This window comes from Triticum aestivum, chromosome 5B, assembly GCF_018294505.1.
Source record: "Triticum aestivum cultivar Chinese Spring chromosome 5B, IWGSC CS RefSeq v2.1, whole genome shotgun sequence".
Classification (NCBI taxonomy): domain Eukaryota; kingdom Viridiplantae; phylum Streptophyta; class Magnoliopsida; order Poales; family Poaceae; genus Triticum; species Triticum aestivum.
Window position 1 is genome coordinate 553498530 of NC_057807.1, and position 71908 is coordinate 553570437.

The 71908-nt window shown below is 44.3% G+C and overlaps 5 protein-coding genes and 1 non-coding gene across 8 annotated transcripts; 1 reads left to right on the top strand and 5 right to left on the bottom strand.

Annotated features, from left to right (window-relative positions):
* Positions 1-10578: 10578 nt before the first annotated feature.
* Positions 10579-11354, top strand: LOC123113156 (protein TsetseEP). The gene has a single exon (XM_044534306.1). It carries the CDS (start codon positions 10675-10677, stop codon positions 11065-11067), a length of 393 nt encoding a protein of 130 aa, XP_044390241.1. The 5' UTR covers positions 10579-10674; the 3' UTR covers positions 11068-11354.
* A 2482-nt stretch (positions 11355-13836) lies between these two features.
* TRNAP-CGG (transfer RNA proline (anticodon CGG)) lies at positions 13837-13908 on the bottom strand. The gene has a single exon. It is a non-coding gene; the product is annotated as a tRNA-Pro (tRNA).
* A 1270-nt stretch (positions 13909-15178) lies between these two features.
* On the bottom strand, positions 15179-16539 carry LOC123116897 (phytosulfokine receptor 2). The gene has a single exon (XM_044537768.1). It carries the CDS (start codon positions 16507-16509, stop codon positions 15397-15399), a length of 1113 nt encoding a protein of 370 aa, XP_044393703.1. The 5' UTR covers positions 16510-16539; the 3' UTR covers positions 15179-15396.
* An 8388-nt stretch (positions 16540-24927) lies between these two features.
* Positions 24928-29493, bottom strand: LOC123113157 (serine/threonine-protein kinase AFC1). Of its 3 annotated transcripts, XM_044534307.1 has the most exons (12): positions 29297-29493; positions 28264-28453; positions 27630-27656; positions 27323-27476; positions 27136-27184; positions 26931-27045; positions 26540-26631; positions 26235-26370; positions 26079-26143; positions 25896-25993; positions 25687-25789; positions 24928-25488 (listed from the first exon to the last, which is right to left on the bottom strand). In XM_044534307.1, the coding sequence occupies exons 1-12, from the start codon at positions 29387-29389 to the stop codon at positions 25336-25338; spliced, it is 1275 nt and encodes a 424-aa protein (XP_044390242.1). In that variant the 5' UTR covers positions 29390-29493; the 3' UTR covers positions 24928-25335. The 3 variants fall into 3 exon arrangements, with proteins under 3 accessions (XP_044390242.1, XP_044390243.1, XP_044390244.1); XM_044534308.1 differs by lacking the exon at positions 28264-28453 and having other exon boundaries at positions 29297-29464; XM_044534309.1 differs by lacking the exons at positions 26931-27045; positions 27136-27184; positions 28264-28453 and having other exon boundaries at positions 29297-29315.
* Positions 29494-34621: 5128 nt separating this feature from the next.
* LOC123113158 (manganese-dependent ADP-ribose/CDP-alcohol diphosphatase) lies at positions 34622-36499 on the bottom strand. The gene is made up of 2 exons (XM_044534310.1): positions 36310-36499; positions 34622-35847 (listed from the first exon to the last, which is right to left on the bottom strand). The coding sequence occupies exon 2, from the start codon at positions 35743-35745 to the stop codon at positions 34786-34788; it is 960 nt and encodes a 319-aa protein (XP_044390245.1). The 5' UTR covers positions 35746-35847; positions 36310-36499; the 3' UTR covers positions 34622-34785.
* An 18167-nt stretch (positions 36500-54666) lies between these two features.
* LOC123113159 (manganese-dependent ADP-ribose/CDP-alcohol diphosphatase) lies at positions 54667-56722 on the bottom strand. The gene is made up of 2 exons (XM_044534311.1): positions 56472-56722; positions 54667-55896 (listed from the first exon to the last, which is right to left on the bottom strand). The coding sequence occupies exon 2, from the start codon at positions 55796-55798 to the stop codon at positions 54818-54820; it is 981 nt and encodes a 326-aa protein (XP_044390246.1). The 5' UTR covers positions 55799-55896; positions 56472-56722; the 3' UTR covers positions 54667-54817.
* Between the last annotated feature and the right edge of the window lie 15186 nt (positions 56723-71908).

Sequence of the window (71908 nt, forward strand, 5' to 3'; positions counted from 1 at the left end):
GTACTGTCACGTGTTGTTGGCACAACAAGCGAGGGGATCGATTGCGCCGCCTGTTCTCCCAGCTGGGGAATGGTTTTCCCACATTTTTTGACAGCTGCTTCTTGTTTGCTTGATCCCGAGCTCGCCTCCTTATGTAGACGTGCTCGATTTAACTTCCTGATGTGGCGCTCATAGTCTGTGTCAACAGGCTTGGGAGCTGGTGGTTGAGCCATACGAATGAAGTGGTCAATCGTTTTCTCAGGCACTTTCTCCCTTGGCGGCGGTGGCGGTTTCGGTGCAAAATGGGCTTCCACCTCGGACTTTGATATGGCTGCGATTTCCTCCTCGGACCTGTCATAAGCCCTCTGCAGAAGAGGCGTGAGGCTTGGACCATATTTATATCGCTTGCCTCCGCCTGTACTTCATGTACTACCTCGACTCGTACCGCTACGCATCATAGCTGCGGGGTGTCTCTTCTGTGATTGCTGAGGCGGCGGAGACGGCTGGCGGGGCTGAGTTGGACGAGGAGGAGTGGCCGCCTGAAGCTGTGCCGGACTTGGAGGAGGAGTGGCCTGAGGTTGTGCCAGACTTGGAGGAGGAGTAGACGTCTGACGATGTGGCGGACTTGGAGGAGGAGGAGTGGCCTGACACTTTGCCGGACTTGGAGGAGGAGTGGCCTGACACTTTGCCGGACTTGGTGGACTTGCAGGAGCGGGAGACTGCTGACTCGGTGGCGGACTTCGACGAGGAGTCGCTGGCGCGGTGTCGGTGGCCTTCAAAAGATGATGCAATCCTTTTTCCATAGGATGATACAATGGTTGGCATCTCCGAGAAAGCGCTTGTCGTCACCTCCAGGATAGTCAAGCTCTAGATCCGAATATGGGTCCACCACCTCATCAACCAAGACACGAGCATAGCCCGCTGGAATCGGGTTGCAATGGAAGGTTGCCTCGGGGGGATTTGTAAAAGCAACGGCGTCCGCCACCTTCATGGATATGTTCTTCATTTTGACGTGTAGCTCGCAGCTAGTGTTCTCCGTGATGTCATCCATGGGGTATCTACCCAGCATTGCGTCGTCCGGGGCGGAACCCACGCTGCTTCTCGGCATGGATGGGGCGGTGCTATCCAATGTTGGATCATTCGCTAGCTGCTACAGCTGCTGAGACCCCCTTTGCTGGGTAAGTGAGTCGATCTGCTCCTGCTGCTGCTGGAATTTGACTACCAATTCTGCTTGACTTGCTTCTAGGCCTTGAAGGCGTTCATAGTCCCTCTTCCTCTGCTCCTCCTCCATCTTCCTCTTCTTCTCCTCCGCAATCTTCTTTCTCGCACGGGTTCTGTAGTCGGTGTTCCAGTCTGAAAACCCCTCATACCACGGAATAGCGCCCTTGCCTCGTGTTCTTCCCGGGTGTTCAGGATTTCCCAGGGCACGCGTAAGCTCGTCGTTCTCTCTGTTGGGCTGGAACACCCCCATCGTGCCTCTTCTATTGCAACAAGTATCGCATCGTCGGCTCCCTTCAGACTTGCCCTCGTCGAAACATTGTCTGTCTTCGGGTCCAACTCCCCCCCCCCCATGCGCATAGAACCAAGTCCTGACCCTGGGGGCAGCTCTTAGTAACCGGAGTGGCACCTGCATCCTCCATCTCTTTCTCAGACTTATCCCACTTAGGCATTGCCACCGCATAGCCACCTGGCCCCAGCTTATGGAACTTATCCTTTTTTCGGCATTCTTCTTGTTTATTCTCGACCGTTCCTTAGCTAATTCCGAATCCTTGAATTTCATGAAATCGTCCCAATGAGCACGTTGGTTCTCTAGTGTTCCCTCGAATACTGGAGTGTTCCTTCCTCCCTTGACGTACTTGTCCCATTCACGATTTTTGTGGTTCTTGAATGCAACCGCCATCTTCCTAAGAGCAGCGTCCTTGACTTTCTGCACATCTGCTTCTGTGAAATAATCTGGTAGGGTGAAATGTTCCATGAGAGTATCCCAAAGCAGATCTTTTTGATTCTTGTCGACAAAAGTAACATCTGGACGTGGAGCAGCGTCCTCTTTGCCTTTTTGTCTTTTGTCTTTTGCTAGCTCTCTCCATTCTTGAAGGGAGATCGGGAGTTGGTCCTTCACAAGAACTCCGCACTGACAAACGAACTTGTCCGCAATCTTCTTAGGCGCTAATGGTTCGCCATTAGGTCTGACTGCCTCGATATTGTACTTTACACCCTCCTTCAACTTTTTGTTCGGGCCTCGTTTCGTCCTTTTGCCTGAAGATTTGCTCGATCCGGATGGCTGAAAGAACAAACATCGATTCGTTAATATATCTTCAAGTCATTTAAAACATGTGATGATCACCAGATACCTGCTTATATAAATATATATACCTCGCCGGTCTTTGTTGTTTCAGGATCAACATGTTCTTCGTCATCGTCATAATCGTAGTTCATGACTTCATCAATTCGGTCGTCGCGATCGAATATCATATCACCCTCTCTGGTGTTGTTTAGAAATTCGGAGCCGGCATAATCTTCTTCATTCTGATCATCATCTGGCCCGCGTATCATATCGAACATGGTCTGTTCTCCCTCTCTGTCGGTATTGTCTGCCATAGCTTTTATTTAACTAATTCAAAAAAATATATAAAACAATTTAGTATTCAAATTACATCGTCTCGAATAATAGATATAATCTCGAATACTTCGTCTAGAATAATAGATATAATCTCGAATACATCGTCTCAAATAATATATAATATTGAATAGTACATCACTGGCTAGCTAATTAAAGATCGAATACTACAGAAGAATCTAGAACACTCGTGGTTCCTGCGGCGCGGGCGGTGGACACCCAAAGAGAAGGAACCCTCACAGGATCATAGCTGAAGTGAGATCCCCGAAGATACTGCCAGGTATTGGAGAACCTGCCGCCCTCTAACGCAACCATGTAGCGATGGACGTGCTCGTCCTCCTCCCTAACACGGCGACGTACCACCTCCGGCGGGGCCGGGTCCCTCCGCACCGAAACTGGCCCACGCGAACGCCACCAAACGAGATCAGGATCGACGACGGGACCCAGGGCCGGGTTCCTCATCAAGCGGCGCGCCCCTCCAGGCAGCACCTCCTAGTGCCAGCCCGACGGAGCCCAGTCCCGGACATGGGGCGGCTGGACGTCGTCGTGGACGGGTCGACGGCGAGGATGCGGGCCGGGCATCGTCGAGAACAAATACTAGCTATATGCCCGCAAAAAGTAACATTTTTTTAATGATTGGATTTTAATAACTAAAATTTCTAACATTTCTATATAACACTAATTATGCTAATCTAAATAATCTAAATAACACTAAAATTTCTAACATTTCTAACATTTCTATATAACACTAATTTCTAACATTTCTATATAACACTAATTTCTAACTGATTAAACACTAATTATATCCATCTAACATGCATTCATACATATATAATAGTGAAAAAATAATAATCTAAATAATCTAAACTAATTAAACATACAAAATACGTGTGTGTGTACTAATTAAACACTAATTATCTAAACTAATTAAACATACAAAATAATAATCTAAACTAATTAAAGACTAATTATATATCTAAACTAATTAAACATGCTTGTGTGTGTGTGTACGGGCTCGGGGAGGGCTCACAGCGGGCGAGGCGACGGCGAGGCGAGGCGACGGCGAGGCGAGGCGACGGCGAGGCGACGGCTGGGGCGGCGACGGCTGGGACGGCGCGACGGGGACGGGGACGGCGCGACGGGGACGGGGACGGCGCGACGGGGACGGGCCCGGGGCGGCGACGGAGACGAGGGCGGCGACGGGGACGGGGGCGGCGACGGGGACGGGGGCGGCGACGGAGACGATCGAGGGCGGCGGCGACAGCGACGGAGACGGAAACAGAGGAACGAACAGAGAGGGAAACTGAAATTTTTGTAGCCGTTGTATATATAGAAGACACCTTTAGTACCGGTTGGAGCCACCAACCGGTACTAAAGGCCTGTTTTGGCCAGGCCAAGCGGCGGGAAGCGACCCCCTTTAGTACCGGGTGGTGGCACAAACCGGTACTAAAGGCCCCCCCTTTAGTACCGGTTTGTGCCACGACCCGGTACTAAAGGGGGTGCGCTGGCGCAGGTGCGGTGCGGCAAGTTTAGTCCCACCTCGCTAGCCGAGGGGCGACCGCACTGGTTTATAAACCCCCGTGCGGTCGCTCTCTCGAGCTCCTCTCCAAAGCAGGCTTACTGGGCCTACGTGTTCTTTGCAGCCATGTGGGCCCACTTGGCCTTTGCGGGCCTGCATCCTGGCCCAACGACAGGTTGGGTTTCTAGTCGTATGCAGGCCGCTCTGGCCTAGTAGGCGGGCTTTTTTTATTTTATTTTTTGCTTTATTTATTTTTGTGTTGTTTTTTTTGTGTATTTAGAGTTTCTTTGTGAACATTTTTGTTTTAGGTACAAAAAATTACAAACTTTCTGTTAGGGCTTTTTTTTATTTTTTTGTGTTGTTTTTTTTGTGTATTTAGAGTTTCTTTGTGAACATTTTTGTTTTAGGTACAAAAAATTACAAACTTTCTGTTAGTGCCCGTAGTTTTCAAATTTGAATAGTTTAAATTTTGAATTTTTTGAAATTAGTGTGAATCACTGGTTTGTGAATAACTTAACTTTAAAAATCAGTAAAGGCATGAAAGAATTTGTTTGCACATAAAATTTCTTCGCATTTCAAATGCCAAAACACATAACTACCCTAACTATTACAGAGATTCCCCTCTCGGTGCGAAACACAGAAGAAAGTGATGATAGCTAGTGAAGCCGATCACATCCCAGATCTTTGGTTGTGAAACTTTTTCTTCGCGTGTGTCTCTTTGCGCCGTAACCATAGAAAATCGTCATCATTTAACGGGATGCTCGGGTCAATATTCACTGTGAATGGAGCAATTTCATTAAACTTTTCATAATCTTCTGACTTGTCTGTCTTGTCATCCACTCCCACGATGTTTCTCTTCCCAGAAAGAACTATGTGCCGCTTTGGCTCATCGTACGATGCATTCGCTTCCTTATCTTTTCTTTTTCTTGGCTTGGTAGACATGTCCTTCACATAGAAAACCTGTGCCACATCATTGGCTAGGACGAATGGTTCGTCTGCATACGCAAGGTTGTTGAGATCCACTGTTGTCATTCTGTACTGCGGGTCTTCCGTTACCCCGCCTCGTGTCATATTGACCCATTTGCACCGAAACAAAGGGACCTTTAAACCATGTCGATAGTCAAGTTCCCATATGTCCTGTATATAACCATAATATGTTTCCTTTCCCGTTTTAGTTTCTGCATCAAAGCGGACACCACTGTTTTGGTTGGTGCTCTTCTTATCTTGGGCGATCGTGTAAAATGTATTACCATTTATCTCATACCCTTTGAAAGTCATTATATTCGAAGATGGTAACTGGGACAGCAAGTACAGGTCATCTTCAATAGAGGTGTCATGCATGGTACGTGTCTGCAACCAGCTGGCGAAACTCCTGGTTTGTTCACGTGTAATCCAGTCATCAGACCGCTCCGGGTGTTTGGAGCGTAGCAAATTCTTGTGTTCATCCATATACGGAGCCATCAAGGCGGAATTCTGTAGAACTGTGTAGTGTGCTTCAGTGAGAGAATGTCCGTCCATACATATTATTTGTTCCCCTCCTAGCATGCCTTTTCCATCCAGTCTGCCCTTATACCGCGATTCAGGAACACTAATCGGCTTAAGGTCAGGAATAAAGTCAATACAAAACTCAATGACATCCTCATTTTGATGGCCCTTGGAGATGCTTCCTTCTGGCCTAGCATGGTTATGAACATATTTCTTTAAGACTCCCATGAACCTCTCAAAGGGGAATATATTGTGTAGAAATACAGGACCCAAAATGTTAATCTCTTGGCACAGGTGAACTAGGACGTGTGTCATGATGTTGAAGAAGGATGGTGAGAACACCAACTCGAAACTGACAAGACATTGCACCAAATCATTCTGTAACCTTGGTATGATTTCTGGATCGATTACCTTCTGAGAGATTGCATTGAGAAATGCACATAGCTTCACAATGGCTAATCGAACGTTTTCCGGTAGAAGCCCCCTCAATGCAACCGGAAGCAGTTGCGTCATAATCACGTGGCAGTCATGAGACTTTAGGTTCTGGAACTTTTTCTCTGCCATGTTTATTATTCCTTTTATATTCGACGAGAAGCCAGACGGTACCTTAATACTGAGCAGGCATTCAAAGAAGATTTCCTTCTCTTCTTTGGTAAGAGCGTAGCTTGCATGACCCTGATGTATGTCGTCTTCTCGTGCATACGTTGCTGGTCCTCCCGTGCCTCAGGTGTATCTTTTGTCTTCCCATACACGCCCAAGAAGCCAAGCAGGGTCACGCAAAGATTCTTCGTCACGTGCATCACGTCGATTGCGAAGCGGACCTCTAGGTCTTTCCAATATGGCAGGTCCCAAAATATAGATTTCTTCTTCCATATGGGTGCGCGTCCGTCAGCGTCCTTTGGAACGGATTGTCCGCCAGGACCCTTTCCAAATATCACCTTCAAATCCTTGACCATATCATGTACATCAGCACCAGTACGGTGGCGAGGCTTCGTCCGGTGATCCGCCTCACCTTTGAAATGCTTGCCTTTCTTTCTTACGGGATGCCTGCTCGGAAGAAATCGACGATGTCCCAGGTACACATTCTTCTTACAACTATTCAAATATATACTGTCGGTATCATCCAAACAGTGCGTGCATCCGTGGTATCCCTTGTTTGTCTGTCCTGAAAGGTTACTGAGAGCAGGCCAATCATTGATGGTCACGAACAGCAATGCCTTTAGGTAAAATTCTTCTTGTTTGTGCTCATCCCATGCACGTACATCTGTTCCATTCCACAGTTGTAAGAGTTCTTCAACTAATGGCCTTAGGTACACATCAATGTCGTTGCCGGGTTGTTTAGGGCCTTGGATGAGCACTGGCATCATAATGAACTTCCGCTTCATGCACAACCAAAGAGGAAGGTTATACAAATATAGAGTCACAGGCCAGGTGCTATGGTTGCTGCTCTGCTCCCCAAAAGGATTAATGCCATCTGCGCTTAGACCAAACCATACGCTCCTTGCGTCATCTGCAAACTCCTTCCCGTATTTTTTTTGATTTTTCTCCACTGCGACCCATCAGCGGGTACTCTCAACTTTCCGTCTTTCTTACGGTCTTATCTGTGCCATCGCATCGCCTTGGCATGCTCTTTGTTTTGGAACAAACGTTTCAACCGTGGTATTATAGGAGAATACCACATCACCTTGGCAGGAATCTTCTTCCTGGGGCGCTCGCCCTCAACATCACCATGCTCATCGCGGCTGATCTTATAGCGCAATGCACCACATACCGGGCAAGCGTTCAAATCCTCGTACTCACCGTGGTAGAGGATGCAATCATTAGTGCATGCATGTATCTTCTGCACCTCTAACCCTAGAGGGCAGACAGCCTTCTTTGCTTCGTACGTACTCTCGGACAATTCGTTGTCCTTTGGAAGCATATCCTTTATCATTATCAGCAACTTTCCAAATCCCTTGTCAGATACACCATTCTCTGCCTTCCATTGCAGCAATTCCAGTGTGGTGCCCAGCTTTTTCTTGTCACCTACACAATTCAGGTACAACAATTTTTATTGATCCTCTAACATGCGCTGCAACTTCTTCTTCTCCAAATCACTTGCGCAGTTTCTCTTTGCATCGGCAATGGCCCGACCTAGATCATCAACGGGCTCATCTGATGCCTCTTCTTCAGCTTCTTCCCGCATTGCCGGCTCAGCTTCTTCCCGCATTACCGGCTCAGCTTCTTCCCCCATTGTTGTATCATCGTATTCAGGGAACCCATGGCCAGGATAGCTGTCGTCGTCCTCTTCTTCTTCATTGTCTTCCATCATAACCCCTCTTTCTCCGTGCTTGGTCCAAACATTATAGTGGGGCATGAAACCGGACTCAAACAGGTGGACGTGAATGGTTCTTGACGTAGAGTAATTGCGACCATTCTTACAGCCAGCACATGGACAAGGCATAAAACCATCCGCCCGCTTGTTTGCCTCAGCCGCAAGCAGAAAAGTATGCACGCCCTCAACGAACTGGGGAGAGCATCGATCATCGTACATCCATTGTCGGCTCATCTTCATTACACAACACCAAATAGACCAAATTAATACAAGTTCATAAATAAAGTTCATACAACACTTAAATGCAACAAACAAATAACTCTCTAGCTAAAGCATTTAAATGCAACAACAAATGCGATCAAGATCGCAACTAAGGTAACAATTGATCCAACAGCATAATGATATCAAGCCTCACTATCGATGGCATATTTTCTAATCTTTCTAATCTTCAAGCGCATTTTCTCCTTCTTGATCTTGTGATCATCGACGACATCGGCAACATGCAACTCCAATTCCATCTTCTCCCCCTCAATTCTTTTCAATTTTTATTTCAAGTACTCGTTTTCTCTTTCAACTAAATTTAACCTCTCGACAATAGGGTCGGTTGGAATTTCCGGTTCACATACCTCCTAGATAAAAATATCTATGTCAACTTGATGGGCATAATTTTTCATAAACACGAAATGCAACAAATAGTTTTAAAAGAGAATATACCATATCCGAATCATAACAAGGACGAGGGGCGACGGGGACGGATATCAAAACCATGGCACTATGTATAACAAATAACGTACGGGTAAGATAATTATTATACGAGTAACTATATATCCAAATCACACAAACATCAATTTTTTATATAAAATTTCATGAACAAGAGGCTCACCACAAGGTGGTGCCGGCGACGGGACGGTGCGGGCGATCGACGGTGGTTACGACGGAGATTGAGAAGGCACTAAGTAAACCACACCTACATATGCAAACTAAGTGTTATTTTAACCTCAAATTGCATATAAATCAAATACTAGCACATATATATATATCCTCCCAAATTACTAAACTCACAAATTAATAATTATATAAAGCATTGCAAGAGCTAATCTAGCAATGAGAGATGAAAGGACAAAGTTGCTAACCTTTGTGATCATTTGAATGGATGGGGGCCTTCAAATCTTGACAAATTTTGGGCAAAATGTGTGATGAGCTCGAGAGGAAGAGGGGAAGAACAGAGCGAGCTCGGGTGGACGAAGGGTTTATGTAGGACGACCTTTAGTACCGGTTCATGCCAAGAACCGGTACTAAAGGTGCTGGAGGGGGCCCAGACTGACAACATCCTGCCACCACTCTCATTAGTACCGGTTCGTGGCACGAACCGGTGCTAAAGGTTAGCCACGAACCGGTACTAATGAGAGCGGCCCGGCTAGCCGTTGGAACCGGCACTAATATATACATTTGTGCCGGCTCAAATACAAACCGACACTAATGTGCTTCACGTTTGACCCTTTTTCTACTAGTGTCTAGACATCGAAGTTGCGCACAACTTAATTATTTTTTAAACAAAATAAGAAAAAAAAAGAATAATAATACACAGCGAGCAACCACAGCGAACGAATGAGAGAAGTGGACGGCGAAACATTTATATCATATCATGCCTATCCACTAGACTCATTTGATACCAGCAAGAAGTGCATCTCCTCACAAGTCACAAATATGATCACATATCACCATAAGGCTCGTTGCCTTGATATTGGAAATTTTGTTGTTCCTTTCTCTTCAAATGCACGACCAAAAATAGGAGAATGCTTTCTCTTGATTTTCCTTCTATATTTGTACAGTGTACAACTCTGTTTATGATGTATTGGGGTTTTTCCTCTCTTAGTGAATGAAACACAGGAAAGAAGGCAACGCTGCTGCATTTTGCTTAATTCACTAGATCTGTGGGTTGGATCAATGCTAGGTCTAGCCGCCAAGTTACTTAACTACACACATCTTACCTATCCATATTTCTACGTTGATGAGGTACGTACTAGAACATAGTAAAAAGGACATGAAAGGTTGACACAGGGTTAGCAAAAGGAAAGCGTGAGCAGTCCAACCATGCAAGCCAATCAACGGGAACATACGCCGGGCTGGAATCCATGCCCTACTGCTACAATGAAAATAATTAGTGAGGGCCGGAGTGAAGGGTAGAAAAGGGCCATGGTCCTTGTGAAAGAAACGGATGGGGAGTCATTTTCGTGTGCACCACTGGTCCTTGCGACAAGAGGATGCCCGTAGCTAGAGCTGACCCTCCCCACTAACGCTACTCCACTACTGTCTTTGTCATATCTATGTTTGTATGCATGTCGGTCTGTACCTACCGGCAACACTGCTCAGCACGCCACACAACAGTACAATACATATCACATCTATACATCTTAGGTATGGGTGCCCCTACATAAACGTGTGGTGTGGCGTGAGCAAGGGACAAGGCAACTAACAGATTTTTCTGTTTGCAACAGGGTGCAACTAATAGAGTTGAAATAATGTTACTGGATATGTTGCTGTGCCGATCCACACACGCACCGACGGCACTGGTTTACAGGGATTGTTGCACACGCGTCCGGGTCTGATTGGCTCCTCCACCCTATAAAACCACACCGTATGTATCTTCACTTCTCCACACAGAGCACACCGACCCACCATCCATCTATCCATCCATCCAGGCTAGAAGCAGCGGCCAACAAGTGCACCCCTAGCTGCGAGCACAAGGAGCTGGCAGCAATGGCGAGGCATCGCCTCCTTGCCGTGCTCATGCTCCTCGTCGGGGTAGTGGCAGCCTCCACTTTCCACCAAGCGGCCGCCGCTGGCCGGGGCCTTGCTGTCCTCGAGAAGTTTGCGGACCTGGAGCCAAAGCCAAAACCCAAACCAGAGCCAATGCCCAAACAAATGCCGAAGCCTGAACCAGAATCAAAACCAAAGCCCAAGCCGATGCCAAAACCCGAACCCAAGCCCAAGCCGATGCCCAAACCTGAACCAAAGCCAGAGCCCAAGCATAAACCAATGCCTAAGCCAGAGCCCAAGCCTAAACCAATGCCTAAGCCGGAACCGAAGCCTAAACCTGAACCAAAACCAAAGCCACCACCAAAGCACAAGCCGCCAACAGCTTACAATTGATGGGATACTATATATGCAAACTGAAGGATCGAGGAGATCATGGCCAGAGCCACAATCGCGATATTTCTAGAATAAGTGGTGTAGTAACAATGTCATTCTATCCGGCTAGCTCCATAGTGATGCATCTTTCTGTATTCTATGTATTTCGTTACATTTACAAAGTTTCTGTTTCATGTACCCATGATGAGTATCACAACCTTGTAATTGTTAGCTGCTTGTTGGTGTACGTTCAATTTTGTACGTGACTCATTGTTCTATTTGTGTATCTATATGCATGATTTTATTCATTCGCATGAATGAGTTATTTTGTCCAGGGGACCGCAGGCTATGTTGTTTTTCTCCATGGGATGCAGTATAACATTTGTTTGGAGAATATTGCACTGGAGCAAGCGATATTCTTGCATGTCTAGACTTTATATGTGACAAGTAAACTCATGAAATTTTTGGAAGGTTTTATCAAAGGTAGAAACGCAGCTCCTTTGTAAAGTCAAGAATAGGAGTTTATATTCCCATAATTTGGAATAGATCTAAGTAGCTTGGGCCATGGGCATCATTAGTGGCAAAGAATATTCCTTTTGTTGAGGAACAAAGATACCATCATGCATCTTAACATCCACCAAAACTCCAAATGAAATCCAAAGAAAAAGATGATGATAGCTTATAAACCCCTTCCACTAAAATGAGGATAGCTTATAAAACCATTCAATCGGTCCTGAAGTTTGAAGTCCAAAAAAGTTAATTTAATACTTCACTACATGTCGCTCTGGTATTTTTTTCAAAACGGGGGAATACCACCGGCATTTGCATCATGTGATGCACACAACCATTTTTATTTAAGTATTAATATCCGATACAAGAGATAAGAACAGAACTTCAATTGACTCGTCAGCCAAACCGGTTGAATGTAACTTGTGCTATCGTCTCCCCGCAACTGCACACCAAGAACCATAGGCACCTAATCATCTGCACATTCTAGAGAGCACCAAGTATAGATACATCATGTGGCTTGGAAGATAACCAGCAACAAATTTAATTAGTTGTACGATTAAAATACAATCATAAAGGCAATACAATATTGCCCATAATAAGGCACACATGCCAACGCGCATAAGAGCCTTGGTGGTTACGACCTTTCAAATGATGGGTAGAAAAATTATATATTTTGGTTGTGTTGTTATCGCGCTCTTGCATACCATGTGTGAGATTCTTGTTTGACTTCAGCTATAGTTTATTTCTTTTTGTTACAACTTTCACTTCGTTTGAAGCTTGCAGGTTGTAGCCTCCACTCCGTTCGACGGGGAATCAGTTGCCCCAATGCCGCTACCCCGGCATCACACACCCATATCAGTGAAGCCACCTCCACCACCCCACAATCCAAGGACACACACATATCCGCCAAGGGAAGGTTTAAGGCTCCCGGCTAGCATGAACGGTGGAGTAATATTTTTGGAGAAAAGGGATAGATTCCAAATGCCTTGGTTCCACGACATTACGTGAATACCGTCCGTTGTCTCCTTTGTTACCAGGTGTGTACCTTTAAGAAAATTGTGAAAATACACCCAAAGGGCATCTCATAGCTGACATTTATCAACGAAAATGATGGACGGCACAATGAAAAGATAACAAGATACAAAGCGACTTGCAAAAAAATGTACTACAAAAATCATACTAGACGTCTTCTTCCTTCGGTTGTAACCCCCCCCCCCCCCCGGGGGGGGGGGGGGGCGCGGAGCATGAGAAATGCACAGAGCCAGCAGCAAGGGAAAGAAACAATTGCAAATGTCCTCACTAAACCAGGCTTTAAAGACCGCAATAGTCACTCGCCGCTAGAAACGAGATCTAGTAACCAATGATGAAATGTTAGTTCGAGCATCGCCCCATACAATGCAGACTTGCAATCCTTCATGCCCAATCCAAAGGGTTGGAGAAACCGTACCTGATGTATACTGTCTCTTGAGCAAGCAATACACATGATTCATTGCATTGGTCAATCATGTTTGTGGTTCTTGAGATGGCTACGTCAAAATTAATCATTTTTGGTTCTGATGTACTCTCCGCGTGGTAGCTGAATTTACATAAGGCAAAAAGGTTAACAGTTAAAACTAATCACAAAATTAAAGGCGGACCTGAGATGGCTCATTGATGACCTAAAGTGCATGGATCACCATTGTACCTTTTGTGGTAGTATTGAGAAAATATTATATTGATCCATAGGAATTAAGGTCAGCCATTCCTTGTTACCACAACTAGAGTTGACACAATCTCTAGTCGCTTTTGCACCTAAAATGTGGTTTGGAAATTAGTCTATGAGGTGCTACCTTCTATCAGACCACCAAATTATTGGCTAAACTAGACTAAGAATGGATAATAAAAACAATAATTAAAAGAAATAAACTGTTGTCCATGTGGCCGAAGAATTCCTGAACATCGCCGAAAGCTTTCTCCTTGATCGTCATGAGTGTATGGTGGCACATTTGGAGAGAGAAAGAGGAACAACAAAATTTCAATCTCAAGGCAGCGAGCGTTATGGTGAATTGGTGATGTATATGATCACATTTGTGAGGAGTTGCAAACTTGGCTTCTTGCTGGCATCAAAGACGTTTAGTGGATACCATCAATGTTACATGGCCCTATCCCCCATTTCTCTTCTTTTTCTTTCCATATTTGTACTATATATAATTCACCTGGTTTTCAGAAGAAGAAAAAAAGGCACCGCTGCTGCATTCGGTCAAATTTAGTTGGGCCAACAACGACGGCACAAAAAAAAGAGGGGTGTTCCGAGAATCGAACTCGGGACCTCTCGCACCCGAAGCGAGAATCATACCACTAGACCAAACACCCTGTTTGATTACGTAGCCAATCTAACTTCTTAAATCCACACAGCTAATTAGCCGCTTTTTTGTTTCGATGGCGACTAAATTAGGCGCTTGTTGTAGGGCAGATGGAAATCCAAGTAAAAGGGACATGAGGGATTGGCACAAGCTCGGCAAAAGGAAATGCGTGAGCCGGATGTGCGTACGGCACTCCAACCATGCTAATCGACGTACGCCGGGTTGGCATGGTAGCTATCGATCTCGTGCGAGATGCCCTACTTGCTACGGCGAAAATAATTAGTGGGGGAGCGATCGAAAACTCAGAGCTGATCCTCAACTCATTTATCCCAGGGTATAGTAAATTTCCCCCGCAAAAAGAAAGTGTAAATAGTAAATTCAGATAAAATAATAAAAACTTGTTAAAAAATCTGAAATGTTTGCACTTCAAAGATGCTCGACTCTTCTAGGGAAGGCGCGTGCAAATTTTCATGGGAGGAACTTTGTAATAAAACGAAATCGGAGCTCCAAAATGTCCAAAGCTGCAAAGAAATGTCAAACTCCTACTTTCTTTCTGAGCCCCTCCAAACTCACATTGCCAAGAAATTTTGCAAGCACCTACACAAGAGTCAAGCATCTTAGAAGTCCGAAACATTCAAATATACTCCCTCTGTAGTGATCTAAACGCTCTTATATTAGTTTACGGAGGGAGTACTTTTTAAAACTCTAATTATTTGTCTCAAATTTACTTTTCACGAGCTGGACTGTTGGAACAGATGCAAGTGGGCATTGAGACGCAGGGGTACCATGAGTTTGCTGGGTTGGTGCGGAGGACATCCAACACTATTTATTTAACCGTCGTGGCGCACAATAGGTATGGAGGGAGCTAGGCCTACGAGAAACTATTAGGCATACTGTTATGCAGGATAGATCAGGTTCGGTCACAAATGGAAAATATTAGAGGCCATATGTGGTCGGCACCATCCATCACTACTATTGCTTGCTTGCGCCCGCCTGTGAATGAATGAAGGCGTGGAGGATGGATTTTGCCGTACGGCCTCCTCTTGAGATTTACATCTCCCTTCGGTCCCCTCCCGACACTTCTTAAGAGATCTTAAGCTAGCTTACACCAACTAATTCTACCAAGCCGTCTTACTAATTAACAAGCCCGCATGGTTTTGTAGCAAAGTAGTAATAACCCAGGGAAGAGGACGTGTGTAAGTAAAGTACCCTGTGAGATGACTCAGGGGCATGTAGACGGAATGGACACATCTCCTTTTCCTTTTACGTACGTACCCACATACATACATACATACATACATACATAAGTTTTGGATATGTCATACAAGCTAGTATTAAAACTCCTGATACATCAGTTTTGCCCTGAATACATGAGTCTCATTATTTAAAATATTAGAGGCCATATGTGGTCGGCAACATACTTATGCTATGAGTACATCTTCTGTCAACATGGACGGACGGATGCTGCAGCGCATACTTATGCTATGAGTCATTAACCTCAGGTTACGACTTTGTTGTGCCCGGTTACGAAATGGTTCTTACCGGACACGGTATTGTGGCTCCCCGATACAACATTGTTGCTCCCAGATACGATATTTTTGCTCCCACCTACGTCATTGTGGGTCCCGGATACAATATTGTGCTTCCCAATCACGACATGGTGGCTCCCTGACGCGGCATGGTTGCTCCCAGATACGACATGGTTATCCCCAGTTACGACATGGTTATTACCATATACGACCTGGTAGCTCCCGGATACGGCGTTGTTATTCCCAATTATGATAGTGTTGTCGTTCCCGGCCACAACATTGTTGCTCCCAGATCTGACAACGTTGTTGGTCCCAGCTATGACATTTGGCGCATGCTTAAGTTGTCGGCGAAGTGTGCTTCTTCCGCTACGCTTCAGATACAATGACATGTTAGTGAAACTGATACCTGGTGAACATCCAGAGGTGTTGAGGCCCTTAGAACTCTTGGGTACCTCGCCAACCAATGTATTGTTGGAGAGATCCAAGTAGCAAAGGTGGTCGAGCCTACCAATCCACGACGGGATGGTGCCGACCAGTTGGTTGCGGGACAAGTCAAGCACCTCCATATTCTTGCATTGAGACAACCATTCAGGAACCTTGCCCTTGAGAGCACAATCACCAAGATCGAGCACCACGAGGCTCTTGAACCCAGCAATAATGCCATCATCGGGTAGCTCCTCGCCGCCGAAATTCTTGGTGAGAATCAGCGTGATGAGGTTCTGGCACCCACGCAGCATGGTGAGCGCCCCTGAGATGTTGTGCAAGCTGTTGTAGCCGAGGTCGAGTTCCTCCAGCCGCGCGAGCCCCGCGAGGGAGGCTCCTGGGATGGGCCCCACGAGGCCGCGCCCAGGGAGGCGCAACGACGTGACGCGGCCGTTGGCGCCGTCACAACCCACGCCATCCCAGCCGCAGCACATGGCGCCGGACCACGCAGCGCGAAGGAGAACGGCCCCCCTGCTAAGGTTCCCGGCGAAGCCCCGCAGCGCGTGTAGGTCGTCGGGGTGGCACGAGGTGGCGCGTGCCTCGGGCAAGAGACCCGCCAAGAAGAGGAGCAGCAGGCAGCATTTCACCATGGGATTCATTCAGCTCTAGTGAGTGATTCACAGCCGCTCTTGGTGTACAAACTGCTTGGGTGTTGCATCTATCGTTATTTATAGTTTCTACAACATGTGCGTTGTTGCAAGTAGTAGAGAGTAAGTGGCCACCCCACGAACAAGTAAGTGCCTGCCATTGATTTGATCTGTGACTGTCGACTGGGCTGAAATTCGTGGGCGCCAACTCCTCCTCCTCCTCTTCTATCTTTTACTTTACTTCCCATCAATCAAAAAGTGAAAAAAAAAACATATACTTTACTTGTCGACAGAGAGCACCTGGCATTCCTATAGTGCTCATGCTTCTTGTCTTTTTTTTTCCTTTTGTCGACACTTGTTTCCACCCACTGGATGTATCTTGTCAAACTTTGTCGAAACATCCAGGGATAAAATACGTTTGAATTCTTACAAATTCCTTGTTGAATGGATGCAATCTCATCTTAATCTTTTCTAATAAAGTGTAAATGTATCTCAATAACTAGTATGCATTCTGTTTGCACACGAACACGTCACCGTGTACCCTCGACGCCGGGGGTGATGCACCGCAGCTCACGTCAAAGGAGACCCGTCCGGAAGCGCGGTACGCAAGCAATCCGGCGGGTGCTTTTGAGGACCCAAAACCCCACACGCCCGGGAGGGACCCCGTCAGGGCGCACGACGGCTATGGGCTGCCCTAGGTCGACCTGATCGCCCCTAGGGCCTCGAGGTTCGCCGCCCTGCAATGAAGAAGAACGAACGAAGAACGAGGAAGAAGAAGAACTAGGGTTAAGGAGAAAAGATAAAAGATAAAAGTGGTAGATGATTTGTTTGATTGTGTGTTGTTCAATCGGCCGTCACCCCTTAGGTATATAAGAGGCGGCTGGACTTCCCGTGCAAGGAAAAGGCTTGGATTCACGTCCAAAACCCTAGTCAAATTCGGATTGGTTTTGTCCGAACTTTCCAAAACTGTTCGGTTTAAACTGGTTGCACCTTGCGGGTCTTTTTTGTGGTGGTAAACGATCTCGGATGGAAACGAGCCCAAAAGCAATCTTGACCGTTTCGACGAGACGAACAACTTGTATGTTGAACGTTTTTTGATCAAAGGTCATCTCGAGGTTCAAATTGGTCGCGCAAAACAGGCTATCCCTCGCGCTACCCATCAGACAGGGTGTCTGGTGGGGCGCGCCAGTTTTTGCCTCGTGACAGGGCTGTATTCTGATGGCTCTAACTTTTGCATACGAACTCGGATTGGAATGATTTTTATATCAAAATCGATCGTTTCGACGAGACGAAGACAACCCGTGTAGATAATTTTTCCATTTGAGGTCTTCTTGGGGGCTTAATAAGCCAAACTGTACTCTGAATATAAGATCTTAGTACTTTGAGCATAGTTTCGGCCTTCGAGATGAAATCGGAGTGCGATGACACAAACTTCAAAGATGTTCATATCAACAATACAGAACTCTTTCATGAAGATCACTTCTCCATTTGAGGCCATCTTAAATAAGTTATTGACCGTGCCAAAATCTGGTGTCAACACATGCCCCCCGTTTTTCGGCAAAACTTGTGTGCCGAAAAATAACTTGCACGAAGTTTGTTCTAAGCGCGATGTCAACACTCCATCGGCCATTTTGTACGTGCTTTAGACGATAAGTATATATCGGCCATTTAGATTAGCAACAAAAGTGAAGCTAATCGAACATATAATGATTTGGTAATACCCTTTCGTGATGTAAGAAATTATATTTTATCCATGGATTAAAATAAGCCCATTGAGGGTAACCAATCATACCTGATGAAGAATTCCATGGCATAGGCATGAACGGCATTGTTGAAGAAAATGGATAATATGTGGACCGAAGAAGTTAAAACCTTCGGCTTGGTCCTTCGTAGCTTTCACTCTTTTCCTTCTTCACCTTTGTCGCACTCCTTGTAAAGGAAGCTCGCACATAATTCTTATTTTGAATATTTCCTTTGGGAACACATGCCATATTTTTCTTTTCAAGTTCTTGTGCACTCAGCTTCTGCAACTCCTTCTTTTGCCAATACGATAAGCCGAGTGGGCATCCCAGCTGCGATTTTGTTTGAAGTAATGGCAATTCTTGTTTTACCTTGTGCACTCTCAACTTCTTCCCTTCAGATTTGACACTTGATTGACTTGCCTCATTGCCTTTTGTAGCCAATGTCAACACTTTAATTGGCTCTTTTCCATTTGAGATCATATCTGAAGTGGCACTCTTACGACCATCTCTTTTGACGCGGTAGATTTGCTCAACCACCTCCTTATTCTTCCTTGTGCACCAGACCGATTCTTTATGATTGAAATGGTCTTTGACGCGTGATTGTTCAAATGTTAATCTCCTTGGAGCTGCATAGTATTGGTGAGATGGTCTAGAATAAGATGGAGAATGTGCCCTTGTATCATACCTGTCCCATGATGAATATGTATCTATATGAGCATAGGGAGGCATCCACGGCATTGGCATTGGCGGCCCAAAATAAGGATATGAATATGTTGCATTAAAATTATCACTTTGCCAATACCAATCCTCATATTTGCGTCTTGGGGGTGATCTTGGTTTCTTTGCATGATTTGGCCGATAAGCATTCTTCTCTTCACTCTTCTTTTGATATTTATTCAATAGTTCAGCGAAGGTGATTTTTGATCTCTTATACTTGCGCTTATTTCGGCCTTTGTTTCCTTTGGTTGTGCTTGCACCAATCATTGGATTTGCTTGTTGCCCCCCAGTCCTTGGCGTCTCCATTATAGCTTCGATGGAATTCTCGCCCTCAAAATTATGTTCATTATGCTCTTCAACAACTTCTTTACTTGAAAGCTTGACCCCATCACCTGCAGTTTTTACCTCCTCTTTAAATGGATCGGCTTGAAGCAGCCGATGCAAAAACTTTCTGCCATCGAGACCAATCGTAATAAACTGGTCATCTCTTGGTGTCTCAACAAATTTCAATCGTCCTTTATCAATGGCCGATTTAACTATTTAACGAAACATATTGCAATCCTCAAAATTATGTTTGAACGAATGATGCAACCTACAATACATTCGTCCTTGAATTGATGGCTTGACATGGTGATCAAGAATTCTTATGTAATTATTTTTCAGCAATAAATTAAATATTTGGTCACACATGCTTGAATTGAAGGTAAACTTCTTGCTTTCTAGCCGATCTTGTTGTGTGAATGGCTTTGAAGATAAGCAAATGAATGGTTCAGATTTAGAATCTTCTCATTCGGCTATACATTGTGTTTTCCACTCTATCTCCGGTGTCTTTGGATAAGATATTATATTAGCATCGGATTTCTCAAAAGAAATTAACCTTGGCTTTAAACTTCCGATACGAAAATATTTAGAACACACATGTCTCAATTGAGACAAAGTGCAAGCCAAGTAAGAAATAAGCAAAGCCACCCAACTAGATATGTACTTTAGATAAAGCAACAGGGAAAGCTTTGGCCACAACAATAAGTCATTATCGATCTTTATAAATGGTGCAATGGGTTGACCGATATAGTCTATAACAATTTTGTTGCTAACAAGTAAATTACTCTTCTTCATTGGTCTTTCAAAATTACTTATGAGAATTTTTCTTATAGAAGCATCGACAATAAAGTTGCGACCAAATCGGAATATAGGCAAGTCACTTGCTAGACATACCTCTTCAATTACGTTGGGAGAGCATGATGGTTGTATCACTTGAATAATACTTTGTTCCACTTTTGAATGACTCTCCAATGCCTTGGCATCCTCTTTTTCTTTGATAGATTCGGTACACATACTATTTGATTCGACTTTTTTAATAACCAAAATAACTTTGTTATCCGAATCACCAATCTTTCTTTCTTTGATTCGCAAGGTTGCTTGTTCTTGTCTAAATTCAGCAAACATTGCAACTAGTCTATCTTTAAGCTTTTTTCGACCAATTTCAGCCCAATCTTCATCGGATTGCCCCCCCCCCCCCCCAATACTTTGAGACGCTTTCGGCAATGGTGTGTTGCCGAAATTCTGTAATTGTGCAGGGGCAACATGATATGCTATGTTACTAGGTAAAGACACATGCGCTCTGGTAGAATTCTCACTTATTCGTCCATGAGCATGAAGGTGCGAAGCCGAATCACGAATATCTACAATTGCATATGGTGCCGAAAAATTCGTAGCATGAGGTGTAGCATACGATGTTTGAGGGTAATTGACCGAATAACTAGTAGTGGCATGGCCAATTCCCCTATCCACCGGCACGTTTGGATTAACATACTGCAAGTTATTTGCCGATGAATAAAAAGTTGAAACACTTTGTTGCATACTATTGGAAGTTCCTACATGGGGTGTCTCAACATGATTAACCGAACTCATCATGTTGTTCATCGGCATATAGATTTGTGGGGTTGCCGATGCATGGGAGTTGGGATACATATGTTGCATGTTGCTAAAATTATATGAAGTTGAAGCATGAAGATTATTCTGAATCGGCTGTTGCACATAATTAGATGCATGATTGATAAAACTACGGCTAGCCGATACAATATGCTCATTAGACGATCTAGCAACAACATATGTATTATTTGCATCTACATAAGTGAATTGGGTATTCATGTTACCTTTGTAGATTGCAAACCCTAGATGACGATCTCTTCGTAGCAAGAACGAGCTGGAGACCGTTCAAAGCTTCGTCCCCAGCGGAGTCGTCAAAAAGTGTGTTTGCACACGAACACGTCACCGTGTACCCTCGACGCTGGGGGTGATGCACCGCAGCTCACGTCAAAGGAGACCCGTCCGGAAGCGCGGTACGCAAGCAATCCGGCGGGTGCTTTTGAGGATCCAAAACCCCACATGCCCGGGAGGGACCCCGTCAGGGCGCGCGACGGCTATGGGCTGCCCTAGGTCGACCTGATCGCCCCTAGGGCCTCGAGGTTCGCCGCCCTGCAATGAAGAAGAACGAACGAAGAACGAGGAAGAAGAAGAACTAGGGTTAAGGAGAAAAGATAAAAGATAAAAGTGGTAGATGATTTGTTCGATTGTGTGTTGTTCAATCGGCCGTCACCCCTTAGGTATATAAGAGGCGGCTGGACTTCCCGTGCAAGGAAAAGGCTTGGATTCACGTCTAAAACCCTAGCCAAATTCGGATTGGTTTTGTCCGAACTTTTCAAAACTGTTCGGTTTGAACTGGTTGCACCTTGCGGGTCTTTTTTGTGGTGGTAAACGATTTCGGATGGAAACGAGCCCAAAAGCAATCTTGACCATTTCGATGAGACGAACAACTTGTATGTTGAATGTTTTTTGATCAGAGGTCATCTCGAGGTTCAAATTGGTTGCGCAAAACAGGCTATCCCTCGCGCTACCCATCAGACAGGGTGTCTGGTGGGGCGCGCCAGTTTTTGCCTCGTGACAGGGCTGTATTCTGATGGCTCTAACTTTTGCATACGAATTTGGATTGGAACGATTTTTATATCAAAATCGATCATTTCGACGAGACGAAGATAATCCGTGTAGATAATTTTTCCATTTGAGGTCATCTTGGGGGCTTAATAAGCCAAACTGTACTCTGAATATAAGATCTTAGTACTTTGAGCATAGTTTCGGCCTTCGAGATGAAATCGGACTGCGATGACCCAAACTTCAAAGATGTTCATATCGACAATACAGAACTCTTTCATGAAGATCACTTCTCCATTTGAGGCCATCTTAAATAAGTTATTGACCGTGCCAAAATCTGGTGTCAACACATTCACTGAAACTTGATGCATACTACCCTCTCCGTTCCTAAATATAAGTCTTTTTATAGATTTCAATATGGCCTACATACAGTGGCCGAGCCAGCTCGGCCGGTGAGCCGGGGCAAAGTCCAGGACGCTCCTGCCTGCCGTTGTTTGCCCATGCAAAATGATGCTTGGCTCTCCATTAATTACTACTGATCAAAGGAGAATGCATGGCACAGCCCGGGCAGCTGCCCCGGCTAGCCGGGAGGTGGCTCCGCCACTGCCTACATAGAAAGCAAAACGAGTGAATCTGCACTCTAAACTACGTCTATATACATTCATATGTAGTTTATATTGAAATATTTAAAAAGACTTATATTTGAAAACAGATGGAGTAGTATTAGTGAAAAGAGTTTGTTACCTTTCTAAGGTACTTGGCATGAAGTTTCAGTGGTCCAGCACAGGCCGTCAACACTTAGTAGCGCTCTTCATATTCGCCCTCTCTACTTGCCAAATTGACGGGTTGATTTTACTCTTGGTTTATATCCTTGAGCACTTCTATCAGTTGCAGGCCTGCTCTCTTTTCATACGTGGACAACATGCCAGGATCATATTCTAGAGCCCACGTCATCTACAAATAGCAAACATGATCATTGATCAGTGTTCACCAACCAGGGTCAATCTTTGTAAAGCAGAGTTATTATGAAACTTAAAGAAACATGAAGTGTTGTTCCTTAACACATGACAACCAGGGTCATAGTTGGCTGGCCTTTTACTGGACACCTCCTTTACAGAGAACAGTTTGCAACAATGCTAATAACTAGCTAGCGCTTAAAAAATCCATGGATTCAACCCAACTAAGCTTGAGTGTGTGATTGTTTACCAGTGGTAACCATCTTGACCGTTTTTGGCTGGCTGGTAATAGCATTCGCTTTATTTTGTGGACACAAAAACAACCCTGGCCACACAAAAGCCAGTAGGGAATATGCATTCTTTTTCTTTTCTTTTCTTTTTGAGGGGAGAAATATGCATTCTGTTGGATGGCTTCCATGACTAAACCTGATTTTCAACACCTTTGAACAAAGTCATGGTATAAATAAAGAGAATGAAAGAAAACATCTGAATATGACAACTAAAACATAGTGAAAGTGCAGTTAAACTACTGTGCCGAATTTGGTTCATAGATCACCCGCAAGATTTAGGATTCTCAAACAGAATAAAACCCACAAGATTTATTCAGCACAAACTTTGATCTTTTACCATACCATTTCTAGGGGCGTAAACATACACAGCTTCGACGGTTTGTTCGAATTTTCCCCGAGCTTAAGGAACATACCAGAGTGTGAATACAAGACTCATCTATCTTTTACTTTACTTCCCATCAATCAAAAAAACAGAGAAAAAACATATACTTTACTTGTCGACAGAGAGCACCTGGCCTTCTTGTAGTGCTCATGCTTCTTGTCTTCTTTTTCCTTTTGTCGACACCTGTTTTCTACCCACAGGATGTATCTTGTCAAATTTTATTGAAGCGTCCGGCCATAAAATACGTTTGAACTCTGCTCCACTCATGGTCTCCCTTTTTTTTTGTTGAGAGCCTTGCCAAGATGCTCCCCGCGTCGCCCCCGCTCGTGGACACAGGCGGGGACGAAACCCTAGCCGTCGGGGCTCTCCCTCCTTCCCTCCCTCCCTCCCTCCGCCGCCGCCGAAGGACGACGCCGGCCTACAGCCGGGGGAGGGGGGGCGACTGAGGTGGCGGGGGCTCCCACCATGGGAATGGTGCGAAGCCCCGCTGCGTGAGGAGGCGCAGCCGATCTGGCCTTGGCGGCGCGGCGGCCGGCTCTGCCTCGACCGTCGACGGCTGCGAGCGTGCTAGCCTGCCTTGCTTCGGGCTGCGGTGTTGGCTGCATTAGGCGGCGGCAACCGGATCTGCATCAACAGGCCATCTGACCTCGGATTGGCGGCGGTGGCATGGAGGGCCTGGTGGACGTGTTGGCACAATGAGTAGTGTGGCCTCTGGGCAGATCTGATCTAGCCGGTATGGCCTGGTTGCTGCGCGGCGGCTCAGTTCGGTTGTGACCCGCACACACGATGGTTGATGGAGGTTCGTCGAGCGGATCCCGGTGAAAACCTCGTTCTCAACTTGTTGCCAAGACCGGCGATGGCGGCACTCTTTTGTGGCAATATCTTTTTGGAGGCATCATCGTGGAGAAGGTTCAGACATCTATCTGCTACTTCCGGGGAAACCCTAGACATCTATCTGCTACCTCCGAGGAAACCGTAGATCAGTAGAAGTACTGCTCTACTGAAGATGGTAGTCAATCTTTGTTTGCAAAGCAGAGTTATTATGTAACTTAAAGAAACATGAAGTGCTGTTTCTTGAGACATGACAACCAGGGTCGTAGTTGGCTGGCCTTTTACTGGACACCTCCTTTACACATAGCAGTTTGCAACAATGCTAATAACGTAAAAATCCATGGATTCAACCCAACTAAGCTTGATTGTGTGATTGTTTACCAGTGGTAACCATCTTGACCCTTTTTGGTTGGCTGGTAATACCATCCGCTTTATTTTGTGGACACAAAAACTACCCTCACCACAAAAAACAGTAGGAAATATGTAATCTGTTGGATGGCTTCCATGACTAAACCTGTTTTTTAACACCTTTGAACAAAGTCATGGTATCATTAAAGAGAGTGAAACAAAACATCTAAATATGGCATCTAAAACATATGGTTCATAGATTAGGATTCTCAAATAGAAAAACCCACAACATTTAGTATTCAGCACAATCTTTGATCTTTACCATGCCATTTCTAGGGGCATAAACATACACATCTTCGACTGTTTGTTCGAATTTGCCACAGCTTCCGCTGCGAGGGAACATACCAGAGTTTGAATACAAGACAATGAGACTTTTGAATTCTCTTTCAGCTATAGTACATAAAGCCACAACACACGAAGCCTCTTCTGAACTTTTAACTATGGCTACTGCTCCCTGTCCTGTTATATCCAGGGAGATTCAGATACAACTCTCAAGCTTGCTATTTCCTTGCTGCAAGCCTGCAAACCTCATAGGTTCCTGTCAGTGTTTGTTTGGGTCAGCCGCGGACATTGTTGCTTGGTCATAGCGACCGCCTTTCACGGTGCCTCCTGAAGAAGCGGTGGCTCAGGGCTTCCTGAGCGGTCAGCCTGGCCGAAGGCTCGTATGCCAGGAGGCCCTGCAGCAGCCCGATCAGGTCCCCAGCAGAGTGATCCACATGCTGCATCACCAGGTTCTGCATTGCAGGATTGGATGAAGTGGTTATAAAACAATCTAACAAACTTAAGCAAATACCGTGTCACTGCGGCAGAGAAACAAAAATACATCTTGAATACAAACAAGGAAACTTAGGAGCCACTGGCACTAGATTTCAGGGCGAGAAAAAATTGGAATGCCCCAGAAACTAATAGGGAAGCTCGTCCTGTTTGCGTACCTGGAGGCGAGGCAGCTTGAGAACAGCTCTCATGCTCTCTCGTGTCGTTGCACCTTCTGGCCAGTTCAACCTTCCTCTTCTGATGTACTTCTGCGCATGGTGGCTGAATTTACACAAGGCAAAAAGGTCAACCATCAAAACTAATCACATAGGTGGCATTAGATCCTAATGTGGCAATAACACAGGTAGTGGATAATTAATAAACATACTCGGCTCTTTCCAGCATGTGCCGTGGGAGAGGACCTAGAACCCTCTCCATCATCGCCAAGTGCTCCAAGTTTTCATGGGTCTGGAATAATGTCTCGCCCTGTAATACATAAGAGGCCAGTTCAATCATACATGCACATGAACCTTTCCCAAGACAAAGACAGACAAGAGATACAAACACATACCGAGCAAAGCTCAACGAGTATACAACCAATGCTCCATATATCACATGGATAGCTCCACCCGTGCCCTAACACAAGACCAGGGAAAGTCAGCTCCAGTATTTGATAAAACAATCAAAAGTATGTGCCCCTAATAGCCAGTCATGTCCAAATCCATACCCAAAATAACCTCAGGAGCACGGTAGTGCCTAGTAGAGACAATGTAGCTACAGTCTTGATGATCATATGCTGTGCTACCAAAGTCGATTAACTTGATCGCACTTGATTTTGGCACCTTCTTTGAGAATGATCCATCCTAGATTTTAAACATATATACAATTAGGAAAAATAAAGCAGCGTGTTGTATTTAACACAGAACTATACTGAACACGACTTTTATCTGCTTTGAACATGGTGCAAATTTTAAGGGGAAAAAATTCCTGCAACTTAACGGTTATTCGGTATTATGCAGTGGTAATACATACCTTGTTTTCAGCTAATTTAGCATCCTCTGAAGAAACAAGGAGAATGTTCTCTGGTTTTAGATCAGTATGAATTAACTTCAGGCCATGCATAACTGCAATGAGGTAAGATAAATATCAAGATACATGACACGGAAGCATATGAACCAAATTATGAGCACCCAAATACACACAAAAGCAGATAGCCTAAAAATCAGGAATAAAAGAGAAGAGAAAAATGCATGCGGAAACTTCTACTCATTTTTTCCGAAAATGACAGAAAAAACCCAGTCCAAGATATGATATAGAAGAATAAGCGCACAGAGAAAAAGAAAAGCAAACAAATAGAGAATCTTAATAGAAAACAAAGCAAGTACAAAATATATGAGGTTTCAAAGGTACAGTCTCTACACACATGCGACAGATTCCAAAAGTTGCTCTCCAAGCTCACGAACTAGGTCGATTGGAAATGGGCGGTAGGCAGTTTTCCGCAGAAAGTCATACAAGCTTGGGCCAAGCTTCTCGCATACCTGTTGAGTCATTGAAATTTATTGACTAACTGGACCCCAAGTCTAACAGACAAGTTGGGGAAATTCTATGAATCAAGCATATGTACTTACAATACAAATATGGTTACGATAGTCAAACCAGTTCCGTATTTGCACACAGCTGCAAAAACACTCAGGAGTATGTAACTTATTTCTTTAGCAACATGACACAAAAAATAAATACACAATTTAGTCCATCCCGTACTTATTTATTTATTAGCTTCCTTGTGGAGGTAGAAGAGTTAGATGTATAACTTACTGTTTTCCTGTGGCGTCATTTCTTGCGAGCTTCTGCAGCACATCAATCTCTATCATTGCTGCGTCACTGTATTTGTTTACAGCACGAACAATTTTAATAGCTACCATTTCTTTTCTTTCTCTGTCCCAACATTCCAGTACCTGACCAAAAGTACCTAAACAGACAGAGATATTCCAATGTTAATGTAAATATAAAATGGAAGCTAGTTACTAGACAATATCAGGTGGATCTGAGCAACATTGGTGCCACAAGTTCATTAATTTAAGATTTCACAAATCTATACTCGTGACCATAAGAAAATACTAACCTTCGCCCATCTTTCTGTATATTTTATCTGCAAAAATAGTGAGAAGGGGTATGAGAGCAGAGCCTTCTAAGGAGCTCAATAATTTAAGACAATTTGTGCAAATAAAGATAACTAGCATGCACTTTGCAAAAAGACATGTTTGTGTTAACACTAAGACATAACAGTAACATCATCTGGTGCAGCTACAAAATAGGCCAGCATGTAAAACCTTGTAGACTTCAAACAACCCGAAACCAAGGAAATAAGGTCAAATGTAAAAACCCTACACAAGAAAAGGGGAAATCCAAAAACTATTTGGAAATTCGAAGATGGAAAACAAATTTGAGTTAACATGAAACTAATTATATCAACCTGTTTTTTTTTTGGTAAAAGAAGTTAAATCATAGATTTTAAGGTACTTGTTGACAGAACATTACATGAGTAACCAAGGAACATAAGGAGGTACCATAAGTCTGCAGAATGGAAAAATTCAACATACAGATACATCTCTAGTTTTCTGTAGTGCAGTTTAACAAATGCTAAAACATTTTTTTATTAAAAAGGGAAAAGGGAAATGGAAAAAAGAAGTTTCCTGCAGGCTAAGGGTCACAAACACAGTCATTATACTCAAATAATGATGGTCAAGTGTAATTACAGCGAGAGGTCAAATTCTCTCCAACAGCAAATACATAATGGCCATCTTTATCGTCTTCTCTCCGAGGAGGGGAAGCATTTCGAGCAACACCCTTTGAGAGCAGAGAGAAGCAAGTATAGTCCGGAGGATGTGACGGCAATACCATGGTGGTCATATCGCCAACTTCTTGCCCACAAAATGTTATCTGAGCCTACACACATCGATCACTCAAGTTTTTCATGCAGAAAAGAGAATATAATACCCATCTGATGTTAATGTTCTCAAGTGGAACACAAAATAAACAAAGCACAGACACAGTAATAAACCTGTAGCATTTATAGCATCATGCAAAAATATCTTACCTGAAAGCACTCATGTTAACAAAGAAAATGACACTTAGTATGCTACACGATACTTGTACGTGTAAATTTGAGCCAGTAATACACTGCCGAATATTCTGAACATGAAATCCATAGTTCTCACTAGATGAAGCGAGGTATGTTAGACGATAATAATGAAGATCCACCCAAGTATTTCACATATATTTTAGGCAGTGAATATAGGTGCATCAAGTTAAACATGAATTGTACTAAATTCAACAACATCATGATAAGCTGAAAGTTCTACGAAATTAAGCACCCGGACTCAAGCAAAGCCTGAGAGAACCACAGACAAAAGAAATTACAGGGGTAATTTGGTCCGACATCCTAATTTGACCGACGATGGCCTGTAACAGCTCTACACAATCGCAGAGCCAACGGTATCTGCAGTTCGATCAATCAATCGCAGCCTAAGCAGGTCTGGCATCAGACACACGACACTCTAAACGTTGGATTCTGCGCCAAAATTCCCGCTAAGCACACCCCCCGCGAGCTAGATCTAGACGGACCGCGCCTCGTCCAGCTCATGCTACGCCTCGGAACAGAAACAAAAGGCCCTGATCATGCTAGGGCTAACGAAACCGCGGAGGAATTCCGTCGAATCGCGCCCCGAATCCGCGGATCGGGTCAGAGCAGAGCAGAGCATACAGGGGGGAATGGGGGCGTCTGTTTACCTTGGTCGCTGGCGCGACGTCCCAGCCGTGGCGGGCCCGCTTGCGGGGGCGGCCGGCGGGCAGATCGGCCGCGGCGGCGCACCTGGTCGCCATCGGTGCGTTCGAATTGGGGGGATTTGGTGGGAGCACGGGAGGGAGGCGAGGTGGGGGAAACGCGCCAAAGGGGAAAGTGTGAGGCCGGTTGCTATGTAGGGAGGGGGGTGGGTTGGGTTGGGTTGGGTGGGGATCGGATGCTGCCGGGTTTGACTTTTGACCCGGCCAGCGGCGCCAAGATTCGTGCCAGGCCTGAGGTTAGGTACTCCCTCTGTAAATTAATATAAGAGCGTTTATAGATCACTAAAATAGTGATCTAAATACTCTTATATTAGTTTACGGAGTGGGTACTTACTACAGGGTTGGGAATTTTTGTAAACCTGGTTTTTATGGAATTTGCAACGTTTAATTGTTTTTCTCAATAAAGGGTTGCACAAACTATATCAGGCGCATACGAAACCGAACTGAGGGTTTATACAAGTTTTCATTTGATGTGACTCTCTTCTTTTTCTAAATATAAGATCTTTTAAAGATTTTAATATTCACTCAGTTTGCTCCGTATGTAATCTATGTTAAAATCTCTAAGGGCAAGTCCAACGCGAGCGCTAAGCAAGGGGCGCCAGGGATTAAATCCTACTCCCTCCGTTCGAATTTAGATGACTTGCATTTGTCCACATTAGAATGCATCTATACTTGTATAGTGTCTAGGTACATCCGTTTCTAGACAAATGAAAGTCATCTAATTTGGAACGGAGGGAGTAGTAGTTTTGGCAGTTTCCATATTTTTCCCGGTTTGTTTTTTGGCATCGATGCCCAGCGAGGAGTCGGACGCTTGAAAAAAAAGTATAAAATCCAGCTCCTAGCGACCAGGCGCTTGTGCTATGCAGTAAATCTTTATTTTATTTATCTTAAGCGCCTCAACTAGCATCTGTGCATTGTAGATGCCCCTAACCAGTCTTATATTTAGAAACGAAGGGGGCACATTCGACGTGCCATATTGTGGGTTGAACTTGCTTTATGTGGTGATTTCAAGAAGCCAAAAAGGGGGGGGGGCATGACAATGAATTTCTTCCTTTGGGACCTAAATCAAAAATACAATTCGAGGCAAAAAAATGCAAGAGTTTTTTTGCCATGCTTATCACATGCACATGTTATTGGCTTGAACCCTAAACATATGATCATATCTAGAATGTTATGAACTTGCGAGGATTCTAGCAATATATATGTCCATGCATAGATGACCAGTAAGGCACTGGAAAATTGATATGATAATTGACAAAAAACAGATGCACACCCACCGATTACAGACCTTCCAGGACAAGAATGGAAAGGATGAAGCAAAGAGCGGTGCCAACTTCTGAGGGAAGGGGCGGAAATCATGAAGAAACCACCAAATGAAAATATACTCTAGAATTTTCTACTCCCTCCGTTCTTGAATATAAGCCTTTTTAGAGATTCCAATGCGGATTACATATGAAGCAAAATAAGCGAATCTACACTCTAAAATAGGTCTATATACATTCGTATGTAGTCCTTGCCGAAATCTCTAAAAAGACTTATATTTATGAACGAAGCGGGTATTGGTTACAACTAATCTAGAAAATCTTACTATAGAAACTCTATTAGGGTATTTCTTGCATTTGTGGATATATATACTCCTTCCGATCTTTTTACTCCGCGTATTAGATTTTATTCAAGTCAAACATTGCAAAGTTTGACCAACTTTATATAAGAAACTATCAACATCTACAATATCAAATATATATACTATGAAATTATATTTCAAAACGAATCTAAAAAAAATTGACATCGTGAATATTAATATTTTTTCTATATGTTTGGTCAAAGTAAAGATACTTTACTTTGAACAAAACTTTTATGCAGACTACAAAAGACCGGAGGGATAACATAACCCACATGGCTAATAATGCTATACTTATACACTTCATATTTGAAAGCGCAAACATTTGGATTGTATAACAGCACACTTCGAGTTACAATGTTGGTTGTGGTTAGAATTGCAAGTTAATGCATGTATCATCAAAAAATAAAGTTAATATTTAGCGAGAAAATGATCTATGAGAAGATAAAAATATTTAGTATATATAAGTGATGGTTTGCTTACCATTTTACCTTTTGTGGCCCGTGATTCGTCGAAGTAGAGTGACTTTATATTATATTCCTACTTACTTAATGACATCTTATTTGTCGAAGGTGTCAAGTTGTAATTTGCTAAACATTTAATAAAAAGATTGTTCGTAGTCACAGAATCGAGATTTGCAAAACACACTAGACTGGAGCAACCAGACCGAAAATAAAGCACATTTGCCCTTGTGTTGCTCGATCAGGTGACACTCGCACCCAAATTCATGTCACCTCCAAATCATACGTACTCGGCAACAGTATGCGCGTACCCAACATCAACGTTAAAAGATTGGTCTGGTTGATCGTACAAAGTATTAGAGCGGAAGGACACATGAATGAGCTAAAGGTGGAGCCATGCTAACTTAAACTATGTGCATTGCTTAGTGTTATGAGTTGTGTTATTTATGTACTACGTGCATGCCAAAAGTCCACTACTTGATGCATACTTTCATATGTCATCATTATTTCTAGGCATTCAGCGAGAAGTGTCAGCCAACAACTTAAACAAAGTAAAAACAAAGAAGGAAGAAATTTCTTTGTAAGGAAAAATGAATCATGGGAGTGGATTAACAAATACAAATTTGAAAATCAAATTAATATAATGCAACTATCTGTAACATAACTGAACACAAAAACTTCTAGTTTCTCTAGCCTTCTCATTCCCCATATACTAATATAATAAAATAAAAAAATAACAAAAAACAAAGTTTTCTAAGGAATAGCGAATTACTAGCATTGCTAAGACAATGAAAATAACTAAAACAAATAATGATGAAATCTGCACACAATTTACATAAAAATTGTGTATAATATGCAAAAATAATTACTATATAACAGTGAAATTGTTGCAAAAGTAAGTTTTCTAAATAAATAATGAATTATTGGCATCAATATTTGATCCATGACTTCCGTACTACTCAAAAATAAAATAATAAAGTATTCTAACAAAATAATAACTAAAACAAAATCAAAATAATGAAGTTTTCTTCTAAAAAAATAATGAATTAGTGGCATTGGAATTACCCTTTAAGAAAAAAAGTTACATAAAAACTAAAACTAAGTCAAAATAATGAGGTTTTGTAATGAAGAAAGAATTAGTGCAATTGGTATTACCATTTAAGAAGAAAGAAGATGAAAAAAAATCTAAAACGAATAATGACAAAATGTGCACATAATTACATATTTTTTAATATGCAAGAGTAAGCATATAATAGTGGATTTTTTGCAAAAGAAAAAAGAAGTTTCCTAAGTAGTAATGAAGTGGACGGGTAAAGTCTAAAGACATGAAATAACAATCATCAACAATCGCACCTGTGATAGAAGAAGAGTTCCCCTCATGCATGGTTGTGATCACATCCATATTATCTGAATTGATCGCAATTTTATTGCAGCCAATCGGGCAAGCTACATTCAAACCAAGCATCAAAGAAATAGCCTCCGTTGTGAATGCATCATAACACACATCAACTCTTTCATTTGCAGCTGTAATAAACTTCCCATCACTGTCTCTCAAAACAGCACCAACCGCAACTTGCATCGAATCAAGCGACTTACGTGTAGCTAAAGTGTACCTGGTTTTATGTTATGACCATATGTCGCATGCCGGTATCATAGTCTCCGGGTTTGTACGTCTATGTGAGCAAAAAAAATAATTCTTTCTCCACTTATCGTGACATCGAATCTAAACAATAAGACAAATCAATAGATCAACCATCTGTACATCGATGAGTGATGTGCCATGTGCTACCTCCACGGCCTCAACATCACAATCCTAACATGGACAATGGATAGTACCGTTGCAAACATGTATGGCACAAACCAGTTTGAAGGTTGGGTATTTTTTTATCGGGTTGGGTGGACGAGGAATGATTGCATGTGGTCATTATTATTGTTTAACGGACTTTCCACTTCAAGTAAGGATCTTGTTCCTTCTAGCAGTGGCGGATCTAGGATTTGACAATGTGGAGGCAACAATGAACAACATTACAATGGCTAGAAAAAAATACACTACACTACACCAAAAATTGTATGATGGACAAACATTGCACTAGTGAAAAAAATGCTAAATCCGCCAATGCCTTCCAGTAAACTCACTTCGGAGGGCTTCACTTTGCAATTACAATGTACTTGAACTCTTTCTATCAATGGCAATATACACAAAGTATTTGCGTATTTGTAAAAAAAAAAGCATGATCATAAGGACAGGAAGTGAGTGAAAGGCAAGCCATTTTCTAAGTAAGCACGTAAGCCATTTGCTAAGTATACACCCGTGCAATGATTTGTCTTGCACGTTGGCAACCATTATCTTGTTCATTTTGTGGTCTCCACCATCTACTACCACATTTCGGGTTTATAAGGGTCACGCGTATCTCTAGGTCCATGATTTAACCAACGTAATATGAGTTTTATATCATTGGAAACTTCAAATGTTCTATTTTCTAATGGTATAACTTTGTGTATACAATTTAATTATATTGATCAAATTAGCAATGTAGGGATACACGTGGGCCTTTTAAACCGGAAGGGAGGCAGTATTTATCACAAGCCTTGAGACCAAGGAGCAAGAGAATCTGGAAAAACAACCAAAATTAAGAGCTAATGTTATACCATATGGATTATATTTGCCACCAAAAAACACTGTTGTGGATGAGCAGAACCCCACTTACCGCAGATCAAGGAGTAAAAAATGACATCGCCTATGTCGGTAGCAAATATGATATTCCTTTTTCATCTATATGAAAATACGTGACTTTACTGTTTGAAGATTCGCCATGTTGCCTTTTTTGTGCTTTATTATTTGCATTTTATTTTTTGTTAGGATTTATAGCATAGTCTAAATGAGATCATAGTCGGAAGTATATCGAACAGTGCAAAAATATTGGAAACAACTTGTATTTGTAGATCAAGTAAATATAGTTAAAACACAAAAGATCAAGCTAATCATATGTCACATTATAATTATAAGACACCAAACAACCGAAGAAGTCATGAATGGAGTACAAACACTGAAACCATTAACGTGTTTTCAATCCAAAACAGTGTTGCATTTGCTAGATTTACAGCAAAGACTCATAAATAGTTTAGATAACACATATATTAGAGTCCAACAGTATGCTTCATTCAGCAGTTCACATGGGGAGGTAAGCATTACAACAGTTACATTTTTCTTTATCCACCAGTATCAATGTCACTTACATTTAATAGTATTGCCAGGACAAAAGCCATATGAATTTTCTCTCAATGACAACACCAAAAGTCAAAATAATAAATTCATGTGGATTTTGCTTCGCAAAACAGCTCACTGCGAGGAGTCAAAAACACATTTCAGTGTCCGCCATTCCATCAGAGCCTACAAGCAATAGCTTGTCAGGATATGCTTCGATGTGCCCAAACGCACTGGTGCCGGGAGGACACTCCAGCGCCGCCTCAAGGGTGCGATGGTGCACGCCGTGGGAGTCCACAGAGTAGCCACCTTTGTGGTCGTGCCCGGCGAAGCAGGCCTTAACACAGTTGTACTGTCGAACAACAGCCATCACCTCATCATAATTCCACATGAGGCATACCGGGGACGCTGCTACAGGATCCAATGGGAGGTGACTGCACAAGACCACATTCTGCCGACGCTCCGATGCATCCCGTAGGACATCACTGAGCCAGGACAGCTGCTCCTTTCCAACCGCGCCATTGAACATCACGAACCGCTGGTCGACGCCCACCAGACCCTCGGGGCTGTTCTTGTCGGTGTTTGGGTTCTTTTCTTCAAGGAGCCTCATTGCTGCTGCAGTCACTGGATGATCACGAGGCCAGCCAAGCGTGCTGAAGTCATAAGCATCCAGAACAACAAATCTGTACTCATGACACGGCGAGAAGTCATAGTAAGCACGGTCAGAACCCGTTGGCATCTTCATCAAAGCCACTAGCTCGCTCCGAGGAAGATTGTAGAGGCAATGGTTGCCAAACATGTGGTAGGTCGGGCCTTCGAACTTCTCAAACTCGCCGAGGACCTTCTGCACCGCCCACAACGACTTGTCCTTTGGGCATTTCCCGTCGACGATGTCACCGAAGTTGATGGAGAACTCGACACCACCTTGCTTGTTCCACGCACTCACAGCGCTCTGGAGGACGTCGATGCTGTGACGGTAGTAGCGCGGGATGCCAGCGAAAGAGTGCCCGTCCGGGATGTCGGCGTACTGGACATCTGCAATGACACCAAAGGTAAACAGGGGCTTGTGGGCAGAAGCATGGAATAGCCCGTTCGTTGCCGCCATCATTGAACTTTGGTGTCACCAGACCTTCGAAAACCTCCCTTCTTCTTGTTGTCTGCGAGGAACCGAACCTACATACAAGCAGTGAAAAGATCTCTGCGCAAGAACCTACAAGAGAAGCCAAGCAATATTTGTTCAGGACTCTGTATCGGTGAGGGGAATATTACAGAGTACAGAGCACTCTGTTTATCAGAGCAAAATGTAAAGCAGATAGCAGGCTGGATAGCAGTAGCATAGCAGTAAAAGTTCCAAGTTATTCTTGTTCCAAGATTATAGTCTACAGTTTCAATTTCCCTTTTCAATCATTTCCACTGACTATAGATGAGACCAGCTCCAAATACTGAATGAACACTGCAGCATTGCACACTAGTGTGCATCTCATGCAATTTCCCATTGTCAAGCACCGGGAGCTAAACCCTGGCCTGAATTGCTGATAAAATCACTTAGGCGACCCGCCGTAGCCGAAACTAGCGATTCGCACGGAAGGGAATACGCAGCCGAGCTGTATGTGATAGGAGCCTACGGACTGTGACGACCACAGAAGGAAGGAGGCAGGGGAGGATGGATTACCGGCGCAGCGAGGGAGTCGGGGCCTCGAGGGTAGCCGGACTCGGGAGCTGGTTTGGTTGCTCCCGGATCGGAGGGCGGACGGCGGAGAGTCGGAGCCTGGATGGGGAGGGGAAGGGGCGGAGTTAGGATCTTGACGAAAGCTTCTCTGCTCGTCTCCGTCGGTTGGGGAGAGACGAGACGGACCACACGGGCGTCCCTATGTCTCGCGAGGCCACAGGCTCTTTTTCTGTTTTTTCTCTGTTCTACTAGTTTTTTGCTTTATTTTTGTACTTTTATTTACACTTTAAAATATTATAAATATATACTATATTGCAAGAAACAAAAAAGGCAGCCCAGTGTATGTAGCTCCTGCTTGCACAGGGTCCGAGAAAGGGTCCGACCACTTGACTTGAACCCGTGACCTCATGATCACAAGGCAGTAGCTTTACCACTACGGCAAAGCTCCCTTTCATATTGCAAAAACACTCTATAAAAAAATATTTGAAAAATGTTGAACAAGTATTTAAAAAATGTTGAATGAGTATTTGAAAAATGTTGAATATGTATTTGAAATTTTTGAAAAAGTATTTGGAAAATGTCGTACAAGCATTCAGACAATGTTGAACGTGTATAGAAAAATGGACGCGTCTAGTGGGCGGCCGGTTGCCCACTAGTGCGATCGAGCGGCCGGCGAAAAAAGGTAAACCCCTGTCCCCCGCGGTACAGAAAAGGAAGGGGACATGCGGCCACCAAACCAAGCAGATCGAGCGCCCAAACCCCAACAGAATCGCTCCCCCCCCTCACGTGGCCAGCTGTCCCCAGCTAGCACCGCCCTTTTTCCTCCTTCTGTATAGCCGCCATGGCAATCCAAGAGTAGAAGAAACTACTTCAAGAGCCATATCAACGGTAGAAGAGGGTCCAAGGCCCTTCTCCACGCCAGAAGGGATCCAAGGGCCTTCTTCCTCCTCCTGATCAGGCAAGTAAATCCCCTTTGCCCCTCTTCCTCCTCCTGTAGTGCATCTGTAAACCCCCTTATCCATGGATCTATCAGCAAATCCATGGAGGAGCTGGACATGCAGAAGGACTGGATCTGCCACATCCCCCTATTGTCAAACATCACACCCCCACCCCCACGCCCCCACAAGTGCATCTGCACACTAAACATGGTTTGAGATCAAGTTTAGTAGAAACTGAACATGTTTTCTAAACTGTAGGTGTTCAGCTAGCCAACTAAGACAGATTTTCTGGCCAACTAAAACATGTTTCTAGCTAACTCAATAAGCAAAAGTAGCCAAAAACTAAAATGCATTCTACCAAGTTGTAGTTATGTTTACACACATTGACTATCCAAAGAGTATGTGTAACTAAAAATGCATATATGTGCAACTGAACATAGATCTCAGCCAACTGAATCATGTGTTCTAGCAACTCAACATGCATGCTAGGCAGACTGAACATGTATCATGAACATATAACCTGCTTTCTGAGTGAACACTTTAGATAGGCTTTAGAAAAGCTGAAGTATGTGCAATAAAAAACATGTTTTCTGGCCAACTAAACATGCATGTTGGCTAAACTGAAAAATTATATCCTGGACAACTGAGACATCTATTCTAGGCAACTGAACACATTGGCTGACCAACTGAACATGCATGTTGGCCAAACTGAAAAAATGCATCCTGACCAACTGAGATATCTATTCTAGCCAACTGAACACATTGACTGTCCAACTGAACATGCATGCTGGCCAACTTTAAAAATGCATCTTGGCCAACTGAGACATCTATTCTAGCCAAAACCAAAAATCTGTAGTACGACAGCAAAAACACAAGAACTTTTATCCATAACTAATGAAGCCACAAACCATATTAAAATAGTCACGCATATAATCTTGTCCCACACATATATTCTGGTCCCACACCTATTGCAAAACTATAGTGTAAAAATATATTCAATATACTAGAAGTAAAAACAGAAACGACTATAATCTGTCATCCAATTCTTCTTTCTTCTTTCACCTGAATTTTCCATCTCAAATGTAGCATCAAATTATGTCCAAATTATCTGCAGAAAAATCTGAATCAGCTCTTTGCCAAATAGAAACCTGCGGATCATTGCAACAAACAGAGGGAAAAAGTCAGAAAACTCTGTAGTAAAAAGAAGACATGTTCTTGCCAACTATTTACTGCAAACTGTGCAACTAACATAACTACTCTGTGCAAACAAAAAAATGCATAACTGTTATAATAAAGATTTTGCTATAGTCATGTAACTTTTGCAACTAAGATTGTCATAATGGTGTGCAATTGCCTATTTACTAAGTTTTTAGGTTGTCTGAAACACTCTTTCGTGGTTAACAACTGATGACATCACTTTATTTTTTTATGTGCAGGGACTGTGTGGCAGTATCCAAAAAAAGGAAAAAAATGCTTGATATCAATGAGCTTCCTCATGATATGGATCAGCAGCAACCTAGCATACCACAAGGAAATTGGACAGAAAATGGGTGATCTGTTTACTACACGCAGACAAGTCGTGGTGTGAACCCTATGGGCCATGACAATGTGGCAGGACAATCATCAACCCATGATGCCCCTGTAGTGGTGTCTTTGCGGTCAGAGAGTCATACTTTTGATGACACAGGAACCGCGGCAAATGTTCCTGGTCCAACCAGGACTGAGCTAGGAGTTGGGGCTGTTGATGGTGTTGGGCAAGGAGAAGAAGGAGAGGATGAGGCTGGTTCTCAACCTATGAAACCCTATGTTGGCATGAGGTTTGACAGCTCAAATTGCTAAGGAACACTACAACAGCTACGCCCTACGGATGGGTTTCTCTGTCAAGATGAACTCCTCTAGGTGGACACCTCACACCAATGTATTGGTAAAACAGCAGTTTTGCTGCAACAAGTTCAAGAAGCCCAAAGTTGATGATGGAGGACTTGAGGCTCCTCTTGTCCTAGACCATATTCCAGATCCAAACTTGTTGAAAGTGATGAGGAAATGGAAGATGAACCTCCAATCTTTGCTGAAGAGGAGGCTGGTCCTAGTAAGAAAAAGAAGAAACAGAAACGCGAGACAATAAAATAGACTCAGTGCAAGACAAAAATGTTGGTGAAGCTGATAGATGGGCGATGGAAGGTGACGCACTTTGTTCGTGACCATAATCATCCGCTGGTGAACAAACCTTCGTTGTCCAAATACTTGAGATCCCACCAAGGCATCTCACTTGATGAAAAAGAGATTTTGCGCATCTTGTATAACTGCAACTTGACTACAGGTGTGTTTCTATATCCCTTACATAATTAAGTTTCCCTCTAGACAGTCCAGTGTGCAATTATTATGGTACTCCTATGCAACTGAAATGTCTTGATTATGCAACTGGTGTCCAACTTCCCATGTTGTTTCTATATCACTTTGGTGTGTTATGCAACTAGATTACCTTCACTGTGCAACTACACAATGTCATGTATGCAAAGCGCAAAGTGTTTTTAAAAAGGTGCAGCTAGGTGTCCGTTTCCTGCAATTATCTTCTGTGCCAACACATGTCCTATTACTGTGCAGCTGGATGTGCGCATTCGTGCGACTAAAAAATGATATATTGTGTTTTTGTATTATGCAGGATGTATGATGCATATAATGGCAGAGTTCTACGGATCTGAGATGATGGTGCCATTCGGACCAAACGCAATAACAAATCTGTGTACAAGTTTCCGTAGAGATGACATAAAGGAGGGTGACATGATTGAGAGAATTGCGCACTTCAAAGATATATAGAAAACCGCTCCAGACTTCTTCTATAAGGTAAAATATGATGAAGAGGACAGGGTTGTCAACATATTTTGGGTGGATGGCTTAGCTCGAAAAGCGTATGCTGAGGCGTACCACAATTGCATATCGTTTGACACTACCTACATGACCAACATGTATAATATGCCGTTCGCACCCTTCATTGGAATAAACCGACATGGCCAATCTTTCATGCTCGGTTTCGCGTTTGTGAGGCAGGAGTTGGCATTGATCTTTGATTGGGTCTTCCAAGCATTCCTAGAGGCTATGGGTGGCAAACCTCCTGACAACTTCATAACCGATCAGGATGGTGCAGTGAGGCAGTCAATAAAGAACATCTTTCCAACCATCGTGCATCGCTGTTATTGATGGCACATCATGAAGAAGGCACAGGAAAAGGTTGGTTGGTTGTGCCGGAATCCAGGGCTCTCTAATGATTTCAACTACTGTGTTGACTTCAGCTTCACTCCAGATGAGTTTGAACAGAATTGGGCTGGGTTAATGATGAAGTACGAGGCTATGACACACACACACACACTTTGAGAAGTTGTATGAATACAGGTCAACTTGGGTGCCATGCTAATTCAAACACAGGTTCTTCCCCTTCCTACAGTCTACATAGTGTAGTGAGGGATTCAATGCCGTCCTAAAAAGATATGTGAACCCACACAACTCGATGCTGAACTTCGTCAAGCAATATGAAAAAATTCAGAACCACATCCTTGCCAAGGAAGGCTACAATGATTACAGGACACAACACCTTGAGATTGAGCTGTGGTTCAAATTCCCAATAGAGAAGCAAGCTTACGAAACCTACACTAGGGACCTTACCACAAGTTCAGAGAAGAGTTTGAGCTGATTGGACATTATAATGCGTTCCAAGTTGGTGCTGATATTTTTGAGCTCAGACCGAATCAGGAATTTGTTGCCAAATATGGTTCTCGAAACTACTTGGTGCAAGATAGGGTGGAGGAGGGTTCCTATTTGTGTGAGTGTTGTAAAATGGACAAGGACGACATCCTTTGTTGCCACATCTTCAAGGTGTTCACTCATATTGGAGTTGATGTCATATCGGAAAGGTACCTGCTAAGACGGTGGATACCTACCGTTGTACCTAGTGCGCTAGGGACTGGGTATGAGCAACCGGATGAAATGCCTCCTCAATCAAAGAAGCAGATAAGGGACAGGAACATGATATACAATTTTCGGAAACTAGCAAAGTTTTCTAGTGGCTCTGATGCAACACAAGCTATTGTATACAAGCATATGCGCGGAGCACGTACCGAGATCGGCCACCTGAACAAGTCCAAGAAAAAGAAAAAACCGGCTGCCGCTACAGTGCCATCAGATGATGGCAACCTGCTACATCTTGAGCTTGTGTTGGTTTTCCTTGAAGAGGAAAGGGTGATGCAACAAAGTAGCGTAAGTATTTCCCTCAGTTTTTGAGAACCAAGGTATCAACTCAGTAGGAGGCTTCTGAACAAGTCCCACGAACCTACACAAACAAACAAAGAACTCGCAACCAACGCGACAAAGGGGTTGTCAATCCCTTCACAGCCACTTGCGAAAGTGAGATCTGATAGAGATAATATGATAAGATAAATATATTTTTGGTATTTTATAATATAGATGCAGAAAATAAAGATGCAAATAAAAGTAGATTGAAAGCAAATATGATAAGAGATAGACCCGGGGGCCATAGGTTTCATTAGTGGCTTCTCTCAAGAGCATAAATATTACGGTGGGTGAACAAATTACTGTCGAGCAATTGATAGAAAAGCGAATAATTATGATGTTATCTAGGCATGATCATGTATATAGGCATCATGTCCGCAACAAGTAGACCGACTCCTGCCTGCATCTACTACTATTACTCCACACATCAACCGCTATCCAGCATGCATCTAGAGTATTAAGTTCATAAGAACAGAGTAACGCATTAAGAAAGATGACATGATGTAGAGGGATAAACTCAAGCCATATGATATAAACCCCATATTTTTATCCTCGATGGCAACAATACAATACGTGTCATGCAACCCTTTCTGTCACTGGGTAAGAACACCGCAAGGTTGAACCCAAAGCTAAGCACTTCTCCTATGGAAAGAAAGATCAATCTAGTAGGCCAAACCAAACTGATAATTCGAAGAGACTTGCAAAGATAACTCAATCATATAAAAGAATTCAGAGAAGATTCAACTATTATCCAAAGATAAACTTGATCATAAACCCACAATTCATCGGATCTCGACAAACACACCGCAAAAAGAGATTACATCGAATAGATCTCCACAAGAGAGGGGGAGAACATTGTATTGAGATCCAAAAAGAGAGAAGAAGCCAACTAGCTAATAACTATGGACCCGAAGGTCTATGGTAAACTACTCACAACTCATCGGAGGGGCTATGGTGTTGATGTAGAAGCCCTCCGTGGTGGATTCCCCCTCCGGCAGAATGCCGGCGACGGCTCCAAGATGGGATCTCGCGGATACAGAAGGTTACGATGGTGGAAATTGTGTTTCGGTTGCTCCCTGGATGTTTTCGGGGTATGTAGGCTTATATAGGAGGAAGAAGTACGTCGGTGGCCGCCCGAGGGGCCCACGAGACAGGGGCATGCCCTATAGGGGGGGGGCCCTACCCTCTCATGGTCGCCTCGGCTGCTTCTTGACTTGCACTCCCAAGTCCTCTGGATCACGTTCATTCCAAAAATCACGCTTCCGAAGGTTTTATTCCGTTTGGACTTCGTTTGATATTCCTTTTCTTCAAAATACTGAAATGGAAAAAAACAGCAATACGGGCTGGACCTCCGGTTAGTAGGTTAGTCCCAAAAATGATAATAATGTATAAAATAAAGCCCATAAACATCCAAAATAGGTAATATAATAGCATAGAACAACAAAAATTTATAGATACATTGGAGACGTATCACAACCCTCGAGGACCTTCTCCACCTCCAGACCCTACACGGCATGCTCCGCCACGTCCTCCCCCGCCTGGCCCAACAAGCAGTGGCACGCGTGCTCCTCCCAATAGCCCTACTGGGATTACTCAGGAGCCTCATCATCCAGGTAATCGCCTGCCCTAACACCCCATCTAACTAGGTGTGTAACTTCAGTTACACACTCATGGTGCCCAGTTGCACAGAACATGCTACCCAGTTGCGTACGCTATGTTAGTTCGAGCATAAAGATAAACAACTAACTTTTTTTTTCTGTTCTGGCTATAGTTGATGGCAACCCTCGAGGACCTCCTCCACCTCCAGGCCCTACACTGCATGGTCCTCCACCTCCTCCCCCGCCTGGCCCAACAAGTAGTGCCCCGCATGCTCCTCCCAATGGCCCTATAGGGAGTACTCAGGGGGCTCGTCATCCAGGTGATTACCTGCCCCAACTCCCCAAGCAAGTAGGTGTGTGATTTCAGTTGCACACATCATGGTGCCCAGTTGCACAGAACAGGCTACCCAGTTGCGCGCGCTCTGTTGGTTCGAGCATCAAGACAAACAACTAACTTGCTTTTTCCTGTTCTGGCTACAGGTGATTACCATCCAAGTGCCATGACGGGCCGTGCTACTACAGGTTTTCTTTTAAACTTAATTTTCACATAGCAACCAGTTAGTTGCACAACATAAGTTGTGTGGTTGCAGAGAACATCAGTCCTGGTTGCGCAGAAAAAAAAACTAAACTCTTTATATGATTATTCCATAGGTGATCAAACACAACCTCGTGATGGTCCTGCCCCGTTGGAGGCTGCATCCCCAGCACAAGCCTATGATGATTTTGTGCCTAGGGATCCTCCAAAGTCTACTACAAAGGGTAGGGAGAAGAGTCGATGATACAAATCGGTGCTAGAGCTACACGGAAAGAAGAAAAACAAATGCAGCCACTGCCAATCTACAGAGCACACTTCTGGTGTGTGTCCACTCAGACAGCTGTGATTCTCTTGTATCGTTTGTATCAAAAAAGGGAAAAGGGAACATAATGATGGTTTTTGAGCAATTTAGGGGCCAAAGTGGACACATTCAGCATCTATGCTTTCTCTTCTCTAAGTTGTTTTCCTTGAATTAGTTAATGCACTATGTAAAAATGGTTGTTATTTGTGCCTTTGTTGACAAATCGTTTAATATTTAGTTGTTGAACAATTGTATGCCCAGTTCTCCTAATGTGTGAACAAAAGTGATGACAATGAGTTGCAACGGAATTACTACTAATATGCAACTACAAATCTTTCTAAAAATTGTGCAAACTAGCAAGGCATTGAAAAAAGGGCAAATAATAAAAAGAGTACTGACCTAGTCCTTTTCGTATCTCAGCAACTTCCTCCATGGGGCGGAGTTGTGCGTGCTGGTGACCCAATCATATGTCAGCTTCTTCCTGATGTTGAGTGTTTCCCTGGGCTCATAGTTGGGCAGTAGGCTCCCGTTCCACTCAGTGGTGTTAAGTAGTGTGAACAGACCACACTCATTGCTGCAATGGGGAAAAAGAAAATTTGTTGGAGGCTTTTAAAACCAATAAGACAATGTACTCTGTGGCACTGTGCAACTAATTATATGTCACTGTGCAACTACTTATGTGGCACTGTGCAACTAATTATGTGGCACTGTGCAACTACTGATGTTCAACTGTGCAACTGGCTAGATGATCCATGAGAAAGTCATAAAAATGAAAAACAGATTGCAAACTAGTTGTGTGTCTTAAAAAAACTAAAGATTGTACATGTAGGAAATTTTTAAGACTACAGATTGATTGAAAAAAATAGAGAAGAATGTAATGCTTCTTATCTTACTTGCCAATCTGCTTCGGTACGTCGATGTCAATAACCTGGAAGTGCTCGATGCTCTGCTTTGGGTAATGCTTCCTCCATAGTTGGAGTACTGCCCCGCGATCGTAGAGGCAATGTTCATCAACTCTATGTGTTCTAGCTTCCTGTTTGAATCAAGGACTTCGAAACGTCCGTCCCTCAAGTTGATGTTGAAGACCCAATAATGTCTGCCTCCTTCACGGTCGTTTACATTATCGCACTCAAGCACTGGCAGCATGACCTGCACACGTGAATGATTCAGACACAGATACACGTTGTAGGTAAGAAAAAATACTACAAAAATGATGAAGTTGAAACAGGTTGGCAGAAGGTAGTTGCCAACTAATAGATATGTCATGTGCAAATGAACATGATGTGAGTGCCAACTAAGAGATGGATCATGTGGGCATAGCACTGACCAAGTCTTTCTTGTCGAGACGGTTCTTGTATTCAAACTTCTTGTTTATCTCATTCACATTGTGGAGCCCTTGCTGTACGTTGATCTGCAGAAATTATAAACATGCCTCAACCTCCTTTCTATATGAAAAGACTCCCCGGTTGGTCAACAAAAGTGGTACAAAAAAAGGAAGAGGATACAAAGCTTTTGAAAAATCTTACAAAAATCCTCAGTGGCATAACGACTTTCTTTGACCCTTCTGATAAGTTATCCATGATGTGTATGATTCCAGTCTCAATAACAATTTTTGAAAGACATTGCTTTGGCTTCATGGAATAAACTAACTCCTTTAAAGAAATGTAGAAATTACCATACCTGATTATCTCAGGGCTGCAATTTTTTTTAAAGAAATGAAAGACAAAGTTAGCTTGAAGGGTCACAGAAAGAAAGAAATATGCATTAAAAAAACAAGAGTGTGCAACTAAAAGCACTGTTCTATGCAACATGCTCTGCTTGTTGTGCAACTAAGTGGGTGGTACTGTGCAACTGAAAAAGATATGTATATAGGTTGTGGGGTGTTGGTTTACTTGGTATTATCATCATTTGCTTCTGGGTGATGCCTGACCCAATACACGATGGCAGCGTAAAGCTTGTTGACTGCCTCATTGGATTTGAAGGTCTTATTTTTGTTGTAATCAGTGAATGAAGACCTTTGAGATGCTCCGGGCCTTATTTCCCTCCTCTGTCTTCGTGCAATAGGTGGTCCTGAAGAACTGCTCGTGCCAACTGCTGATTCTTCGCATATCGGGGTGTGGCAGCTGTCTGGTGATCCAACATCTGGTTGATGAGCTAATCCCTTGCCAGCATCAGCAGCAACGCATCCTCTGTTCACAGTTGCTGGGTGCAACTCATCCTCATCTATGACAACCACGTTGGCTTCCCCTGTTTGTGCTACTGGAGCAAGTGCTCCAGCAGGCCCAACATCATCATCTATGCCCAGGTCAAAGGTTGGTGCATCGCAGTACCCGTCACCATGATAGCTGTAAGAATTTGATCTGCGCATGGGTTGAAGGCCAGGGGCATCTCCTTTCGGCACATTCACAGGTGCATCGTTCGCTGACCTGGTTCACAGTAATGTTGTGGTTGGCGGCCTGGGAGGCTTGCACCTGCTTACAATGTTGAACACCTCCTCTTATGTTAATGTGTGCTGAAAATCAGCTCTTGGTGATGAACGCTTGCTTGGATGCTCTGTGATAGCTCTTGGAGATGGCTGGCAGGTTGATGACCTCCTTCCATGTTTGGCATTGAAGAATCTCTATGAGTTGTCACCTTGGGGCTTGCGGTTGCAGTTGTGTCTTCCTGAGCAACAGCGATAGTTTTGACTGTGACCCGCGTGCTAATTGACACTTCAGTTGGTACACTAGTATCTGTAGTTGGCATCTTTGCAGCCTGAGTTGGCAGCAAACTAGCAGAACTTGGCATTCCTGCATTAATGGTTGTGGCACGTTGTTCTGTCTCATGTCTGGACCCCACACCTTTTCTGTCCTGTTCCGCATTTGTGCCCTTGGCAAACTTGACAATCTTTTGCTGCTTAGATGATTTAGGTGGGGTTATTGATAGAGAAATCTTCCCCTTGATCTGTTGAACTTCTATGATGGTTGTAGGCTCAACAGGAATTGCTGACACATCTTGAGTGGTGGTTGGCTCTCTAATCACTATAGTTGGCACAACAGTTTGCGCCACAACTTCCTTCTCTACATTTATTTCTACATCTGCCCTCGGCATCTGTTGCTTGGTTTGAGGCAACTTTAGATTCTTCTTCATTATAACTCATTTGCTCTTCTGGACCACATGAGGGTTTGCCATACATGCTGCCTTGCTCTTGCTGGAGTTGATATCTGAAAGCTGCTTCAAATATTTCTTGTATTTATCCTTCGAATGAACTCAGTCAAGACCCTTCCTTGCTTCCTCCATGTCAACTGGATTCTTTTCAGCCTCACTCAAGAAGAACAGTTTCTGGTCAATAGCAAAATATATCTTGTCACAGAACTCTCGCTCATGGAAGTCTGGCACAGGGAAAGTGGTTGGCAAAGCTGGATTCATGTTGCACAGCTTGAACATATCAATGCTCCCCTGAGACTCTGCTTCATCATTTTTCTTTGACTTTGACAAATTCTTCTCTTTCCAGCAAGTTTTGTCAATCAATATCTGTAGTGTGCTCCTGCTGCTCATTGAGTTGCTACTGCTGGCAGGGTTGGTAGAGCTCCTACTCACCTTGGTTGTGTTGCCGCCTGTACCACCAGAACCAGGGCCATTGTCATCGTCATCATCATCGGAGTTGTCACTGCCTCCATTGGATCCCCTTTGATCATTAGGATCAACATCCTTGTCTTCTTCCTCGTCATCTCCTCCCCCCTCACTGCCATCAATTGCTACAACTTTGTCTCCATCTCCTTCTTTGGCCTCATTTTCTTGTTCCTCCTCCTCTGCCTCACTATCTTCTTCCTTTCCCTCCTCCTCTCCTTTGTCCTCTTTTTCTTTGTCCTCCTCCTCCTCTTCCTCCTCCTCCTCCTCCCCATCTTCTTCTTTGTCCTCCTCCTCCTCTTCCTCCTCATCCTCCTCCTCCTCATCTTCTTCTTTGTCATCCTCCTCTTTGTCCTCCTCCTCTGATTCATCCTCATATGTGTCCCCGTCAACTTCAACATCTTGTGGTACTTCCATTTCATCATCTTCTTCTGACTCCTCCTCATCAAACTCTTCTTCTTCTTGTATAGGTGAAACCCGTCTCTTCCTTTTTGGAGCACGGCGTGACGGAGCGGTTCCTTGATGTCTGCTGTACATATGGATCAGTATTCGATTCCTCATCATGAATCTTGGCAATTGCTTCAATGAAGGTGCCAACCTGTTCAGTGCTGCCTTGCACAAGTCATTGACCACTTTGGCAATCTTTGCCCTTTTCTGCATCAACAAAAAAAATTGAGTACTCATTCAATTAGAAACAATTAAAAAAACAAAATGTCGGTAAATGATCGAAACTCCTTTATGCAAAAGACTTACCTGTGGATTGTAAGTGGTAATTTGGATGCAACGAATGCTTGAGCTTGAAAGAGACCACCAAATAGTGGTGTCTGCTCCGTGCCCCTATACTCCTATTTAAGCTGATGTAAAAAGGAGAAAAAGAAAAGAACAAGGTTATCAAAATAGATATTGTGTTGAACGAAAACCAGAATGTTATAACCTGTGCAACTACAACAAAATGTTGGGCATACTGGAATCTACATGTATGCAACTGCACAAACCAAAAAAACTGTGCACCCCATAGGTCACCTAAAAAAATGTTTCTGCCAACTGATATCACACATCTTGCAACAAGATAAGTAAAACTGTGCAACTTGAAACATATGACGTGTCATATAAAAATGAACATGTGTCCAGATGCCAAACTAGAGCTACAAGCTGTGCAACTACAGGCATTATTGTGCCAACTAATTACAAATTTTGTGCAACTACCAAAAAGTGTCAAAAAGCTGATCTCAAAAGCATATATGCAGCTACCAAGGAATTAAAACTGAGCAGAAATGAATAGAACATAAAAATAGCCACTGTTGAAAAAAACAAAAGGGAACTCACTTGTAATTTGCTGAACACACCAGGAGAGATTAAGTCCTTCTTGATCACCTTGGCAATTAGGTTACTGTCCCATGCATTCACTCGTATCGTGCAGTTGCTTTCTGGGATGTCATGAATGAGCGTGTCAAGGTATAGGATCTGCCGCAGAACCAAAAAAGGAAACCCAACTTCAGTTATTATGAGGGGTATTTTCATAAACTATAACTGCACAAAAGGAAGAAAAACACATGGAAGTGCTAGTTTTCACTCACCATCAAGTTATACAAGCAGCAACAAATAGTTTGCTTCGCCTGGTCCATGTTCCGGAAAGCTTCATTAATGTGTTCTGCTACAAAAAGGTAGATGTTTGTGTTCTTAAGGTTTGGATGATCTAGCACGAGTCCGTAGCACTTTGGGCTTAGCCTCAGGGCCGTGGTTGGTGCTAGGAAAGTGCTGAATGCAACCGTAAGCCAGGCCATAAAGAATGTGTCATCCGTTCTTCCCGCCATATCCTTAATCATCTTGCACCATGTAGTGATCTGGGGATGAGAATCTCCACGTATGTTGAAAGCCTCTCTGAATCTCCTAGTTGCATCCTTGTCAACTACATATCTGACTTTTTGACCCTTGTTAGGAAGATCAAATACCCTTTGAACACTGTCAGCATCGACACGGATCATTCCCCTGCCTGGGAACACCATTTCAGAGGTCTCTGGCTGGTAGGACTGCACCAGAAATTTACTGAAGTCCCTTGGAAGTGTATCTGATAAGTTCAAGAGGCCCCCAAACAACCTTGAGACTAGCTCAGACTTCTGCGGCGGGGATAGCGAGCTGTTGAACTTCGCAAACCGCCCTGGTGATGCCCTTATCCTGCCAGCTTGTGATGGTCACTCCACATCTTCCCGGGCAGCCACCTCAACTCCTTCACCGCTGGCCTGATGTTGAAAAAATAAAAAAAATTAAACACAAGACAGAAAACTGGACTGAGAAAAAACTAGCAATGATCATTTGGATCAGTATTGCTAAAATTATATAAACATAAAATGGATCATGCCAACTAATATGATGTTTTTGTGCAACTAAGAAAGCTCATCATGGCAACTGAAGACTACTAGTGTGCAACCTGCAAGAAAACTAAGAAAACATACTAGACCTGACAACTACAAAAAGTTCTAGGGGATGTGCAACGATAAAGCATGATATTGGAAAGAAGATAACAACAACTAAAAAAAGGTTTGCAAGAAATTGTTCAATAGCTCATAAACACACAAAAAAACCACATACCTCAGCATCTGCTACGGAAGAGGAGGCAACTCCTCCACCAACTGTTGCCTGCACAAAAATGGTGACCAGTGATGTCAGCTACAAAGATGCCAACATTTGTCAACTTCTGCGAAAACTATATTTACATCAAGATGACCAGTGTTGTCAACTACAAAATGATTATTGAGCAACTAGAACAAAATAGTGGTGCCAACGGCTGCATAATTTCATCAGCGCCTAAAAAACCCGAGAAACATTGATATTCAAGGATTTACTTACCCTGGTAGATGATTTAGCTCGCCCTGCTGCTGCTGACGTTTAGTCCGCTTTACAACCCGAAACCGATCAACATCCTAAGAAAATAAAAAAAACATGGGCATGGGATTTTTTTTTATTATATGACCCAAACAAAACCAAAATAAGGTGCTTGTGTCATCAGCATGCCACTTACCTCAACTTCCTCTCCCTCATGAACACTAGGCGCACGGCATGGCTGGCAATTAGCAACACGCTTAGTCCTCCGGCGAAGGGTCTGACTTCCAGAACCCTAATTAAGCAACAAAAAAACATGAAAAAAAGGACATAAGCATACATGGATAAGTTGAAAACAACTCAAAGACGCAAAAAAAAAGAGAAAAATACATCTCCTTCATTGCCATCCGCATCTCCTCCTATTATAACTTTTTTTAGCCTGTGAGGGGAATACAAGAAAAGAAAACATAGTTAGAAGATGCGCAAATGAACTAGACAAAACATAAAAGCTTGCTTTGATCTACAGACCTCTACACATAAGCAGAACACCCAGTGCAAAAAACTGTAAAACATGAGGACAACCAACTACTACAGTGATGCAGCCAATTGGGCAGTCAACCTTGTGCAACTGGACAGCTTATAAGCCAACTAGTTTCACTAAGGCAAGAAATAACTAGGCAGAAAAATAGTTAACTAAAGGCAGCCAGCTGGGTATGATAATTTGTGCAACTGGGACAAACAAAAAGCCAACTAATATAGCCAACTGGAATATATGTATAATTAGGTGCACCAGCACGGCACCTACAGGGGCAACTCGAACACGGAAGTAGAGCAACTTTTGCAACTCAAACAACATATAGACAACCTAGTACAAAATTAGGAAGCAAACCTAAGCATGATAACCTAGCAGCCAACCTAGTACAATGTAGAACATGTGGACAACCAACTAGTATATGGATGCAGCCAACTGAACAACATATAGACAGTCAACCTAGTGCAAAATAGCAAACCAAGTAAGCAGGACAAGTAGTGCAAGTGTAGAACATATGGACAGCCAACTAGTAAAACTGATGCAGCCAACTGAGCAGTCAACTTGTGCAACTGAACAGTGCATAAGGACAGCCAACTAGCATGTGAATGAAGCCCGGATAGAATTTTGTGCAACTAATAGAAAATCTCTACCTAAATCTCTACCAACTTGTGCAACTGAACAATATATAGACAACCAACCTAGTACAAACAGGAAGCAAACTAAGCATGACAACTAATGCAAAGTGCAGAACATATGAACAGCCAACTAAAAAAGGGATGCAACCAACTGGGTAGAATTTTGTGCAACTAAACCAAAAACTAGTTCAATCAGCCATTGCATCGCACACATCTAGGACATCATCTACCAACAACAAAAACCGTAACAAGGACCAGAACATGGTATATGGACGGTATATTGGGCGCACACGTACCTCAAACCGCAAATTCCCAAGCACCACTTGGCCATGACCAACAAAACACTCGGTAATGAATCCCCACCATCACTACCCCTTACAACCGCACAAAATCAAAGCAAGCACAGAAAGGGGCAGAAAATGGACCCTATGCAGCCCGCCAGATCCGCCACTGTCAACCCGGCCACAGCCTCATCCCCAGCGACGAGACAGAGAGGGGAAGGACAACAAAAGGCCTCTGCGGACGTCTGCGTCGACCGCAAATTCCAACAACCACTCCACCGACACCAACACACCCTCCCACCATGAATCCCCACCACCACTTTCCCTTGCCGCCGCACAAATCCAAGGACATGAGAGTCCAACGGAAGCACACACAACACGTCTACACCAAATCGACCATACGAGGCAGTTGACGCCATAGGAACCCTAGGAATCCCAGCCCGCCATTTCCGCCACCGACGGCCTCGAGACGACCTAGACCCCCGGCGATGAGACAGAGAAAGGAGGGATGCGGGATGCACTGGGTACTTGCAACGCCGACGAGGGCCAACAATGAATCCCCCCGCGGTCCACTGGAGATTTGGAGAGCAGCGGCGCGAATCGCCCTGGAGCGAGAGCGAGGGCGGAGGAGAGGAGCGCATAATGGGAGGAACGGGAGAGAAAGGGGGGAGAAAGGGCGAGAACGACTCGTGTTTCAAAAACGGCCGCCCACAATCTACGCCACGCCCGCTTACATGTGGGTCCACGCTCGTCCCGGATAAGGACAAACCGCCCATGATGCGCGGTTGCACGAAATCGACCAGAGACACCTCGCACTCACGCGATGCCGATCGCGAGCGATCGTGCGGTCGCGGGCCGGCCGCCCGTTCTCTCCAATTAGTGCGTATGCACTTTTAAGGTTTTAGGTAGAAAAATTATTGATCATATATTAAAAAATGATGAAATTTTTTGATCATGCATATAAAAAATGTTAATCAAGCATTTGAAAAAAAATTGAACACATATTTAAAAAATATTAATCAAACATTCAAGAAATGTCAAATGTGCATAGAAAAAATATTGACCATGTGTTAAAAAATGATGATTAAATTTGATCATGTATATAAAAATGTTAATCACGCATTTGAAAAAAATGTTGAACAAGTGTTTAATAATGTTAATCAATAATTTAGAAAATTTTAAATGTGTATATAAAGAATATTAATAATATACTTAAAAAGTTAATATTTTTCTATGAAAACTAGAAAAAATGTTGACCATGTATTAAAAATTGTTAATCTTGTATTTGAAAAATGTTAAAACTGTGTTTAGAAAAACTTTATAATTTGTATTGGAAAAATATTAAAACTTTGTATAGAAAAAATGTATAATTTGTATTGAAAAAATGTTAGACATGTATTAGAAAATTGTTGTTGATATATACGAAAAATGTAGAATAATAACCAAAGAACAAAGAAAACCAAAATAGATACAAAGTAAAAAAAGAAAATGAAAAATGAGGAGAAAATGCAAAAAAAGGAAATACCGGAGAGGAAAAAAAAGAAACGAATAAAACAAATAAAAATCAAAGAAAACCGGCTCGAATAGCCTCAAGGAGGATGCACCCCTAGTTCTAACAGCGAAGGGGACTTGGGCGGAGTGGTTATCGCAGCGAGGGATCTCCCTGGAGACCAGGGATTGATCCTGATTTCACACCTTTCTTGTGCTCTTTTTATGTAATATGTGCGCTTGAATGGCTGGCCCAATACAACGTGAGGGGGAAAAAAGCTTCAGCAAGAGATGCTACTATCTCGCTTAACGCGAGACATAGCCCTCGCGACAGACCACCGCCGATGATCTGTCGTGAGCTCTAGGCCGAGGAGGCCTGTAATGAAGCCCAGAGATAGACACAGAGGCTGTTGAACTTGAGGCTCTATTTCCATCAAGGTGTTGGATTTAGGCCTCACTTGCATAAAGAGAACGACATTGCTGTGCAAATGACGTTCGCGGCAGAAATGCGCACGATCCTCTAATCAATGGGGAACAAGTGTTGCCCAACCGAATCTGATGGTTGCCGCAGCTTGTCGGCTGTAAATCGGCCGCAATTGTGTCGTCCGTATAGCAGTCGTTGTAAAAGAAACTTCCCTGATTATAAAGTGTACATGCATTTTGAACACTAATTTTGACCACTACTTTAACCAACAAACCACCAGCTATATGTCACAGTCAAACAAAAGGAAGTCAAACCATGTTGGATGGTTAAAAGGACAATGATATCCCAGTCCTGGGATTCAAAACCTATAATTGAAGCTGATGCTCATTCTGGATTTATTTCAGGCCTTCCGGCGACGAGAGTTCAGTGGAATGAAGCGTTCCTGTCAACTACAAAGGCATCGGTGGTGATTTTCTCAATCACAAGATGACGTGCCCGTCAACTACAAAGGCATCGGTGGTGATTTTCTCAATCACATGATGACGTGCCGGCTCGGTCTTTCGAATTTGCTCATAGAGGCAAGGTGTGCATTCATAGGGAGGAATATATGCGCGTATGTATGAGTGTCTGTGTCTGTAAAGATAAAGATATATTCAAAGATACAAAAATAGAAACATTACACGATGTAGATACGGGTGGGCTTTGGGCTTGGGTATGTGATTACTGTACCCGCCCCATACCCTATCCATGCCATCCTTAATCCCCTAAAAAATGCCATCCTTAATGGAGTACAAATACTGAAACCACTTACATGAATTTTCCATCCAAAATAATATTGCATTTGTTACATTTTACAACAAAGACTCGTGAATAATAGAGCCTAACACTATGCTCCATTCAGCAGTGCCCAAATAGTGAAGTAAGCATTACAGCAGTTCCATTATTTATTCCACCACTTTCAATGTTATTTACATGTAATCGTGTCGTCAGACAACAGGAAGTCACATTAGTTTTCTCTCAATGGCAGTACCAAACGTCAAAATAATGAAATCAGATGGATTTTACTCTACAGCGCAGCTCGATCCGATGACCGAAAACACATTTCAGTATCAGCCATTCCATCAGAGCCTACAAGCAATAGCTTGTCAGGATAGGCTTCGATACGCCCGAATGCACTGGTGCCGGGAGGACACTCCAGCGCAGCCTCGAGGGTGCGATGGTGCACGCCGTGGGAGTCCACTGAGTAGCCACCCTTGTGGTCGTGCCCGGCAAAGCAGGCCCTAACACAGTTGTATCGTCGAACGATAGACATCACCTCATCATAGTTCCACATAAGAGCTGCTGGGTACACTGCGCCAGGGTCCATTGGGAGATGACTGCATAGGATGACGTTCTGCCGGCGGTCCGATGCATCCTGGAGGACATCGTTGAGCCAGGACAGCTGCTCCTTGCCAACTGCACCATTGAACTTCACAAACCGCCTGTCGACGCCAAAAAGACCGTCAGGGCTGTTCTTGTCGGTGTTTGGGTTCTTTTCATCGAGGAGCTTCAATGCTGCTGCGGTTACAGGATGATCATGAGGCCAGCCAAGTGCGCTGAAATCATAAGCATCCAGAACAACAAATCTGTACTCAGGACATGGTGAGAAGTCATAATACGCGCGATCAGAATCCGTCGGCATCTTCAACAATGCCACCAGCTTGCTCCGAGGAAGGTTGTAGAGGCAATGGTTGCCAAACATGTGGTAGGTCGGGCCATCGAACTTCTCAAACTCGTCAATGACCTTCTGCATTGCCCACAACGACTTGTCCTTTGGGCAGAACCCGTCGATGGTGTCTCCAAAGTTGATGGAGAAATTGATATTGCCTTGCTCATTCCATGTGCTGACAGCTCTTTGAAGGACGCTGATGCTGTGCCGGTAGTAGCGTGGGACGCCGAGGAACGAGCAGCCGTCTGGGATATCGGCGTACTGGACATCAGCAATGATGCCAAATGTGAACAAGGGCTTCTTGGCAGATGCATGGGCTAGTCCGTTTGCGGCAGCCATCACGAGAACTTCAGCGTCACCAGTCCTTCGGAATCCCTCTTTGCAGGGAAGGCAGAATTAGATTCTGGAATAGAAACGCGTTGCCCCCGTGCTGGAACCTATAATATGAGCCAAGCATTATTTGTTCAGAATTTGGGGGAGGGGATCACTATATATCACTTTGTCACATTAATAAACAGTATCAAGCAGCGTAGCACAATGCATATCAACATCGTAGCAGTAAAAGTCTCTGCGTATAGAGCCCTGCTATAGAGCCTAGAATATAAGCCAGGCAATGTTTGTTCAGAGTTCCGGTGAGGGGGTTAGTATAACTTAGTATAAACTATAAAGCAAAGGAGCGCAATGCATATCAACATCACAGCAGTAAAAGTCTCTGCTTATGGAATCGTTGTGTTCCATAAAAAAAAAAGGGTATCTCCTTATTCTTCAAATTTTGTAGTGTAAAGCGTCATTTCACCCACCCTCAGACACTAGCTAGTGGAAATGCTACGATATTTCTTGACTTAGGGCTTCAGGAGCTCCTGAGATTTACACGACGCGCGGAGACGCAGCCGAGCTGCCTGTAATCGAAGCCTACGAGCTGCAGTGCCGAGAAACAAAGCGACCAGACCAACAGATTGCAGCGACCAAACGATCACAGGAGGAAGGAAACAGGGGAGGATGGATTGATTACCGGCGCAGCGACAGGGGCGGCGAGGTAGGCTGCGGCTGCCGCGAGCGGGGTGGGCGGACTCCGGCGGGATCTCACGCGCGCTGGGTTGGTAGATCCCGGATCGGACGGTGGAGTCCAGAAGCAGCGAGCAGCCGGGAGGGGGGAGGAGTTTGGATCTTAACGGAAGCCTCTGTCCTCCTCTCCTCCGCCTCTCCGGCTCGGGAGAGGCAAAGACGGGGGAACCGAGTCGGACCACCACCGGTCGTTAGCCCTGGGCCGAAGAGGCCCGTAACAGAGCCCAAAACTGCAAGGGGTTTAATTTGAGGACTCGTTTTTTTATCTCAATTTATTTATTGTAATTTAAAATAAAATTTTATTTATTTTCAGGAAAAAATTAGATATATAAAATAAAAACAAGCACATTTTTCTGAATATTTTGATTCATAGATGCTTAAGTAGTTTCGAGATGTCTAGCTTCCTCTGGTCTCAGTGCGACTCCTTTGATCTTTTCTTGACACGCATAACAGATTTAGACGCAATTAGAATCACCTCTAAACATACTCCCATATGGATCCTTCTAGAGCGAATTGTTTGCTCACCAATTATAAGTCCTGGCGCTCATGAACAAAAGTTGACCACAAAATAATGAATCAAAGAGTTGCGCCAACCATCAAGGGTGAAAACAACATCCGAGGATAATTCACATATTGACATGTCAACTTTTAGAATTTTCTATTAGTTACAACAAAGGTAGACAAATGCTACCCTGGAAACCTCTCTTTGGATACTTTTTTCGTTAGTGCATTCTCAAATCTCTATCAAGATATATACAAGTCATTAAATTAAATAGGAACAAGATAATACACTATAATGTATCTAAATAGGCACAAATTATTTTTTTAGATGAATGTGACTTTATCATTATTTTGATTTCTTTCATAGATTTAGATGGGATTCCGCCAACTAAAATGTCTCAAATTATTCATAGAAAGGTAACAAAATTTCCATGACAAATAGAGCCATGGTTCCACATTTGAATTTTTGAATGACAAAATTAAGTTTAATATTACATGGCATTGCATTATTATGTCCAATGATAAATAGTACTCCATTTAAAAATTTATGCAATGCTCGTATCATTGAAAAGTAATTATTTACAATTTGGTGACGTGGTGATATGTAACAAGTAAGAAAACATCTATAATGAGACATTGGCTTTATTTTTCTTCATCAGTTATTATTTTAGGGATGCCAACGCAATGGAGAAAGGTAAATGAAGAATAGGGATGGAATGATGTCAAATAATTTTTTGATGTACTCATAAAAGTCCGTCCGCTATGTTTGAATTCCAGCTACAAATCGTCTAAGATTTATTGTGGGACAACATGCAGAGATAGAGGGCTACACCTTCTTCCCCATTAAAAGCATGACCTCAATAATGGCAAAATGGAAAGGGCAAAAAAGAAAAATGATCTCATCATCATCTTCCTATCTTCTTTTGCTAATTCGATCTAGACTCTGTAAATTCATTTTAGAACAAAGGTCTCTTTGGATTGAAGGGGTTTTGTAGGAATTTTAGAGGATTTAAATCCTAGGGAATTTTTCTTATGGAACACTATTGGACCATAGGATTGGTGTTATCAAATTCCTATGAAATCGATTCCTACGCGCCCATTCCATAGAAATTTCAACATGAGCTCGGGGCCTCTTTGATTCGTAGGTATTTCAAAATATAGGACTAGGAGAAATATGAATTGTAATGGCACGCCCACTTGAATCCTGTAAGATTATTAGTAAATCACGGAAGTTTGGAAAAGAGTGTTTGATGCAAAAAAAAAAAGGAATATATAACGGGGTTTGAGTAGATGAAAATATTCTTCCATTGTAGAATGCAAAGGAATTGTTTGGAATTTTTCGTGATGGGCGAGTACTCGTCACTCTCGTGTTCATCATGATTAGGATGGCGTGCGAGTAATCACCACGTGATAAGGCCGGAGCGTAGCCTCGTAGGCCACGTACATGATGACGAACTGATCCATGATATGATTATTTGTTGTGATCTGTGATATGATCCAAAAAGTCTATGAACGCGTCGAGCGAGTCATGCGCTTCTAGAGAGTCCGGAGGCGTACGCGGCGACGCCGACTAGGCCATGTGGCATGCATGCGAGCCTCTCATTCTTCCCGGCTTTGTTTATTGGCGGGAGGATGGTCCCTCCAGCACAGTGATGCCCATACGTGCACGCAACACCTCCGCGTAGCGTCGGTGCAGGACCATATGATATGAACATCATCGCTATAAATAAACCGTTCAACCTGCATACCAATTCGCAGCAACTCGACGACAATACAATACAACACGATACACCACCAGTTCATCTTGTAGCACATCGATCGGAGTAAAGTGCGTGAAAATCAAGGATAATGGACGCGACCAACAAGGCGACCGGGCACGGCGGCGCCACCGGCCCCGCGGGGAACCACGGCGGGGCTCCTGCCGGTGCTGGTGCCGGGGGCGTGCAGCAGCTCCAGGCGACGAGGGACGACCGCAAGACCGACGGTGGCCTGGGCCGTTCCGGCGGGCCCACGGGGAACCACGGCGGTGCTCCTGCCGTCGGCGCGGCCGCCGCCGGTGAGAAGAAGGGCGTCGTGGAAAATATCAAGGAGAAGCTTCCCGGCGCCGGCGGGCAGCAGTGAGAGCGTCGAGTCACTGAGCTACATGTACCACACAGCCTCTGGCACTACGTGTAAAAAGCTCAGCCACGCTTTTACAAATAAATAACGAGCTGTGTATGTATGCATGCATGTACCGATGTACTTGTCTTCCATCGGAATAAAAATACTTGTGTTTTGTAAGAATTTGAACGGGAAATATATTTTCATTGGCGTACAGGGTTGATTTTCATGTTTTTGCGTTTTCCCCCAATGTTTCGGCTTCGACTATGTGTCCTATACATATATGTTTACTCTCAAAAAAAAAAAGAGTCATTCCCAGAGCTAGTAAATAAAATCCTACACAGAAACTGGGTTGACCTCCCAATGAATGCATGATTAGTTGCAGACTACTATTTTCATTACATGACTTGAACTTATAACAAAAACAAAATATATTAATGTTCACAGGTTTTTTTCTCCGTAGAATTGGAAACACAAGAGAAACAGTTGGGGGCATAACCCGAAATGCAGAACCCAAGCCATCGCCCATCGGGCAATCCACCCATCTCATCACCGACCTTCCCTCTCCTCCGTCGGCCTCGACAATCTCGGGGAGAGGCTATGTTGCGGATCCGATGATAATAGTAGATTGGGATTCTTTCTTGTAGTTAGGGTTGCTGAGTCGCGGGCGCTTTCACCATGGCTATGGTGGCGGCGACACTCAATGTCCTGGTCCGGGCCAGCAAGGCAGGGCGATGTTCCAGAGCCAGAATAATGGCATTCCCGCCTTATCCTCGCACCAGTGGTGCGTTTAGCGTCGTCGGAGGGCGCGTGAAGGTGTGTCTCGAACCTGGATCCAAACATATACACATTTTCACAAGTTCATAACATTGCATACATATAAAGGACCAAAAGAAATTAATGTAGTTCTCAGATGAAGGAGAAGCTGCAAGCATGTTTTTTTGCGGGGTGAAAAGGGTTTTCATTACTCAAGGTGGAGAGAGATCCTCCAAACAAAGTTGAGGTACATTAGCAGGGCCCGAACGAAGCCAAACTGTTGTCCTAGCTTCTACACGTCCAAATGAAGCTAGTCTATGGCCGACAGCATTTTGGTGCCTGCTTACATGAGTAATGGAACACTCCCTTTCGCCAAGAAGCTCTTTAACTTCCTTGATTATCATCGCGTTCTGTGATCTGTCCTCCGTATGCGCACGGATGGATTCAGCAGCATGGAGGCAATCCAGCACCACGTCAACTGGAAGCTGGGACCACTGCAAAGCAAACCGTAGGCCCTCCAAACAGGCTAAAAGTTCAGCCTGAAGCGGATTCACACAGTTTTGTAGACTCCTGCAGGCCGAGAAGATGATGTCCCCCCTTGCTATCGCGTAGCACCATGCCTGCTCCCGCCTCTCCCGAATCATGACAGAAAGATCCATCCACATTAAGCTTTACTCTCTCTGTAGCCGGCGGCTGCCATCGAGGCCTCGAGTTATGATCAGCAACAGCACGCGATACCGTCTTCTTTGGCCCTCCCCACAGTGGCATCTTTCCCTTAACCAGATCATCGTTTGGGCAATGCTTGATGGCTAAAAGGGATCCCTCGTAGCTGAGGAGGAAGCGCGTCGAGGCATCAGTCGGGGAAGGTTTTTTGTCATGGACAATCTCGTTCCTGACATGCCATGCACGCCAAAGAACCATAAGCATCCTCATCCGATCATCCTTATTCATGTCAGCCAACACGTCGAAGATCCACTCCTTCCCAGTCGGCCGGACAGCAGAAGGATCTGGCAGCCTCTAGAAGTTGCACATGTTACGCCATAGGTCCACGGCCTGGGGGCATCTACAAAACACATGGAATGTGTCCTCCCGCTCCGTTCCACAGAGTGGAAAAACATCAGTGGTCTCCAAGTTCCTCGCCTTTTTGTTCGCCCATGTTGCCAGAGAGTTGGATGCTAGCTTCCACGCAAAAATATGCACCTTTGGGAGAGCCGGGCACTTCCAAATGAAAGCCCAGGCGGCACGCCGCCCGTCCGGGGCCCTGCTTGCAGCCACCGAGGATGGTAAGAGGCGTTCGTCCGAGCCCATGCGATATGCGCTCTTGACAGAGAAAGAGCCATTCCGCTCTGCCGCCCATGCAATGTAGTCTTCTTGCCGTGGGGAAGCCTTGATCTTGAGGATTTCCATTACATCTAAGTGCATGAAATGTTGGTTCAACAGCGCCACCCTCCAGTTGTCGTATTCATCCATAAGCTGGCTCACTCGCCAAAGCCGGCACCGGCCCTAGACAGAGATCGGTCCTCGAGCCAAAGGGTGAGGGATCCACTGATCTCTCCAACGTACCGAGGCCCCATCACCAATACACCAGATGAGCCCTTTCTTGAGGAGCTCCAAGCCATGCACAATGGATTGCCACGTCGTTGAGGCATTGCCCGAGAAGACGGTGTCATCCAGTCGTCCTTCCGGATAGTACCTTGACTCAAGCACCTACACGCATAAACTGTTGGGGTTAGAGATAAGGCGCCAAGCTTGCCTTGCGAGCAAGGCTTGGTTGAATAAGCGGAAGTCGCGGAAATCGAGCCCCCCTTTCTCCTTAGGTTGGTCATGCTATCCCAAGCTCTCCAATGTGTTTTCCTCTTCCCTTGCTTCGACCCCCACCAGTAGTTCCTGACCATCCTTGTAAGATCATCTCATACGCTCCGAGGTAGGTGAAACACCCCCATTGTTGGAAATATGCCCTAGAGGCAATAATAAAAGCATTATTATTATATTTCCTTGTTCATGATAATTGTCTTTTATTCATGCTATAATTGTATTATCCGGAAATCGTAATACACGTGTGAATATATAGACCATAACATGTCCCTAGTGAGCCTCTAGTTGACTAGCTCGTTGGTCAACAGATAGTCATGGTTTCCTGACTATGGACATTAGATGTCATTGACAATGGGATCACATCATTAGGAGAATGATGTGATGGACAAGACCCAATCTTAAGCATAGCACAAGATCGTGTAGTTTGTTTTGCTAGAGCTTTTCAATGTCAAGTATCTCTTCCTTAGACCATGAGATCGTGTAACTCCCGGATACCATAAGAGTGCTTTGGGTGTACCAAACGTCACAATGTAACTGGGTGACTACAAAGGTGCACTACAGGTATCTCCGAAAGTGTCTGTTGGATTGACACGGATCGAGACTGGGATTTGTCACTCCGTATGACGGAGATGTATCTCTGGGCCCACTCGGTAATGCATCATCATAATGAGCTCAAAGTGACCAAGTGTTTGGTCACGGGATCATGCATTACGGTACGAGTAAAGTGACTTGCCGTTAACAAGACTGAACGAGGTATTGGGATACCGACGATCGAGTCTTGGGCATGTAACGTACCGATTGACAAAGGGAATTATATACGGGGTTTGATCGAATCCTCGACATCGTGGTTCATCCGATGACATCATCGAGGAGCATGTGGGAGCCAACATGGGTATCCAGATCCCGCTGTTGGTTATTGCCCGAGAACCATCTCGGTCATGTCTACGTGTCTCCCGAACCCGTAGGGTCTACACACTTAAGGTTCGGTGACGCTAGGGTTGTATGAATATGAGTATGCAGCAAACCGAATGTTGTTCAGAGTCCCGGATGAGATCCCGGACGTCACGAGGAGTTCCGGAATGGTCCGGAGGTAAAGATTTATATATAAGAAGTCTTATTTTGGTCGCCGGAAAAGTTTCGGGCATTATCGGTATTGTACCGGGAGTGCCGAAAGGGGTCCGGGGGTCCACCGGGGGGGTCCACCTGCCCCGGGGGGCCACATGGGCTGTAGGGGGTGTGCCTTGGCCTATATGGGCCAAGGGCATCAGCCCCAAGAGGCCCATGTGCCTAGAGATAAGAAAGAGGGGAGAGTCCTAAAGGGGGAAGGCACCTCCGAGGTGCCTTGGGGAGGATGGACTCCTCCCCCCCTTGGCCGCACCCCTTCCTTGGAGGAAGGGGAAAGGCTGCGCCCCCCTCTCTCTTGCCCCTATATAAAGGGAGGGGAGGGAGGGGCAGCCGCACCCATAAGCCCTGGCGCCTCCCTCCTCCCTGCAACACCTCCTCCTCCTTCCGTAGTTGCTTAGCGAAGCCCTGCCGAAGTTCTGCTGCATCCACCACCACGCCGTCGTGCTGCTGGATCTTCATCGACCTCTCCTTCCCCCTTGCTGGATCAAGAAGGAGGAGACGTCATCCGCTCCGTACGTGTGTTGAACGCGGAGGTGCTGTCCGTTCGGCACTAGGTCATCAGTGATCTGAATCACGGCGAGTACGACTCCATCAACCCCGTTCCATTGAACGCTTCTGCACGCGATCTACAAGTGGTATGTAGATGCAATCACTCTCCCATGACTCGTTGCTAGATGAACTCATAGATGGATCTTGGTGAAACCGTAGGAAAATTTTTAAATTTCTGCAACGTTCCCCAACAGTGGCATCATGAGCCAGGTTTATGCGTAGTTCTCTATTGCATGAGTAGAACACAATTTTGTTGTGAGCGTAGATTTAATCAACTTGCTTGCCGCTACTAGTCTTATCTTGCTTCAGCGGTATTGTGGGATGAAGCGGCCCGGACCAACCTTACACGTACGCTTATGTGAGACCGGTTCCACCGACTGACATGCACTAGTTGCATAAGGTGGCTGGCGGGTGTCTGTCTCTCCCACTTTAGTTGGAGCGGATTCGATGAAAAGGGTCCTTATGAAGGGTAAATAGAAGTTGACAAAATCACGTTGTGGTTATTCGTAGGTAAGAAAACGTTCTTGCTAGAACCCAATTGCAGCCACGTAAAAGATGCAACAACAATTAGAGGACGTCTAACTTGTTTTTGCAGCAATTGTCATGTGATGTGATATGGCCAGAAGTTGTGATGAATGATGAATGATATATTGTGATGTATGAGATCATGTTCTTGTAATAGGAATCACGACTTGCATGTCGATGAGTATGACAACCGGCAGGAGCCATAGGAGTTGTCTTTATTTTTGTATGACCTGCGTGTCATTGAAGAATGCCATGTAAACTACTTTACTTTATTGCTAAACGCGTTAGTCATAGAAGTAGAAGTAGTCGTTGGCGTGACAACTTCATGAAGACACGATGATGGAGATCATGATGATGGAGATCATGGTGTCATGCCGGTGACAAGATGATCATGGAGCCCCGAAGATGAAGATCAAAGGAGCTATATGATATTGGCCATATCATGTCACTACTTTATATAATTGCATGTGATGTTTATTATGTTTTATGCATCTTGTTTACTTAGAACGACGGTAGTAAATAAGATGATCCCTTACAACAATTTCAAGAAGTGTTCTCCCCTAACTGTGCACCGTTGCTAAAGTTCGTCGTTTTGAAGCACCACGTGATGATCGGGTGTGATAGATCCTTACGTTCACATACAACGGGTGTAAGACAGTTTTACACATGCAAAACACTTAGGGTCAACTTGACGAGCCTAGCATGTACAGACATGGCCTCGGAACACGGAGACCGAAAGGTCGAACACGAGTCGTATGGAAGATACGATCAACATGAGAATGTTCACCGACGATGACTAGTCTGTCTCACGTGATGATCGGACACGGCCTAGTCGACTCGGATCGTGTAACACTTAGATGACTAAGGGGATGTCAAATCTGAGTGGGAGTTCATTAAATAATTTGATTAGATGAACTTAATTATCATGAACTTAGTCTAAAATCTTCGCAAAATATGTCTTGTAGATCAAATGGCCAACGCTCATGTCAACATGAACTTCAACGCGTTCCTAGAGAAAACCAACTGAAAGATGATGGCAGCAACTATACAGACTGGGTCCGGAACCTTAGGATCATCCTCATAGCTGCCAAGAAAGCATATGTTCTTGAAGCACCGTTAGGTGACCCACCTGCTCTCCCAGCACTGCAAGACGATTTGAACGTTTGGCAGACACGTGTTGATGATTACTCCCTCGTTCAGTGCGGCATGCTTTATAGCTTAGAACCGGGGCTCCAAAAGCGTTTTGAGCATCACGGAGCATATGAGATGTTCGAGGAGCTGAAACTAGTTTTCCAAGCTCACGCCCGGGTCGAGAGATATGACATCTCCGACAAGTTCTATAGTTGTAAGATGGAGGAAAATAGTTCTGTCAGTGAGCACATACTCAAGATGTCTGGGTTGCACAACCGTATGACCCAGCTGAATATTAACCTCCCGGATGAGGCGGTCATTGACAGAATCCTTCAGTCGCTCCCACCAAGCTACAAGAGCTTTGTGATGAACTACAATATGCAGGGGATGGTGAAGACCATTCCTGAAGTATTTTCAATGCTGAAGTCAGTAGAGGTTGAAATCAAGAAAGAGCATCAAGTGTTGATGATCAATAAGACCACTAAGTTCAAGAAGGGCAAGGGTAAGAAGAACTTCAAGAAGGACGGCAAGGAGGTTGCCGCGCCTGGTAAGCCAGTTACCGGGAAGAAGTCAAAGAATGGACCCAAGTCTGAGACTGAGTGATTTTATTGCAAGGGGAAGGGTCACTGGAAGCGGAACTACCCCAAATACTTAGCGGATAAGAAGGCCGGCAACACTAAAGGTATATTTGATATACATGTAATTGATGTGTACCTTACCAGGACTCGTAGTAACTCCTGGGTATTTGATACCGGTGTCGTTGCTCATATTTGTAACTCACACCAGGAGCTATGGAATAAGCGGAGACTGGCGAAGGACGAGGTGACGATGCGCGTCGGGAATGGTTCCAGGGTCGATGTGATCGCCATCGGCACGCTACCTCTACATTTACCTACGGGATTAGTTTTGAACCTCAATAATTGTTATTTAGTGCCAAGTTTGAGCATGAACATTGTATCTGGATCTCGTTTAATACGAGATGGCTACTCATTTAAATCCGAGAATAATGGTTATTCTATTTATATGAGAGATATGTTTTATGGTCATGCCCCGATGGTCAATGGTTTATTCTTAATGAATCTCGAACGTAGTGTTACACATATTCATAGCGTGAATACCAAAAGATGTAAAGTTGATAACGATAGTCCCACATACTTGTGGCACTGTCGCCTTGGTCACATTGGTGTCAAGCGCATGAAGAAGCTCCATGCTGATGGACTTTTAGAGTCTCTCGAGTATGAATCATTTGACACATGCGAACCATGCCTCATGGGCAAAATGACCAAGACCCCGTTCTCCGGAACAATGGAGCGAGCAACCAACTTGTTGGAAATCATACATACCGATGTGTGCGGTCCAATGAGTGTTGAGGCTCGCGGAGGATATCGTTATGTTCTCACTCTCACAGATGACTTGAGTAGATATGGGTATGTCTACTTGATACACAAGTCTGAGACCTTTGAAAAGTTCAAGGAATTTCAGAATGAGGTAGAGAATCAACGTGACCGAAAGATAAAATTCTTACGATCGGATCGTGGAGGAGAATATTTAAGTCACGAATTTGGTACACACTTAAGAAAATGTGGAATCATTTCACAACTCACGCCGCCTGGAACACCTCAGGGTAACGGTGTGTCCGAACGTCGTAATCGCACTCTATTGGATATGGTGCGATCTATGATGTCTCTTACCGATTTACCGCTATCATTTTGGGGATACGCTCTAGAGACAGCTACATTCACTTTAAATAGGGCACCGTCTAAATCCGTTGAGACGACACCGTATGAATTATGGTTTGGGAAGAAACCTAAGCTGTCGTTTCTAAAAGTTTGGGGATGCGATGCTTACGTCAAGAAACTTCAACCTGAAAAGCTCGAACCAAAGTCGGAAAAATGCGTCTTCATAGGATACCCCAAAGAAACCATTGGGTAATACCTTCTACTAAAAGATCCGAGGGCAAGATCTTTGTTGCCAAGAATGGATCCTTTCTGGAAAAAGAGTTTCTCTCGAAAGAAGTAAGTGGGAGGAAAGTAGAACTCGATGAAGTACTACCTCTTGAACGGGAAAGTAGTGCAGCTCAGGAAAATGTTCCTGTGATGCCTACACCAACTGAAGAGGAAAATAATGATGATGATCAAGGTACTTCGGATCAAGTTGCTACTGAACTTCGTAGGTCCACAAGGACACGTTCCGCACCAGAGTGGTACGGCAACCCTGTCCTGGAAATCATGTTGTTAGACAATGGTGAACCTTCGAACTATGAAGAAGCAATGGCGGGCCCAGATTCCAACAAATGGCTAGAAGCCATGAAATACGAGATAGAATCCATGTATGAAAACAAAGTATGGACTTTGACTGACTTGCCCGATGATCGGCGAGCGATAGAAAACAAATGGATCTTTAAGAAGAAGACGGACGCAGATGGTAATGTCACCATCTATAAAGCTCGACTTGTCGCTAAGGGTTATCGGCAAGTTCAAGGGATTGACTACGATGAGACTTTCTCTCCCGTAGCAAAGCTTAAGTCCGTCTGAATCATGTTAGCAATTGCCGCATACTATGATTATGAGATATGGCAGATGGACGTCAGAACGGCATTCCTTAACGGGCATCTTAAGGAAGAACTGTATATGATGCAGCCGGAGGGTTTTGTCGATCCTAAGAATGCTAACAAAGTATGCAAGCTCCAGCGATCCATTTATGGGCTGGTGTAAGCATCTCGGAGTTGGAACATTCGCTTTGATGAAATGATCAAAGCGTTTGGGTTTATGCAGACTTATGGAGAAGCCTGCGTTTACAAGAAAGTGAGTGGGAGCTCTGTAGCATTTCTCATATTATATGTAGATGACATACTTTTGATGGGAAATGATATAGAATTCTTGGACAGCATTAAGGCCTACTTGAATAAGTGTTTTTCAATGAAGGACCTTGGAGAAGCTGCTTATATATTAGGCATCAAGATCTATAGAGATAGATCGAGACGCCTCATAGGTCTTTCACAAAGCACATACCTTGATAAGATTTTGAAGAAGTTCAAAATGGATCAGTCCAAGAAGGGGTTCTTGCCTGTATTGCAAGGTGTGAGATTGAGCTCGGCTCAATGTCCGACCACGGCAAAAGATAAAGAAGAGATGAGCGTCATCCCCTATGCCTCAGCCATAGGATCTATTATGTATGCCATGCTGTGTACCAGACCTGATGTAAACCTTGCCGTAAGTTTGGTAGGAAGGTACCAAAGTAATCCCGGCAAGGAACACTGGACAGCGGTCAAGAATATCCTGAAGTACCTGAAAAGGACGAAGGACATGTTTCTCGTTTATGGAGGTGACAAATAGCTCATCGTAAAGGGTTATGTCGACGCTAGCTTCGACGCAGATCTGGATGACTCTAAGTCACAAACCGGATACGTGTATATGTTGAATGGTGGAGCAGTAAGCTGGTGCAGCTGCAAGCAGAGCGTCGTGGCGGGATCTACATGTGAAGCGGAGTACATGGCAGCCTCGGAGGCAGCGCATGAAGCAATTTGGGTGAAGGAGTTCATCACCGACCTAGGAGTCATACCCAATGCGTCGGGGCCGATCAAACTCTTCTGTGACAACACTGGAGCTATTGCCCTTGCCAAGGAGCCCAGGTTTCACAAGAAGACCAGGCACATCAAGCGTCGTTTCAACTCCATCCGTGAAAATGTTCAAGATGGAGACATAGATATTTGCAAAGTACATACGGATCTGAATGTCGCAGATCCATTGACTAAACCTCTCTCGCGAGCAAAACATGATCAACACCAGAACTCTATGGGTGTTCGATTCATCACAATGTAACTAGATTATTGACTCTAGTGCAAGTGGGAGACTGTTGGAAATATGCCCTAGAGGCAATAGTAAAAGCATTGTTATTATATTTCCTTGTTCATGATAATTGTCTTTTATTCATGCTATAATTGTATTACCCGGAAATCGTAATACACGTGTGAATATATAGACCATAACATGTCCCTAGTGAGCCTCTAGTTGACTAGCTCGTTGGTCAACAGATAGTCATGGTTTCCTGACTATGGACATTAGATGTCATTGACAACGGGATCACATCATTAGGAGAATGATGTGATGGACAAGACCCAATCTTAAGCATAGCACAAGATCGTGTAGTTCATTTTGCTAGAGCTTTTCAATGTCAAGTATCTCTTCCTTAGACCATGAGATCATGTAACTCCTGGATACCATAAGAGTGCTTTGGGTGTACCAAACGTCACAACGTAACTGGGTGACTATAAAGGTGCACTACAGCTATCTCTGAAAGTGTCTGTTGGGTTGACACGGATCGAGACTGGGATTTGTCACTCCGTATGACGGAGAGGTATCTCTGGGCCCACTCGATAATGCATCATCATAATGAGCTCAAAGTGACCAAGTGTTTGGTCACGGGATCATGCATTACGGTACGAGTAAAGTGACTTGCCGGTAACAAGACTGAACGAGGTATTGGGATACCGACGATCGAGTCTTGGGCATGTAACGTACCGATTGACAAAGGGAATTATATACGGGGTTTGATCGAATCCTCGACATCGTGGTTCATCCGATGACATCATCGAGGAGCATGTGGGAGCCAACATGGGTATCCAGATCCCGCTGTTGGTTATTGCCCGAGAACCGTCTCGGTCATGTCTACGTGTCTCCCGAACCCGTAGGGTCTACACACTTAAGGTTCGGTGATGCTAGGGTTGTATGAATATGAGTATGCAGCAAACCGAATGTTGTTCGGAGTCCCGGATGAGATCCCGGACGTCACTAGGAGTTCCGGAATGGTCCGGAGGTAAAGATTTATATATAATAAGTCTTATTTTGGTCGCCGGAAAAGTTTCGGGCATTATCGGTATTGTACCGGGAGTGACGAAAGGGGTCCGGGGGTCCACCGGGGGGGTCCACCTACCCCGGGGGGCCACATGGGCTGTAGGGGGTGCGCCTTGGCCTATATGGGCCAAGGGCACCAGCCCCAAGAGGCCCATGCGCCTAGAGATAAGAAAGAGGGGAGAGTCCTAAAGGGGGAAGGCACCTCCGAGGTGCCTTAGGGAGGATGGACTCCTCCCCCCCTTGGCCGCACCCCTTCCTTGGAGGAAGGGGCAAGGCTGCGCCCCCCTCTCTCTTGCCCCTATATAAAGGGAGGGGAGGGAGGGGCAGCCGCACCCATAAGCCCTGGCGCCTCCCTCCTCCCTGCAACACCTCCTCCTCCTTCCGTAGTTGCTTAGCGAAGCCCTGCCGAAGTTCTGCTGCATCCACCACCACGCCGTCGTGCTGCTGGATCTTCATCAACCTCTCCTTCCCCCTTGCTGGATCAAGAAGGAGGAGACGTCATCCGCTCCGTACGTGTGTTGAATGCGGAGGTGTTGTCCGTTCGGCACTAGGTCATCGGTGATCTGAATCACGGCGAGTACGACTCCATCAACCCCGTTCCATTGAACGCTTCCGCACGCGATCTACAAGTGGTATGTAGATGCAATCACTCTCCCATGACTCGTTGCTAGATGAACTCATAGATGGATCTTGGTGAAACCGTAGGAAAAATTTTAAATTTCTGCAACGTTCCCCAACACCCATGAGATAGGTAGGCAAGGATTGTGCAACTGCTTTAATCAAAATTTCTTTACCTCCCTGCGATGCACTGTCCCCCCAAGCCAGAATCCTCTTCGTGAGCTGCTCCTGGAGGCTTTGGAATCGCCCTTTGGGCATGCGACCAGTCGGGGTTGGGAGCCCTAGGTAGCATTCCTTGAAATTCAGGTTCTAGACCTCCAAGACCTATGCTACTGAAGTCTGATCAGCCGGTCGACACCTCTGTCCAAAGAGAATAGAGCATTTCTCTGGGTTGATAAATTGTCCGGTCACTAGTAGAAAACAGGGCTATCGTTCGGGCCTGGCCAGCCATTAATCCCAGTTCCTCATGAACCGGGACCCATGGGGGGGGGGGGGGGTTAGTCCCGGTTCATGAGCCCAGGGGCCGGCCGGGGCCTCGAGGGCATTGGTCCCGGTTCGTCTGGATCCATTTGTCCCGGTTTTAGGCACGAACTGGGACCAATGGGCCGCGCTCCTGGCCCACAGACATTGGTACTGGTTCATGCCTTGAACCGGTATAGAAGGGATGGCTTTAGTCCCGGTTCGTGCCATGAACCGGGACAAATAATTTGCCTATATATACCCATTGTCGTGGCAGAGCACTCCACAATGCTCTGTTTTTTCAAGCTAGTGAGGGGAGGGCATTTGGGTGCTCTAGTTCACCTCCTATGCACATGAGGTGTTCGATGAAATGCCCCAGCCACACTAGTTAATCTTTTTCCTCTCGAAACGTGACCTCCGAGCTCCATTTTCCCCGAGATTTGTCTAGGTATAGCGGTTCGTCACATCCCGTCCCCGTCTTCATCGCCGTCGATCGCCCGTGCCGATATCGTCGCCGGTACCACCATGGTGAGCCTCTTGTTCTTATCTTCTTTCTGAAAGAAAAAAAATTCTTACTCCAGATAGATACTTTTCTAATTTTCTTACTTTTATTATTCCTTGTTATTATATAGTGCGATGGTTTGGTATCCAACCCCGTCATCCCTTGTCCTATCTATGATTCAGATGTGGTATATATTATCTTTTCATAACTATTTGGTTCATTTATTTTTTATGACAATTATGCCGACCAATGTGACATGGATTTTATTTATCTAGGAGGTTGTTGAACCGGAAATTCCAACCGACCCTATTGTCGAGAGGTTAAATTTAGTTGAAGAAGAAAACAATTACTTGAAGGAAAAAATAAGAAAAATTGAGGAGGAGAAGATGATATTGGAGTTGCATGTTGCGGATGTCGTCGATGATCACAAGATCAAGATGGATGCAATGC

Coding starts and splice junctions, on each gene's coding strand:
- LOC123113157 (XM_044534307.1), bottom strand. CDS start 29,389: ATGGCGACCAGGTGCGCCGCCGCGGCCGATCTGCCCGCCGGCCGCCCC. Junction 28,454..29,296: donor ACGTCGCGCCAGCGACCAAG/GTAAACAGACGC, acceptor CGATGTGTGTAG/GCTCAGATAACATTTTGTGG. Junction 25,489..25,686: donor TCAAGCTGCCTCGCCTCCAG/GTACGCAAACAG, acceptor CCTGCAATGCAG/AACCTGGTGATGCAGCATGT.
- LOC123113156 (XM_044534306.1), top strand. CDS start 10,675: ATGGCGAGGCATCGCCTCCTTGCCGTGCTCATGCTCCTCGTCGGGGTA.
- LOC123113158 (XM_044534310.1), bottom strand. CDS start 35,745: ATGATGGCGGCAACGAACGGGCTATTCCATGCTTCTGCCCACAAGCCC.
- LOC123116897 (XM_044537768.1), bottom strand. CDS start 16,509: ATGAATCCCATGGTGAAATGCTGCCTGCTGCTCCTCTTCTTGGCGGGT.
- LOC123113159 (XM_044534311.1), bottom strand. CDS start 55,798: ATGGCTGCCGCAAACGGACTAGCCCATGCATCTGCCAAGAAGCCCTTG.